This window comes from Caenorhabditis remanei, chromosome I (genome assembly GCF_010183535.1).
Source record: "Caenorhabditis remanei strain PX506 chromosome I, whole genome shotgun sequence".
Classification (NCBI taxonomy): domain Eukaryota; kingdom Metazoa; phylum Nematoda; class Chromadorea; order Rhabditida; family Rhabditidae; genus Caenorhabditis; species Caenorhabditis remanei.
Window position 1 is genome coordinate 14624533 of NC_071328.1, and position 52981 is coordinate 14677513.

Consider the following 52981-nt stretch of genomic DNA (forward strand, 5'->3'; position numbering starts at 1 on the left):
TATCGAATTTAGCAGATGGCGAGGGAAGGGTACTGAATAAGACATCCCAGTCAAGGGAAGCAAGATCAGAATTCAAGAGAGTATAATTACATTTTCTGTAGTCAAGTTGAGAGGAAAATGAAGCAGAGGCTGGATCAGGAAGAGTGGAAGCCAATGAACGGGGGAAGACCGAGAAATTGACGCTGAAGTGGTCAGAATTCAAAAGTGGAGGGTGACAGACAGGAGGCGAGAGAACTAAATCATCAGAAGATATAACCAAATCTAAAATGTTGGAAGAAATATTGGTGGAGCGAGTAGGAAAATCAACAAGTTGAGAGAGACCTTTAGAAAGTAAAAAATCAGAAAAGGGATGCCGGGAAGAATTATCAAGCCAATCAATGGATGGGAGGTTAAAATCTCCAATAACTAGAGCAGAGGATAGTGGAATGAGGGAGTTCAAATCTTTACTAATAATATTCAACAGAGTATGTCTGTCGATTTATTTGTTGCAAGCCATAACTCCGTCCGTAGTGGACCGATTTCTATGAAACCTAGATAGGTTGGTTGGAAATTTCCCTTAGATGATGCCCGAATTTTTCTTTTTTCAAAAACATCAAATTTGACGTCTTCTGGAGACGATACCGATTTCAACAGTAAAAAACGTTTAGAAAAGGTGTGTCCCGACAGGGTGGTTGAAAGCTCAAAACTACTGACTCGGTGTTTCTTGACTGCATTCTCGAGAGCGCCGCGGCCGCGCGTATTTGGTGTAGCGGTCTACGCAGATGACTCTCACCCATGGGGTAGTGAGTTCGTTCCCGCCAGGTCCGAAAAGTTTTTTGGTTTTTTTGTTTTGATAAGAGCATAGACAGTCAGTATATGAAAGTTGTAATTATGGTCGAGATTTTAGAACAAAATGGTGGAGTAGCTATCTTTCTGTTGACTCTGTACACACCGCTACAATTTTGTCAGAAGGGATGATTGAGGTCCAACTTTGACGGTGTTTAAAAATTCACAATCTTACAAACACCGTGTCAGAAACTGATAGTAGTTAACAATAAACCTTTCGTCCGAATCTTCATGGGGAAGTCATGCGGCATTGTCGCCAATCGTTTAAAAACTCAAAATGTTTTTCTTTGTTTCTTTTAGTTAGTTAGTTTTTATTCGAAATGATGGACCAAAAGCCACTAACGCAATCACAATAGAGAAAATAAAAGAAAACGACCAGGAACTTAGTAGGTAGACATGTTAAGAGTGAGATATTTCAATGAATCAAGAAGTTTTGTTTTCTTTAAGAACTTTGAGAATTTTTTTAAGCACTCAGGTACGAATGAAAAGGATTGAAATCAAAATAGACTGAATAAGGAGCTTCTTTAACTTTTGAACTTAGAAATATGTGAAATAGTTTTAGTTTCGAAGTATTGAGAGAAGAGAGGCGGCATCGCCGCCGAACAGTCCAAAATTTAGGAAGCATAACTTTGTGGATCAAACCAAACTAAAAAAGAAGATTTCCGTGTATATGAAACAAAATCTTTAAAGAATTTGGGGGAGGGAGGCGGCATCGCCGCTGATAAGTCAAAATCTTCAAAAGAATACTTTAAACGCATCTTTTGAAGATGAGAAAAGGAAATTCTCTTTTGGTAAAAGGTTTCTCAGTCAGGCAAAGAACACATTCCCTGTATTTAGTACAGTTAATTCTGAGACCCGTGATTTCTGAATGAGGAACTTTGTCGTAGCTCTGTTACCTTCAAAAAAGAAGCAAATTCTAGAATAAGAATTTGTTTAAATATGGCCTTAGTTTGCCATATTTGTCATATTCAGAGGAGGGTGGCGGCATCGCCGCCGATCAATCAAAAGTTGAAACTTTATATTTAGAGGATCACCTGCCTTTTGATGAGGGGAAAATAGAGTTACCAAGTTCCTGTTCTTCTACAGTAATTTGTCGAAATCTTATCAGAAAAGTAGGAGTGTTTAAATTGTTCTCTCTGGAACGGGTTGCTCAGCTAATAAAAACTACCAACAATCGAAGAAAAGTTATAGGATCAGAAGAGAAAGAGAATTCTGATACCCCGATTGTTTGAACCATGTGAGAAGCGCCGCAGGCGCTGTATCACCTAGAAGGGTGGTGTTGAGAAGGAGGTTCAGTCGCCGTTAGGCGACGTGAACCGACTGGTGTGTAATAAGGGAGGAGAGTTCGGAAGATTTGCAATCAGGAGGACGATAAACAAGTATTAAGGTAAATGAAGAGAATTTTTGCTGGTTCCAACTAGAGGATGAGGGGGAGACAAGACAAATCACGGGCATAGAACTCGTCGAGATCTACATTTTGGTGCAGTGGCGTATATACAGCCGATTTGGAATTCCATGTGAACAGGCTTTACCAAATTGAACGTTTGAGAGTTTATAACTCGGCTCGCAGACACATTTAGCAGGTGTTGACTGCAAAAATGGACTCCCCGTACTCGAAAATACCTATAGGTCGTTTGAAAGTGGCGTCTCCAAAGACTTTCCTTGTGACACATTGTTGTATATTTGAAATGAAATTTCACTGTAATATGTCAGTGCTAAATAGTATGATGTTCACACATCTCTAGTACAATTTTGTAGAAGCATCTGAAGTTTGAACACCGCCTCCTATAATGTAACAAAAATGACGGGTTTTTGTACAATTCAAGTACATGGGCAAATGTACAAGCCGTTTGAAAAGATTCTGGTGCGACTAAAAGTGTGTCTGATTTTGCAAGACAAGAAAAATTTGAAGAACGCAAACTTAATTTGACGTGAGAACTGCAATTGTATCATTGTTTAGTCATTAAAGGTTTTTAAAGTTTCTAGAACGAGCCCAGTTTTTTGAAATGAACTCTTGTGCACGTCGAAAACACACTTTATTCAATTCAAAATTCATGTCATGATAAGACCAATAGCAAGAGACAAAAAAGCCATTGGCATGGATGCAGATGAAACAGCTTTCTCGCCTTCCTTTGACTCCGCATCACCGGTACACAACTGACCGATGGTTCCACTTCCACTAGAGCATTGAGTTCCAGGTTCTCCCTGCTTGAAATTCGATTTTTTAGCTTCGGAGTTTCTGAAAACGTTTGTCGCTTGACGGCTAGTAACGATGGAGCACAGTTGACTGCTCGAAAAAAGGTTTTTAAAAACTCACTTAGGTCCCATGAGACAAATGAATATTCGGCCGCATTTTGGCATAAGATATCCGCATGCATACTTGGTTTGAAGTGGATCGAAGATAGCCGATTGTATGATATTCGGTCTCACTCTATAAGTTGCCTCGTCGCAAGACACAACGACATAGTCGGCGCCGGGAGTCGTCCATTTGTCGCAAGTCAGCTTCTCAATTTTACTCTCCAGAGTGTGGTCCCAAGTCACATCATGCATGTTTGCTATTTTCTTCTCTAACGCTAATTTTAGTCTTCTTTCGTTAACTTTGCTGATGCGCCAAGAGTTGATCTGCTCATCAGTTACAAATTGTGCTGAAAGTTTCATTCATTCTACCAGTTTACAATTATTTTGTAGCTCCTCCCACTTTTAAGATATTTGCCTTTAAAGTTAGAAGACGGGACTCACCAGAAGCGAAGAGGAGAAGGAGTGCGATTCCGATCGAATAGTTCATCAATTGCTCGTTAGACTTCTTTTTCGATTGAGTGAATGAGTTGAGAACTGACTTCTCTTGTCGAATTCTTCCTCCTATATACGCAAAATTTTGAGATCTTATCAGGCTTATCAGATTAAACTTTCTGGGAAAAAAGAGAAACCAAAAAACTTGGACTAACGTATTTCGGAAATTCCACAGTTACGGAATGACGGAAGTCGGAAGTAAAATTTCTTATCCGGAAGTCGGAAGTCGGAATGATAAAAATGCCCAGAAGTCGGAAGTCGCAATTCCATGCAACTTTGGTTCCCAGCAGAGTTGCATGGATTTCCGACTTCCGACTTCCGACTTCCGGATAAGGAATTTTACTTCCGACTTCCGTCATTCCGTAACTGTGGAATTTCCAAATAGTATATTTTGCAGAAATACTTGAAAAAATGGTCTAAAAGGAGAGAATATTAGCTTTTCTTCATCCAAAACCTAATTTTCCACTGATTTTCGCCAATTCCGACTTCCGACTTCCGGATGTTTTTCACTTCCGACTTCCGGATAAGAAATTTTCACTTCCAGTGCTAAAAGAGCGAATATTTTCGGTAAAATTTTGGGCCCGTTATATTCATTTAACAATATGAACTACAAATTTTAATAGCAATTACAAGCTAAAAAAAACTAGCAAACACACAAAAATCTCTATAAATTATATCAAAACCGAATTTTGACAAAAATAGAACCTGAAACGCTGTTTTTTAAAAAGAATACTACTTCACAATCAAAAATTCACAATAAACCCAATAAAACTATTGAAAAATGGTCTACAATCCCAAAAAAAGGTAAAAATCTCTAACGAGGATAACGGAGTGCCGAAATTCCCTATTTAGAAGCGAAATTAAAACAACGCTGCAACACAGTGGCATGCGGTGGTGAGTCTAGAAACTCAAGACTTGATTCGAGCATCCCGCTCAGCCCCTGATCAATAACTCGCTGAAATTATTCCAGAATGCTTCACCTCGTTCCTTCATGGCATTTCCTTTGAAATACGGATATTTCACTTTTGACATTTGACCCGAACACCAACTATTTCACGTACTATTCCACTTATAAAAGGTATTGTATCAGAAATTGTACAGCTGGAAGTTCGTGCTCCAACCTGCTCGGCAGGAAAAAAAATCGGAAAGCGTAAGACGGAATCCCACTCAATACCTGATCAATAATCCAAAAAAAAACTCTTTATTCAATTCAAAATCTATGTCATGATAAAACCGAAAGCAAGAGACAAAAGAGCCATTGGCGTGGATGCAGAGGATGCAGCTTCTTCGCCATCCTTCGATCCTTTTGACTCCACATCACCGTCTCCTGACTTCTTGTCTGATTGATTCTCAACAGCACCACCACTACCACCGCCCATACACAATCCACTGGATCCATCACCACCAGAGCATCCAGTTCCAGGGGATCCACGCTTGATATCCGACTCTTTAACTGGGGAGTTTCTGAAAATGTTTGTGGAGTACAGTTGACTGCTCCAATAAACTCACTTGGGTCCCATGAGACACATGCCTGTTTTGCCATCGCACATTGTAGCGAGGTTTGCGCAAGCAACCTTGGTTTGAAGCGGGTGGAACAGTGGAGATTTCATGAGATCTCCTCCCCCAGTTTTCGATTCCAATGCTATTACAGCTCTTAATATCTCGAGCAAACCGAAAACGACATAGTCCGTGCCGGGAGACGTCAACTCGTCGCAAGTCATTTTTTTAACTTTACTCTCCAAAGTTCGGTCGAAAGTCACTTCTTGCATGTTTGCTATTTCATTTCGTTTCGCCACTTTAAGTCTGGCCTTGTTGAGCTCGTTGATCTGCTCACGGATGTCCAGCACATTGTGGCTGTTCCGTTTAACGCCAGAGACGGATTGCGCTGAAAATTTGAATCATTTTACCAGTTGACAACTTTTTGGTAGCGCCGTCCACTTTTGAGTTATGTGCCGTTAAAATTGAAAGACAGGACTCACCAGAAGCGAATAGGAGCAGAAGTGCGATTCCGATCGAATTGTTCATCGGCCGTTCGTTTGATGCCGTTTTCGGCTGAGGGAATTGAATTCCAAACTGACTTCTCTTCTTGAATTCCTCATCTTATATACGGAAAATTTTGAGATCTTATCATTCTTATCAGATTGAACTCTGAGAAAAAAATAAAGAGGTGAAAAAAATTCATCCCACGTAAAACTTCGTTATTTTGATTTTTTTCCTCTTTATTTTTTCTCAGAAAGTTCAATCTGATAAGAGTGATAAGATCTTGAAATGTTTCGTATATAAGAGGAGGAATTCGAGAAGAGAAGTCAGTTTGGAATTCCAATCACTCAGTCGAAGACCAACATCGATGAACAATTCGATCGGAATCGCTCTTCTGCTCCTCTTCGCTTCTGGTGAGTTCCGTCTTTTAACTTTAAAGGTGCATAACTCAAAAGCGGACAAAGCTACCAAAATGTTGCAAACTGGTAAAATAGATAACATTTTCAGCGCAATCCGTCGCTGGCGTCAAACGGAACAGCCCCGATGTGCTGAGCAACCGCGACCTCGTCAACAGTCTCAACAAGCAAAGACTTATAGTGGCGAGACAAGATCAAATAGCAAACATGCATGATGTGACTTACGACGACACTCTGGAGAATAAATTGAAAAAGATGACTTGCGACGACTTGGCGTCTCCCGGCTCCGACTACGTCGTTTTCAATTATTTGGATTTAATTTTTCAAGATTCAGATCCCATGAAAACGCCACAGTACCATCCGCTTCAAACCAAGATTGGATGCGGACCCCCCGCCGCAGTGTGCGGTGACCAGCATATCATGTGTCTCATGGGACCAAAGTGAGTTTATTGGAGTAATCCACTGTGCTCCATCGAGTTGTGACTAGCAGTCAATCGGCTAAAATTTTCAGAAACTCCCCAGTCAAAGAGTCGGATATCAAGCATGGATCCCCCGGAACTGGATGCTCTGGTGGTGATGGATCCAGTGGATTGTGTATGGGTGGTGGTGGTGGTGCTGTGAAGAATCAATCAGACAAGAAGTCAGGAGACAGTGATGTGGAGTCGAAAGGATCGAAGGATGGCGAAGAAGCTGCATCCTCTGCAGCCATGCCAATGGCTCTCTTGTCGCTTGCTCTTGGTATTATCATGGCATAGATTTTGAATTGAATAAAAGGTTTATTTTTGGATTATTTATTGAAATTGTGATTTCAGATGATTCCTTCGCAAATCTCCTCTCAGGAATAATATACTTTTTAGAATTCAACAATTATTCTCTGGAAGTCAAATTAAACAATTACGCCTCTTTCATTTATTTCCCGTGCCTGCAGTTCCATCTTCTATCAGTACTCCTCAGAACAGAGCGTCTGCTAATCCAGTTTTGGAAGAGCTCAATCAGAAAGATCGCGATATTCGCGGTGTAAACTAGATTTGAAAGTTTTTGAGTTGAATCATGAGATTTTAAAAGTATTTCTCATACTTGCAAACCGGGTCGAAACGGACCGCCGCGTATCTCGCTCGAAACGCAATATTATGAGCTGAAAACTATACCAAAATGTGTATCTCGACGAGTTGTCCTTGACTTGCTAAAGCTCGGATGACCATTCGTTAATGTGCCGTGGGCCGGGAAAAAGTGCCAAAAAACGCGAAAATTACCATAAATCCATTCTAGGCTGGCCCGCGACACAGTAACCCAAACTACAGTGGCCAAGTTACAGTGACCATACTTGTAAAACGGGCCGACACGGGCCGACACGGGCCGGCTCGTAACTCGCGTCAAACTCAATATTGTGCAAAAAAAACGCGAAAATTACCAAAAAACCTATCTAGACGGCCCGCGGCACATAAACAATTAGCCATCCGGTCCGTATTATATCAGGAAGGTAGATCTCGCAGAGATCTACATTTTGGTATATTTTTCAGCTCATAATATTGAGTTTGACGCGAGTTACGAGCCGGCCCGTGTCGGCCCGGTTTACAAGTATGACAGTGACCAAGTTACACTGAAAAACAAAGTTGACTGGAGTGCGCCCCCGGCCTCTGCCGTTTTTCTGCCCCGTGCCGGGCTGGTATAGATTTTTTGTTAATTTTCGCGTCTTTTGGAACATTTTCCCGGGCCCGCGGCACACGAATGACGTTTTAAGATCTTATCAGGCTTATCAGATTGAAAAAAATAAGGAGGCAGAAAAATTGGACCCACGTGAAATGTTGTTATTCTGATTGAATGGTTAAGTCTGAAAAAATTAAAAAATTATATATTTGGGAGAAAAAATGAGGGGTAAAGAAATCAAAATAACGAGATTTTACGTGAGTCCAATTTTGTTGTCAGAAAGGTCAATCTGATAAGATCTCAAAATTTTCCGTATAAAAGAGGGGGAATTCGAGAAGAGAAGTCAGTTTGAAATTCCAATCACTCACTCGAAGAAGATGTCGAACAAACCACCGATGAAATCTTCGATCGGAATCGCACTCCTTGTCCTCTTCGCTTCTGGTAAGTCCCGTCTTCTCACTTTAAAGGCTCATAACTCAAAAGTGGACGGAGCTACCGAAATGTTGCAAACTGGTAAAATAGACAACATTTTCAGCACAATCCGTCGCTGGTGTTAAACGAAACAGCCACAATGTGCTGTGGACATCCGCGAGAAGGTTAACAAGCTCAACAAGGAGAGACTCGAAGTGGCTAAAACAGAACAAATAGCTAACATGCATGAGGTGACATGGGACCAAACTCTGGAGAGTAAGCTTAAAAAGATGACATGCGACGAGAGAGCGTCTTCCGGCTCCGACTATGTCGTTTTTGGTTTCTCCGAGTTAATGGAACTTGAGATAAAAAACAAAGATGACATAAAAAAGCCAATGTACCATCCGCTTCAAACCAAGATTGCATGCGGAAAGATAATGTGCAATGACGAATATGTATGTCTTCTGGGACCTAAGTGAGTTTTTTGAAGCAGTCAACTGTGCTCCATCGAGTTGTTACTAGCCACCAATCAACATATATTTCCAGAAACTCCCCAGTCAAAGAGTTGGATATCAAGCGTGGATCCCCTGGAACTGGATGCTCTGGTGGAGATGGATCCAGTGGATTGTGTATGGGAGGTGGTGGTGGTAGTGGTGGTGATGGAAAAGCTGTCTCATCTGCACCCATGCCAATGGCTCTCTTGTCTCTTGCTCTCGCTCTTATCATGGCATAGATTTTAAATTGAATAAATGATTTATTTTTTGATTATTAGTTTTGGTCATCAATTGATTATCTATCTACAGCCAAACACTGCATTATTCTTGTAGTTTTGTTGGAGTGAAGTAGGCTTTTTGGCGGATCTTATGTGTCGACGTATTTGTACATAAACTGCAAGACGGTAAACTGCAAGTGTATGTTAATTAATTTACAGTGCTTAAAACTCTTTCAACTACCAACAAATACCGCATTATTTTCGGCAATTCTGACATACAGTACCGCTCAATAGGATATGAATTTGAGCCGTTTTCAGTTGAAATTGGCCAGCTTTGAGAGTGGGTCATAATGATTCTGATTGTCACACCTGGTAGATTTTTAATGGATCATACAGATCAAATATAGAGCTTCATTTTTGTAGTTGACAACTTTTTTGTACGGATACTCCATAGAGAGTTATGGCCATTTTAAGACGAAAGCTTAAAAATCGCACTATTTTGCACTGAAATTGGTCGATTTAAGGGAGAAATTACTTTGTCGATATGTAACTTGCTAGGGAGTGCTCGTACAGGAAAAGTGTCAACTACAAAAATGGAGCTCTACATTTGATCTGTAGGATCCAAAAAACACCAACTAGGTGTGACAATCAGAATTTCTATGACACACTCTCAAAGTTGGACAATTTCAACTGAAAACGGCCAAAGTTCATATCCTATTGAGCGGTACTGTATCTTATATGAATTAGGATACTTCTTTTGGCTGCGAAAAATGAAATGCACCAGTTTCTTATCATTTACAGGGTAGAGCAGAATTACCCGCACAAGCTATAAGTGCTATATCTAAAAAAGTAAAAGTCAGAAAACGTCAAAGCGTCTTGTCAAACGTTTTTGCGGTGTATTCTGCGCCACCCTGTATATCAAAACACGGGTTGTCTCACTATCAGCGTGTAAATGCACCTGCACGTTTGAGTCTAGCAATCATCTCGACATTTTCTTCTCTAACTCAAATATCATCAACAAAATTGTGGTAGGAGAGAAATTCAGCGACCACTGACTTATCAAAGTTTCTCTGAAAATCTCTCCTATTTAGGTTTCTTTTTTTTTTGAAAATGTGACTTTGGCCCTCGGTCTCAAAGCAGTGATAAAAATTATTGTAAGCCCTTCACATTGTAAGCGGAACTATCGTAAAAGAATATATCATCATATGAATCACGAGCTGAGTATGATTAACCGGCATCAAATGTTCAAAGATCTCTACCCGAATGATGGTTTCAATCAATTATCAGTGTGGTGTAACACGTGGCAACTGAAAGTCGCCCTGCAAAAGTGTGAAGTCATCAAGTTTGAACTTTGTATCGTTAAGAAGACATCCTTATTACATCAAACCTAAGTTGCCTAATACAACTAAACATGGTGCTCAATACTTAGTGAACTAGAATTTAGGTCGAAGGAAACCTTGATAAATATCCCACCATCAGAATTACTCAGACTTGTCACGGGCCGGGCCGGGCCGAAATCAGGAAAATCTCGGCCCGGCCCGGCTCTTTTGAAACATTTTGAAATTTTGATTTTTTTTGGAAATTTTTTGAAATTTTAGGAAAAATGTGAATATGTATGATAATTTAAGCATTTTTACTCTATTTTTTCGAAAAATTTCAAATAAAATTTGGTAAAAACGGGTTCGCATTTTTTGAAATCAGGAAAAATTTTGGCCCGGGCTGACCGGGCCGAACTCAAGAAAAATCTCGGCCCGGCCCGATTTTTGACAAGTCTGGAATTACTGAGCCACCTTTTATTCACCTGTTTTTGTATTGGGTCAGTGATAATCAGTCCTTCAATCAACTAATTCAATTCCCTTTAGGGCTGATTTTTCCCCAGCGAAAATAAAACTTTTTCGGACACGTCCGCAAAAAACCGTCAAAAATAAAAATAACAATGACCTTTATACCTTTTTGAAACAAAAAGTCGTGAAACCAAATTCTGATGGAAAAACGGCATTTTACGTGAGTCCAATTTTGTTGGCAGAAAGGTCAATCTGATAAGATCTCAAAATTTTCCGTATATAAGAGGAGGAAAACGAGAAGAAAAATCAATTCGGAAATCCAATCACTCAGTCGAAGAAGAAGTCGAACGAACAATCGATGAACTCTTCTATCGGAATCGCACTCCTTCTCCTCTTCGCTTCTGGTGAGTCCCGTCTTCTAACTTTAAAGGCTCATAACTCAAAAGTGGATAACATTTTCAGCGCACTCCGACTCCGGCGTCAAACAAAGCAACTACAATGAGCTTGAGATCCGCGAGCAGATCAACGAGCTCAACAAGGCCAGACTTGAGGTGGCGAAAAAAGAAAATGTAGCAAACATGCATGAGGTGACATTCGACCCAACTTTGGAGAGTAAGATTAAAAAGATGACTTGCGACGATATGACGGCTAATGGCCCTGACTATGTCGTTTTTGGTTTTCTCGAGATAGTTGGAGCTGCAATAGCATTGAAATCGAAAACCAAGGAAGTAGATCTCAAATTGCCACCGTTCCATCCGCTCCAAACCAAAATTGCATGCGGAACCCGTGCGACAAAGTGCGATGACGTATTATCAGAGATATGTCTCATGGGACCCAAGTGAGTTTTTTGGAGCAGTCAACTGTGCTTCGTCCGGTTTTGCTAGCCACCCATCGACAAACATTTTCAGAAACTCCCCAGTTAAACCGTCGGAAATCAAGAAAGGATCCCCTGGAACAGGATGCTCTGGTGGAGATGGATCCAGTGGATTGTGTATGGGAGGTGGTGTATCATCTGCATCCACGCCAATGACTCTCTTGTCTCTCGTAATTGCTCTTATCATGGCATAGATTTTGAATTGAATAAAAGTTTTTTTTGACTATTTATCAGTAATCTATTTACCGCGCTTGAAACTCTTTCGACTATCAACAAACACTGCATTATTTTCGGCGATTTTAGCGTGTTCCATATCAATTCGGAATCTTTTTCGACTATTCCTAGACAGTATTGTAAGGTCTCTAGTCTCTTGTCACTTTTATCCAAACACTGGTTGTAAATGTGCCTAAAAGTTCACATGCTTTGCAATATCCGACTATTCCTAGACAGTATTACTCTGCCTAATACTAACCTCATAAGAGACCTTGAAGTGATGTTTTCAGCCAACTTATCTTTTTCAGTTCTTATAACTGTCGCAGATATCCTCTCAGAAACAATATTCGGCTCTATTACAGTTTAGGCGTCCTTTGAAAACTTAGACGTCCCTTAAAACACTTAGACGTCCCTTAAAACACTTAGACGTCCCTTAAAACACTTAGACGTCCCTTGAAACATTTAGACGTCCCTCAAAAAACTTGGACGTCCTTTGGGGACCCAAAAGTCGTCCGAAATGTTTAGACGTCCCAAAAATTATTTAGACGTCCCAAAAATAGTTTAGACGTCCTTTGATATCCCACATTATGATAAATAATATTTAGACGTCCCAAAAAACATTTAGACGTCCCAAAAAATATTTAGACGTCCTTTGATATCCCAAAATTTGGTTTTAAATATTTAGACGTCCCAAAAAACATTTAGACGTCCCAAAAAATATTTAGACGTCCCTTGAACACTTTCAGTGACTTTTAGTGTTGAAGGGACGTCTAAACATTTTTTGGGACGTCTAAATGTTTTTTGGGACGTCTAATTATTTAAAACCAAATTTTCAGACTTCAAGGGACGTCTAAATTTTTTATGGGACGTCTAAATATTTTTTGGTACGTCTAAACATTTTTTGGGACGTCTAAATATTATTTATCATAATGTGGGATATCAAAGGACGTCTAAACATTTTTTGGGACGTCTAAACATTTTTTGGGACGTCTAAATAATTTTTGGGACGTCTTAATTTTTCCGACAATTTTTCGGATTTCAAAGGACGTTTAAATGTTTTTTGGGACGTCTAAATGTTTTTTGGGACGTTTAAACATTCCAAAGGACGTTTCAATTTACAGGAAAAAAATTTGGGCCTCAAAGGACGTCTAAATGTTTCAAGGGACGTCTAAATGTTTCAAGGGACGTCTAAGTGTTTTAAGGGACGTCTAAGTGTTTTAAGGGACGTTCAAGTTTTCAAAGGACGTCTAAACTGTAATAGAGCCCAATATTCTTTTGATGATCAACAATCTCAACAAGATGAGACTTGAAGTGGCGAAAAAATATCAAATATCAAACATGCACGAGGTGATTTTCGACGAAACTCTGGAAAGTAAACTCAAAAAGATGACTTGCGAGGAGTCGGAGTCTTCCGGCCCCGACTACGTCGTTTTCAATTACGCCGAGGTTATTTTGGCACTAGCATTTTCGACAAACAAGGAAAAAGATATCCCGAAATCACCACCGTTCCATCCGCTCCAAACCAAAATTGCATGCGGAACCCGTGTGACAAAGTGTGAAGACGAATTATCAGATATATGTCTCATGGGACCCAAGTGAGTTAGTTGGAGTAATCCACTGTGTTCCATCGAGTTGTTACTAGCAGTCAATAAACTAAAATTTTCAGAAACTCTCCACTTAAACAATCAGAAATCAAGAATGGATCCCCTGGAACTGGATGCTCTGGTGGTGATGGATCCAGTGGATTGTGTATGGGCGGTGGTGGTGGTGCTGTGAAAAATCAATCAGACAAGAAGTCAGGAGACGGTGATGTCGAGGAAAAAGGATCAAAGGATAGCGAAGGAGCTGTTTCATCTGCATCCACGCCAATGACTCTCTTGTCTCTTGTAATTGCCCTTATTATGGCATAGATTTTGAATTGAATAAAGGGTACTTTTTTGGATTTTTTTGGCTATTTATCAGTAATCTATTTACCGCGCTTGAAACTCTTTCAACTATCAACGAACACTGCATTATTCTCGGCGATTTTAGCGTGTTCCAGATCAATTCGGAATCTTTTTCGACTATTCCTAGACAGTATTACTCTCCCTAATACTAACCTCATAAGATACCTTGAAGTGATGTTTTCAGCCAACTTATCTTTTTCAGCTTTTATAACTGTCGCAGATATCCTATCAGAAACAATATTCTTTTGATAACGCTTCTCTCGAAGTCATTATCAAAGGCAATATTAAAAATATACGTCCAATTACAAAACAAAAATTTGGGATATGCCTAATCAAGTTGTCAAACTTGCGACCCCTTGAGGTTCCCTTGTTAGGGGGAAAATAGAAAGTCTCAAAATCGCCCATAATTTTCCCCAGGGAACATAACACTTTTCGAGAAGACACGCCCGCAAAACCCCGCAAAAAAATAACAAAGACCTTCATATTTTTTTTTTCAAACTCAATGTCATGAAACCAATTTTGATGTTTTGATGATTTTGAATTTTGATGAAAAAAAAAACGAGATTTTACGTGAATCCAATTTTGTTGTCAGAAAGGTCAATCTGATAAGATCTCAAAATTTTCCGTATATAAGAGGAGGAAAACGAAAAAAGAAGTCAGTTTGGAATTCAACTCCCTCAGTCGAAGAAGAAGTCAAACGAACAATCGATGAACTCTTCCATCGGAATCGCTCTTCTGCTCCTCTTTGCTTCTGGTGAGTCCCGTCTTCTAACTTTAAAGGCGCATAACTCAAAAGTGGACGGCGCTACAGAAAATATGTGAACCGGTAAAATGATTCAAATTTCCAGCTCAATCCGTCGCTGGCGTTAAACGAAACAACCCCAATGTGCTGGAAATCCGTGAGCAGATCAACAATCTCAACAAGATGAGACTTGAAGTGGCTAAAAAACATGAAATAGCAAACATGCACGAAGTGACTTGGGACCAAACTCTGGAGAGTAAGATTAAAAAGATGACTTGCGACGAGTTGGGCTCTACTGGCCCAGACTACCTTGTTTTCGATTCCTACGAAGTTGACGCTGCATTAGAAACCAAGGTAGATTACATGAAATCGGCACCGCTCCATCCGCTTCAAACCAAAATTGCATGTGGAACTCTTCCGACAGAGTGCGATGGCAAATCAGATACATGTCTCATGGGACCCAAGTGAGTTTATTGGAGCAGTCAACTGTGTTCCATCGAGTTGTTACTATCCGCCAATCCACATATATTTCCAGAAACTCCCCACTTAAAAAGTCGGAAATCGAGAAAGGATCCCCTGGAACTGGATGCTCTGGTGGAAATGGTGCCAGTGGATTGTGTATGGGAGGTGGTGTTTCATCTGCATCCACGCCAATGGCTATCGTTTCTCTTGCTTTTACCCTTATCATGGCATAGATTTTGAATTGAATAAATAAATTATTTTTTGGAAATGGAAATGGCGTGCTGTTTTGTTTTTCCACTTGCAACGGGTCATTTATAAATAAGAGTTCATTACTTACACGCTTGATATCCGACTCTTTAACTGGGGAGTTTCTGGAAATGTTTGTGGAGCACAGTTGACTGATCCAAAAAACTCACTTGGGTCCCATGAGACACATGGCTGTTCTGCCATCGCACTTTGTCGCGAGGTTAGTGCATGCAATCTTGGTTTGAAGCGGGTAGAACAGTGGTGATTTCATGAGATCTACTCCCTCTGTTTTCGATTTCAATGCTATTGCAGCGCTAACTATCTCAAGAAAACCGACAACGACATAGTCCGGGCCGGGAGACGTCAACTCGTCGCAAGTCATTTTTTTAACTTTAATCTCCAAAGTTGGGTCGAAAGTCACCTCTTGCATGTTGGCTATTTCATTTCGTTTCGCCACTTCAAGTCTGGCCTTGTTGAGCTCGTTGATCTGCTCACGGATGTCCAGCACATTGGGGTTGTTTCGTTTAACACCAGCGACGGGTTGCGCTGAAAATGTTATCTATTTTATTAGTTTACAACTTTTTGAAGGCGGGACTCACCAGAAGCGAAGAGGAGAAGGAGTGCAATTCCAATCGAAGAGTTCATCGATTGTTCGTTCGACTTCTTCTCTGATTGAGTGAATGGAATATTCAGAACTGACTTCTCTTCTCGAATTCCTCCTCTTATATACGGAAATTTTTGAGATCTTATCATTCTTATCAGATTGAACTTTCTAAAAGAAAAATAAAGAGGTGAAAAAATTCATCCCACGTAAAATTTCGTTATTTTGATTTTTTTCCTCTTTATTATTTTCCTATATAAGAAGAGTAATAAGAGAGGAAAAGTCAGTTTTGAATATTTCATTCACTCAGTCGAAGAATAAGTCGAGCAAACTAACAATGAAGTCTTCGATTGGAATCGCACTTCTGCTCCTCTTTGCTTCTAGTGAGTCGTCAACTTCTGGCAATTTATTAACTTGTAGATCAAAACCAGGGCTACATTTTTGTAGTTGATCATTTTTCGGTAGCTCCGCCCAATTTTAAGATATGCGCCTTTAAGGGAGCATAACTCGAAACTGGACAGATATTCCAAAAATTTGTAAACTGGAAAAAGGATAAAGTTTTCAGCGCAATCCGTGTCTAACGCTCAAGAATACTACCCCAATGAGCAAGAAAATTGCGATCACCTCAACGATATCAACGATGCAAGACTCCAATCCGCGAAAAAAACGGCAGTAGCAAACATGCATGCTTTGAGTTGGAATCGCACTCTAGAGAGTAAAGTTATAAAGATGAATTGCGACGAGTTGAAGATTCCCGGCCCCGACTATGCCGCTGTGGGCTTTGCCGCTATCGATGAGAATAATCCATCTAACTCGCTAACGTTCCATCCGCTTCAAACCCAGATGGGATGCGGAAACACAAAGTGCAATGACAAAATGGTATGTCTTCTGGGACCCAGGTGAGTTGTTTGGAGCAGTCTACTGAGTTCCGTTGGGTTTTCAGAATCACCGCATCTAAGGAATCAGATTACAAGCGTGGAGAACCTGGAACTCAATGCTCTAGTGGAAGTGGAGCCAGTGGATTGTGTGGAGATGGTGGTGTTTGTAATGGAAAAATTGTTTCATCTGTATTCATGTCATTGGCTTTCTTGTCTCTTGCTCTTACGATTATCATGGTTTAGATTTTGAATTGAATAAACGGTTTATGTTATTTAGTTTTCGACTTGCTAGGGTTTATCTCTAACTAGAACTGGCTCGTTTTAGAAATTTAACACACCGGAGATGGTTCTCATCAGCCACATTTTTCGTAGCTGCAGAATCTTTTCAAACGACTTGTACATTTGTCCCTATACTTGAACTCTTGGAAAGGCGGCCATTTTTGTAACATTTTGGGGGTTGAGAGTGAACTTCAGATAAAATTTTTTAACTGTTTTGATTGTTTCACATGATCTCAAACTTTTCAGAGCTATTTTCAATCAATTTCTGTCTCAACTGTGAGTGATCGTCGATTGGGTACACCTCTCACCCCGAATACTGAAGAATCGAAGACTTTTACGCGTCCTACCCAAAAAAAGGACAGTTTTGAGCAAAAAAGCTATTCAAAACCACAGATAATTCAACTGAACTGACTTATCTGACAACCCATTGACGCTTTGTTTCGCTGAAATATGAACTCTACATTTTGGTATGCAGAAGAGTTTGAGATCTTATCAGACTTATTCCACTCAATCAAAATCAAGAAATTTTACGTGAGTTCAATTTTTTTTATTAGAAAGGTCAATCTGATAAGATCTCCAAATATTTCGTATATAAGAAGAAGAATACAAGAAGAGAAGTCAGTTTTGAATATTCCATTCATTCAGTCGAAGACGATATCAAACATACCATCAATGAACGCTTCGATCGGAATTGCATTTCTTCTTCTCGTCGCTACTGGTGAGTCCCGTATTTTATCTTTAAAGTCGCGTAACTCACAAGTGGGCGGAGCTTTCGAAAAATTGTAAACTGGTAAAAGCGGAAAAAATTTCAGCGGAGTCCCTCTCTGACGCCGATCGATACAACATCGAAGGGCTGACAAAGCAAGAGCATGTCAACGTGGTCAACAAGGCCAGACTTGAAGCGGCGAAAGAACATAATATTGCAAACATGCACGAGGTCACTTGGGACACTGCTCTGGAGAGTAAAATTGATAAAATTGATACTTGCGATTATTCTCCCGGCCCTGACTATGCCGTTTTTGTATACCCTTACCACTCGTTAATGAGTATGCTCAAAGGTCAAACAAATGGAGGAGATCCTATGAGAGAGCCACACTTCCATCCGCTCCAAACCAAAATTGCATGCAGAACGGTAACGTGCACGAAGGCTGGGAGCCAAATGAATGGCATATGTCTTGTGGGACCCGAGTGAGTTTATTGGAGCATCGAGTTGTTACTAGCCAGAAAAATACAACATTTTCAGAAACTCCCCAGCTAAAGAGTCGGATATCAAGCATGGAGCACCTGGAAGTGAATGCACAGGTGGAAACGTAAAAAATTGGTTGTGTGTCAGTGGTGCTGGTATCAAGTCAACAGAATTAAAGGATGGCGAGGAAGCTGCTTCATCTGCATCCATGCCAATGACTCTCTTTTCTCTTGCTCTTGGCCTTATCATGGCATAGATTTTGAATTGAATAAAGGGTTCATTTGTGGATTATAGTTTACTTTGAGCATTTAGGCTTACAAAGGAAGTATTTGGAAACGCGGCTTTCAAACGATCTATAAATTTGGCTATAGTTACTTTAGACTACGTGGAGTTCATTTCTGCAGTCAAAACCGGCTAAATGTCTCAACGAGCCGAGTTGTGAGCTTTCAAACGTTTCATATTTTTCGAGAGCCACTTTTCATATGTGGCTCTCCCTCCTCGCCAAGTTTGAATAATTGTAACTTTGCGAAATGGCGTTTTCCCGTGAAATGAGTAAAATTTTTAGATTTCTCATGTCTTAATCTATCTATATACTAAAAATAAGATTATTAAGACGAAACACGGTCCTGTCAGCAGACACATCCGCAAAAAACGGCAAAAACTAAAAAATTCCCAAAAATCTTCAAGTTTTGAGCTTCTCCACTCGGTAATCGGAAATCGTACGGTTGCAAAACGTCCCAGTTGCATCATAGACAGTTTTGAGGCGTCGGAGTTGCGAAATGTCTTGTGACCTTTACACTACAGTAACTAAATTTACGTGTTCGAAAAAATTTCCTATTCCCAAAAATCGATATTTCAAATTCTTACGTGTCCCCTGACCTTCCCGCCGCCAACAAGACAAAATGACCTCCCCCTCTCTTATCAGTTTATCAGAACTAATCGATATTTTTGATATCAGATAAAAATTTCTTCCTAATCAGAATCATTTTACAACTGGTTCTTTCGGATTCGAAGTGAAGAAGTGATGTTGCCGAAAAACTATCCGAAACGTGAGTCCTAACGGGGGAAATCTGAAGGAAATCAATAAATTTTGAAATTTTCAGAAGTTACAAAACAAAATCAGCAACCAAATGGACAGGTAAGAACAATTTCTGTCAAAAATATGGCCATATTTGAAAGCGCGTACCGGTCTTTTAGGAAGTCCAATCAACACATTTTTTATATGAACGTGTAAATCAAAAATAGGGCTACATTTTTGCAGTTGACAACTTTTTGATAGCTCCGCCCACTTTTGAGATACACGCGCTCAAAGAAAGGCACCCTCTGAGGGGCGAGAGAGCGTGCGAAACGAGGAGGGCGTCTCGCTTCTCTGCGTCTCTCGCCGCCTAGTGTCGCTTGGGTTGTCATCTTTAAAGACGCGTATCTCAAAGGGGAAGAGAGGTAGAAAAAAGTTGTCAACTGCAAAAATGTAGCCCGATTTTTGATCTACACAGTCGTATTAAAATTGTTTTAGCTGGACGGTATACAAGATCGGTACGCACGGTCAAAGTAAGGCAATTTTTTGAAGGATTTTTGGCTTTTCTTTGATTTTTTGAGTCAGAAATGTCTGTTTTAACCGATTTTAGCCGATTTTTTTGGATTAAAAACGGAAAAAATCATTTTTTTGGTTTTTTCTTCGATTTAAGCCAATTTCAGTCACTTTTTTTTCTTTTTCCAGCCCATGGACACCCCGCCTCTTCCCGCTGTCACACCTCCCCACACGTCTACCAAACCTCGTAACAAACGCCGTAAGAACAACACGACAAGCGTGATGGGAACCATCGAAGAGTTCCCCAGTGAACAAGCACCACGGACTCAAATGCTACCGGTCACCCCGACCGCCACACCTCCACAATCTCCACCCCACAACTATTATAACCAGAAATGCAGTGCGGAGCTCCCCGCGAAGACAATGATGCTCCCGCCGACTGGGGCTCCGCCCACTCCAGTCGCTACTCAGCGAACTCAAATGCTTCCAGTCCAACTGTCACCTAAACCGTCTCGTGAATATTTTCCGTACAATCCGCCTGCTGGACCACCGCCATCGAACATTAATCAACCACCGCCCACAACTCCACCGCCACGTGGCCAATACCATCCACCCGCCAAAAATTTGAATCAGAATATGAATACATCGGTTGGCGCCGCTTTTCCGGTTGCACAACTTCCGGCGGTCACTGCTCCAACTCATGTCGGCGGCTATAAACAATCTGCAGAGTGCCCCGTTAAAAAATCGAAGGACAACGATAATCCTACTGTAGATGGTGCAGAGGTCTCGGATAGAAAGTTAGTTTTTAATTTAAGAAAAAAAACGGAACAGGTTGGGGTTTCTACGCAACCGACGCGGATCCAAAATTTTTGATCTAGGTACAGTAACCCGGATCCTAAACTTTGAATCTAGGTACAGTACCCCCGATCCTGAATTTTGGATCTTGGTACAGTACCCTTGATCCAGGATCCAAAATTTTCCGTTTTTTACAGTAACCCGATCCTGAATTTTAGATCGTGGTACAGTACCCGCGATCCTAGACCAAAAATGGAGAAAAACGAGTTTTAGAATTAAAATAGGGATTTTTGGACACCCGGACACACAGACAGACACCTCATCTGTGATTTGAGTGAAAAATTGTGATTTTGACTCAATTTTGGTGGTTTTCCAGTGAAAAATCGGGTTTTTTGAACTGAAATTTTCATTTTCAGCGATTTTTGCTCAATTTTCCACAAAAAACTCTGAAAATTGCGATTTTTAGACTTAAATGCGGATTTTGGACATCCGAGCATGCGAATAATCAGACAGACATCTTTTTTTTCATTTTTTCGGCTCAAAACTCCCATTTTTCATAATGATTGTGCTCTGAAAATTGGTCTGAAAATTTCATATTTTGGACATCCGGACATGCCGACCCACAGATAGACGTACTAACGGTTTTTCTGAATAGTTATAGCAATTACAAAGAAAAAACAAAAATGAAAAAACCGGGGGTGGACACGAACCCCGACCCCTCGGCGCACAGGTCGCCGCCCTAGACCACTCGGCCACGGGGGCGGGCCTCGTGGCGAGAACCGAGGGTGGTGATAAGTGTGGCGCGCGCCGGGAATTTTTCACTAAATGAAAAAGTCGCACTACCAGTATTTCAGCCGGAGAAAAGAGGTGATCAATGGATGGATTCGACAGGTGCTGACAGCTGGAATCGAGGGATTGAGGAAAGAATATAAGGAGATACCTAATGGAGTAAGCTGCGCCCCCTTAAAAATTTTCAGCTTCTTGCTTCTGATTTCCAGGGAACCATCGAACAGGCACAAGTGTTTCATAACAATCCCACCAGAAATCGATATGTTAACATACCGTGTTGTGATGCGACACGTGTCAAGTTGGATGGCGATCCCAACTTTTATATTCATGCGAATGTTGTTAGGTAAGTAGAAAAAGTGAAAAATGGAAAAAGTGCTCTTTTTTTTGAGAGCCCGTCATTTTGTTTAGTTTTGACCAAGCTTTACAATTTTTATATGACTGTGTAGAGCAAGTTTAGAGCTACATTTTTGTAGTTGACCACTTTTTGATAGACCCGCGGAGTTTTGAGATATAAGCCTTGAAAAATGGAAATCCCAAAACAAAATTTTAAAATTTGCTCGCGTTTGAGAACCCGTCATTTTGTCATTTTTTGGCCAAACGCCATAATTTTTATATGATTGTGTAGAACAAGTCTAAGGCTACATTTTTGTAGTTAACTACTTTTTGATAGCTCCACCCACTTTTGAGATATAAGCCTTGAAAAATGAAAATCCCAAAACAAAATTTTAAAATTTGGTCGACTTTGAGTGAATGCCACGTTACCAGTTTTTGTCGTAATTTAAAAATTTTAATATGGCTGTGTAGAACAAGTCTAGAACTACATTTTTGAAGTTGACAACTTTTTGATAGCTCTGCCCACTTTTGAGATATGCGCTTTTAAAGATAGTATTCTAGTTGACACAGGTAGCGAGGGAAAGGGGAGACGCAGAGAAGCGAGACGCCCTCCACGGTTTGCACGCTCTCTCGCCCTTCTAATCCGCGATTTTTGAGCGCTTGTATCTCAAAAGTGGGCGGAGCTATCAAAAAGTGATCAACTACAAAAATATAGTCCTGGTTGTGATCTACACAGTCACATTAAAATTCTAACAATCTGACAATTTCTAACAAAGTTACAAGCTGTCAAAGATGACCTAAACTTTCATTTTTAGCTCCGCCCAAAATCGTCGCTTCATCTGTGCACAAGCGCCACTCAACGGAACAGTCGAAGAATTCTGGAAGATGATTATATTCTCTGGTCTCGAGTACATCGTCATGCTTTGCGAATTCGTGGAGACCGGAAAACCGAAGAGTGCCGTCTATTTCCCGGCAAAAGTTGGAGCGTCGATGAAGGTCGGAAAGTTGTGTACAGTGACAAAGGTGGCCAGTGAGAGTGTGAGTTATATCAAGTGTTTAGAAGGTTCTAGAAATTTTGGGCGATTCTGCAAAAAAATGGTAAAAATTGGTGGTCTTCCACCTTTAAAGACGCATATCTCAAAAATGGGCGGAGCTATCGAAAAATGGTCGACTACAAAAATGGAGCCCTGGTTTTGATCTACAAGATGAAATAATCAAAAACAAAAAAAAACAAAAATTCACAAAAATTGACCCCAGGCGGGATCGAACCCTGGTACCCATTCTCATAGTTGTCCACCTTGACCAACAACTACTCAACCAAACTTGGTATTTGCTAAAAATGGGGTTTCCGACATGGAAAATTAGGTTTTGAATAGTTTCTAACATCAGAAATAGAATTTTCCGGTTATTTTGATGTAAAAATCACATTTTCGCGTTAAAAATAACTTTTTTGCGAATTTCCAACTTTCAAGGCGCATATCTCAAAAGTGGGCGGAGCTAGAGTAAAACCGTCAACTACAAAAATGTAGTCCCGTTTTTGATCTACATGAATACACATTTTTCAGCTCGACAAAACGCTCACCCTCTCCACACTGCGTATCACCAAAAAAGATAAGCAAGACGCGACGCTGACAGTGAAACACATCCATTGGCACAACTGGCCGGATCACGGAGTGCCGGATAACTTTATCTCACCGTTGCGTCTTTTGAATATTTGCAAGAATTGCACGTAAGTTAGCTATGAATCCTTCCTTAAACAAAAAATTTGAAACATTTTTTTAAAGTCAAAATCGGTCAACTTTGAGGGCGTTTTTCTACGCTGAAAACAAAAAATTTGGCTAAAATTTTTATATGACCATATAGAGCAAGTCTAGGGCTATAATTTAGTAGTTCAAAGTTTTTTGATAGGCCCGCCCATTTTTGAGATACGCGCCTTCAAAGTTGGTAGGTGAGGGAGAGGAGGGGGAGAGACGCAGAGAAGCGAGACGCCCTCCTCGTTTCGCACGCTCTCTCACCTCCTCACAGTGCCGCTAGGGTGTCTAACTTTGACTGCTTATATCTCAAAAGTGGGCGGAGCTAGAGAAAAACTGTTAACTAGAAAAATGTAGCCCTAGACTTGCTCTATCTGGTCATATAAAAAATTCTAACAAATTCTATGTTTTTAATATAGAAAATTGCTCTCAAAATTGACCGATTTTGACCAAAAAACAATGTTTCCAGAAAACCGATAGTCGTGCACTGCTCGGCGGGAGTCGGTCGTACCGGAACACTCGTGCTCATCTTCATCATCCTCGAATCGCTACGCCTCCCCGAGTTCTCCGGTGTGCCACGTCTTCTCGAGAAGCTTCGCGACGAGCGATTCAAGTCGATTCAGACGGAAATGCAATATATCTATGTTCATCGGTGTATTCTCGAGTATTTGGTGTACAAGAAGTATCAACACTCGAAAGATGACTATGCGAAGTTTGTGAAGGAGTACAGGGCGGCCGAGAAAAGTGCGACTTGAAAATAATTGTTTTTTTGGTGTTTATTGAGGTTTTGAAAATAAAAATTGAGGAATTTAGAAATTTTCTTTATATGAACAGTTTATATGAACAGATAGAGCAAGTCTAGAGCTACATTTTTGTAGTTGACCACTTTTCGATAGCTCCGCCCACTTTTGAGATATGCGCTTTTAAAGATTGGAGGGCGAGTGAGCGCGCGAAAAAAGAGGGCGTCTCGTTTCTCTGCGTCTCTCCCAATCCTCTCCCCCTCCCAGCGACTTGGAGTTACTATCTTTAAAGGCGCATATCTCAAAAGTGGGCGGACCTATCAATAAGTTGTCAACTACAAAAATGTAGCCCTAGACTTGTTCTATCTGCCTGTATAAAATATTTTTCAAAAATTTGCATGTGTAACTTTGAAAGGTCGCTTGAAAATCCAGAAAGTGATTTTTACTGAAAACCCATGTTTCTTCTAATTTTTTTTTGCAATGTGTAAAATTTCTGTTTAAAATGTCTGTTCCCTTTATTATAATACATACTTATACTTTATCATTCAAAAAATTGGAGACCAAATTAAAATCCGCATCCAACACCTGCAGGGTGTCATTCGATAGTGAGCATATCGAGTGGCATGGCAACGTCTCGTCGATTACTGTAGATTTGGTATTGATAGACCAGATGACTAGACGTGTGTGATTGGAGAAGATGAAGTAGGGACCGCATCTGGAAACAATTTTGAATATTTGAGCAAGGGAAAAGAGGAAAACGAGCGCGGCAGATTTTTTTTACACAGGTTATAACAAAATAAAGTCAAAATCGAACCTAAAAGTATTTATATGACCAAGTAGATCAAAACCTGGGCTACATTCTTGAAGTTGACAACTTTTTGCTAGCTCCGCCCACTTTTGAGATATGCGTCTTTAAAGTTGAAAAAGTCATTTTTAACGCCAAAATGTGAGTTTTACATCAAAATAAACGGAAAATTTTATTTCTGACGTTGAAAACTATTTAAAACCCAATTTTCCTTTCCGGAAATCACATTCTTAGCAAAAAACCAAATTTGGCTGAGTGGTTGTTGGTCAAGGTGCACCACTGGGTGTTTCGATCTTGCGGTAATTTTTTTAATGTTTGGTTTTTTATTGTTTTTTATTTATTTTATCTTGTAGATCAAAACCAGCGCTACATCTTTGTAGTTGACAGTTTTTTTCTAGCTCCGCCCACTTTTGAGATACGCGTCTTTAAAGACACCCCGTTCTGAAGTTGCTATCTTTAAAGGCGCATATCTCAAAAGTGGGCGGAGCTACTAAAAAGTTTTCAATTACAAAAATGTGTAAAATTTTTCGTAGATAATTTTCATAGTTGACAACTTTTTTCTAGCTCCTCCCACGTTTGAGGTACACCCCGCAGCACCTACCTAACAGCCAACGCTGCAACAAACGGAATTTCATCGACCAGGCCTTCCGTATTGAAAACCGCCGCATTACTTGTATGATATACGACTGCAATAAACGGAGTCTCAAATAATATTTTATTGATTGAAGTAGCCGTTTGACTGAGTGGTTTCGAGTCCAAAGTAGGCAGAGTGAGTAGGTAGAGACCACCGGTTTCAGTGGCCACACACACTTCGTCACCGCTTCTGAAGAAGGAAGAATTGGCTGCGTAGCGACTTTGATACAGAGTGTGCACAACAACTCACATCTGCATACTAACAACTGCTACCGGTTTATTGGAAGTACTCGATTTTCGGATCTTTCTCGACAGGTCTGAAACTGTCAACCGTACTCCTGAGATCTTTTCCAGCCCCGCATTTTCAATTTTCCATAAAATTATGTTTCCGTCGTCAGATCCTGATAGCAAACCATGTCGGGAGAGCTCGAGGGACGTCACTGCGCCATCGGTGACCTAAAAAACGATCAACTTTGAGAGCTCGTCCTGGCGCAAGGAAAAAGTCAAACATAGAGTTTTTAATATCACCCTGTAGATCAAATCTAGGGCAACATTTTTGTAGTTGACAACTTTTTGATAGCTCCGCCCACTTTTGAGATACACGCGCTCAAAGATAGGTCCCAGGGAGGGCGAGAGAGCGTGCGAAACGAGGAGGGCGTCTCGCTTCTCTGCGTCTCTCCACTCTCTCGCTGCCCAGTGTCGCTTGGGTTGTCATCTTTAAAAGCGCGTATCTCGAAGGGGAAGAGAGGTAGAAGAAAGTTGTTAACTGCAAAAATGTAGCCCTATTTTTGATCTACAAAATGAATGTAATTTTGAAATGCTGGGTCATAATCTGACGCAGTTCTAAGTTTTCAAAGTTGAGCACTTTTTTTTGATTTTTCTTTGATGTTATGAGTCAGAAATGTCTGCTTTAGCCGATTTCAACCGATTTTTTTGGATTAGTAACGGAAAAAAATCAATTTTTCAGCATTTTTTGGTTTTTCTTTGAGCCTATTTCAGTCATTTCTTTCTCATTTTTTCAGCCCATGGACGCCCCGCCTCCCGCCGTCCAAGGAGGGCGAGAGAGGGAGACGAGCGTGAGAGACGCAGAGAAGCGAGACGCACTCCTCGTTCCTCACGCTCTCTCTCCCTCCTAGGTACCTATCTTTGAGCGCGTGTTTCTCAAAAGTGGGCGGAGCTATCAAAAAGTTGTCAACTACAAAAATGGACATGTAGACTTGCTTAATTCAACCATATAAAAATTTTTAGTGTTTTCGTAATAAGTTGCTAAGATACAAAACGTTAAAGTTAGTCAAGTTTTTCTACAATTTGTTTAATGCTAAAATTTTTGTGTGCTCACTCACCTTTGCCTGAAAAAGCACTTTATCCATTGTGCACATTGAGATATTGCCAGAAATGTCACCAAGAAGAAATTGGGTCGATGAGTAAAACACTGCAGAAATCGCGCAGACGGGAAGGGGTAAGGAGGTGGACTGGAACATTTCAATTTTAATCAAAATCAAATTTTTTCGAAACAAATTGAGTAGTAATCGCGCTCTAATTACACTTTTTCTTCAGTAGAGAGACGGAGACTACGAGACGCTCTCGCTGTCTGCGTCTCTCGTCTCTCGTCTCAATTACCGTTTGGGTCACTGTAACTTTTAATTTGGCGTAACTCGCTTCAACTCGGTCATAGACAAAATCTAACAACTGATTCAGAATCCTTACGTTTTCAGCTTTTCAACCATGTTACAAAAAACAAAATTTGTGAAATCTATACACTAGAAAGTTGGCTTGACAATTTTGGTCACTGTAACTTTTTATCTGGAAATTCCTAAAATTTGAGGTTTTGTAACTCTCTTCAGATTGGTCCTGGTCAACATTTAAAAACAGATTCGAAATCCTCACGTCGTAAGCTTTTTAACGATACCAGAAAATCACAAATTTTCAAAAACGTTATCTTAGAAACGTGGCTTGACAATTTTGGTCACTGTAACGTTTTGTCTGGAAATTTCTATAATTTGAGGCCTTGTAACTTACTTCAACTCGGTCGTATCCAAAATTTGAAAAAATATTCAGAAATCTCACGCCTTCAGCTTTACAACTGTACAAAAATCTTTTTAATACGTCAAAATTATCCTGTTGAAACATGGCTCAAAAAAAGTATTTTTTACAATGACAATTTTGGTAAATTTTGGTCATTGTAACATACTATACTATAATCTTGGTCATTATAACTTGAATTTGGTCACTATGACCAAAAATAGATTACTGCAATTAAATCCAGGTAATTATAAGCTAATTAACTCACCACAGCCGACGAGCAGAGCAGAGCCCGTGCCTGATGTGAGCAAAACGTTTCATGTGACAAGCCGCCAAACAGGATGAGCGTTTTTCGTGCGGAATTCGATATCATCAATATGATATTCTCGTTTCGAGTCTGAAAAATGTACTCCGTATCATTTTGAGTCGCTACGCAGCGGTTTATGTACCTCGACATGATATTTCTGTACAGTTTCCAACGAGACTTTGTCAAATTTGTGGAATTCTAACAAGCGGTCATAATTGACCTTTGAATCGTCTCGAATGAAGTCATAGATATGATTTAGGACCTGAAGTAAAAATATTTTTAGAACGCGTCGCGTGTCGCGTCGCGGTCGCCACTCACCTCCTTACTTATCCTCACATCCTTCCGCCCTTCTCCTTGTCCCATGTCCTCCATCGAATCCGTTTGAATCTCTTTGTTCACTTGAAAATCGGCTGTACACTCGACGTCTTTTTTATTCGTCTCCGTTGTCTGCGTCTCCGTGGTTTTGTATGATATTTGCCGAGTTTCGTCATCAATTGGTTTACGCCATTTCACGTGAAATAGCGTTACGTCTTCCATGGCTGGAAATCTTATTGGCTGTGTAGATCAAAATCAGGACTACATTTTTGTAGTTCGCACCTTTTTGATAGCTACGCCCACTTTTCAGATATGCGCCTTTAAAGAGAGGTACCTCGTTTCACTGCACCCTCTTTAAAGACGTTTTTGTTAAATGAGGGCGGAGCTATCAAAAAATACCGAATTTTTGCTAAGAATGTGATTTCCGACATGGAAAATTAGGTTTTTTAGTAGTTTTTAACGTCAGAAATACAATTTTCCGGTTATTTTGATGTAAAAATCACATTTTGGCGTTAAAAATGACTTATTAATCTTTAAAGGCGCATATCTCAAAAGTGGGCGGAGCTATCAAAAAGATCTCAACTATGAAAGTGTAGCACTACTTTTGATCTACAAGACCAAATAAATTAAAAACAGAAAAAATAAAAAATTCACAAAAATTGGCCCCAAGCGGGATCGAACCCTGGTATCTATTCTCATAGTGGCGCACCTTGACCAACAACCACTCGGCCAAATTTGGTTTGTGCTAAAAATGTGGTTTCCGACATGAAAAATTAGATTTTGAATTGTTTCAAACGTCAGAAATGGAATTTTCCGGTTATTCTGATGTAAATTCACATTTTGGCATTAAAAATGACGAATTTTGAGAATTTCCAACTTTAATGGCGCATATCTCAAAAATGGGCGGAGCTATTAAAAATTAGTCAACTACAAAAATGTAGCCCTAGTATTGATATGCATTTTTATAGTTGACAACTTTCCTCTGGCTCCGCCCACTTTTGAGATATGCGCCTTCAAAGATAGCTGCTTCTAATAGATCCTCTCCTCACTCTCCACCATTTTTGCGCCGAAGGCGCCCCAGACGATTCTAGCGCCGCAGGCACCCAAAACAGTCATAGAAAAGTATTCTAGCGCCGCAGGCATACCAGGACACTTTTGCGCTGGAGGGGAGCTGAAAACGGCCGGAGGCGCAGAGAAGTCAGACACTCTAGCTTCTCTGCGTCTCCGCGTTCTATGAGGCTAATACTTTTAAAGGCGCATATCTCAAAAATGGGCGGAGCTATCAAAAAGATCTCAACTATGAAAGTGTAGCACTACTTTTGATCTACAAGACCAAATAAACTAAAAACAGAAAAAATGGAAAATTCACAAAAATAGACCCCAAACAGGTTCGAACCCTGGTACCATTCTCGTTGTCGTCCACCTTGACCAACAACTACTCGGCCAAATTCGGTTTCTACTAAAATGTGTCAGAAATGGATTTTTCGGTAAAAAAATGATAAAATGAGATAAAAAATTAAAATTGTTCAATTTCTTTTTTTTTGAATTTCTATAAAATCTTTCAAAACCCACTAGAAAACCTTGTTTTTTGAAAAGAAAATACTCTGAAAAACGTCAAAAACTCTTTAAAAAATCTCAACAAATTTAAATAAAAATAAAGTGTGTATGAAATTGAAATTTTCTGCAAAATATATACAAATTATATACGACTTTTAAAATAATAATCCAAACAAGAATATTCCGAATAGAGAGTATTGCAGAAGGAGAAGCATCTCCGCTGGTTACCCTGGTAACCAGTGTGCGCACACTTGAAGAGCCATGAGGGAGAGAGAAAAAGGGGGAGAGACGCAGAGAAAGAGAGAGAGGAAAATTAGGGAAATAAGCAGCGGGATGTTTGAAAAGGAGTTCTATGTGTGATAGGCTAGATTGGTAGGTTTTGTCTCAAAAAAGTGATTTTAAAAACAGAGTCTGGTGTGTCGTTGACGCGGTTTGAACCAGGATACTCATCAGAGTTGAGCGGAAGGCGGAAGGCGGAAAGCGGAATGAACATTTTTTGGGCGGAAGGCGGAAGGCGGAAGGCGGAATTTAAAAAAATGCCAAAGGGCGGAAGGCGGAACACAATGTCGCTTTCAAAAATACGATTTTGGCCTTATTTTGTAGTAAAAAACACTAAAATGGTTAAATTTGTGTTAAATTTTGTTTTTTTTGATAAACACTGATAGCTTTGCTGCAAAAATCCACAAAAATAGCAGTAAATTGGAATAGAAAGCGGAAATAGAAAAATTTCTGAAAGCGGAAAGCGGAAGGCGGAATAAAACATTTTTCGGCGGAGAGCGGAAAGCGGAAAGCGGAAGGCGGAAGGCGGAATTCCGCTCAACTCTGATACTCATAAATTGATATGTAAGTACGAGAGCTGTTCCTTCTTCCGGCTTCTGTCTTAAATTTGATTGTTTTTCTGTTTTTAATTTATTTTATCACGTAGAACAAATCCAGGGCTACATTTTTGTAGTTGACAACTTTTTGATAGCTCCGCCCACTTTTGAGTTATGCGCCTTTAAAGGTGATCCACGACCGTCCTCTTTCTGCTTGTGATGCCGCGCCGCAGGCGCCCCAGCTACTTTGTTATTGTTATTTTTCCTAATTATATAATTCGATTAGACGACGCTACTTGATCGAAAACTTCATTGTTCGCTGTTTGAGACAGGTTTCTGAAATTTTTCCTTTTTTTTCTGAAATTTTTTTTTTCAGAAAAAAAAACTTATATTCATAGAATAGGGGTTATTATTGTTCAACATTTTCTATTTTTCCCCCTTTTTCACTTCAGCTGTCCCCCCACCGGGGGGTGCTGACTCATTGCCATCATTATATTGCTTTGTTATGTTGTTTGTTGGGGGGGGATGAAATGGAATTCACATATTCATGCATCCACAATGACTTTTTTCTTCATTTTTCCACTGTTGTGTGCTGATACATACATAAATACATGAATAGCACTATCTGAGATTGAAAAAAAATAGTTAAATATATGTATGAAACAATTGGAAAACATTTTTTTTGATTTTTGCTTTTTTTTTTCTTGTTTTCGCAAAGCTCTTTCTGCACATAACTTTTTAAATTTATATGTTTCTTGTAGATCAAAACCAGGGCTACATTTTTGTAGTTGACAACTTTTTGATAGCTCCGCCCACTTTTTAGATATGCGCCTTTAAAGTTGAAAATTCCTTAAATTATGTTTAAGAGGGTGAGTTGTAGAATCACCTGGGATGTCTGCGGCGCTAAAATCGGCTGGGGTGCCTGCGGCGCTAGAATCGGCAGGGGCGCCTTCGGCGCAAAAATGGTTCAGGGAGGGAGGAGAGGATCTTGAAACAACTATCTTTAAAAGCGCATATCTCAAAAGTGGGCGGAGCTATCAAAAAGTTGTCAACTACAAAAATTTAGATGAAAAACAGGGCTACATTTTTGTAATTGACAACTTTTTGATAGCTCCGCCCACTTTTGAGATATGCGCCTTTAAAGTTGAAAATTCCCAAAATTAGTCATTTTTAACGCTGAAATGTGATTTTTATATCAAAATAACCGGAAAATTCCATTTTTGACGTCAAAAATCATTTAAACCTGATTTTCCTTGTCGGATACCACATTTTTTATAAAAAAATTTGGCCGAGTAGTTGTTGGTCAAGGTGCACCACTATGAGAATGGGTTTCAGGGTTCGATCAAGCTCAATGGGGTCAATTTTTTATTTTTCAATTATTTTTTTATTTTTCTTGTACATCAAAATCAGGGCTACATTTTTGTAGTTGACCATTTTTTGATAGCTCCGCCCACTTTTTAGATATGCGCCTTGAAACACCGCCGGAGTTCAAGGTACGGCTCAAAATTTCGGCCACAAAATTCGAAATTTTTCAAATGAAAATAATTAATTTTAGTCAGTTTTAGCATATATGGATGTTTACAAAATGAGTAATTCTCTAACCAGAAATAAAAATAAACAAGCTTGTCTCCTAGTCTAGACCACAATTTTTCTTTTTCTTTTCACTGCTTCGAAATGAAAATGAAATTGAGACCTTCCACACAAGAAACAGCAAACAAACAAAAAAAGGAAAAAACAGAATAGACATATACATGAAAATGGGCGGAGCGGAGATTCTGAAATCATAAGGCTGATCTGCATCTTTTTTGAACCGATGCACCATATTGCCCATATGGTGCATCGGCCGAATAATGTTTTTCTTTAATTTTTTTGTCTACCCTAATCCCCACGGAAAACCAATTTCAGAAAAATTTTCGGATTAGTTTGCAAAAAAGTTTTTTTTAAGAGACGGAGAGAAGTGAGACACTCTAGCTTCTCTGCATCTCTCCGTATCTCCAGTAGCGGAGCCGAACACCTTCTTCTAAGCAAGATGCTCCTAAACTAAAAGACAGACATCCTTTCCATCATTATTATTTTTTCTCCTCCTAACAATTGCCCTCTTTTCTTTTTGTTGTTTTTTCTTTTCTTATCCCTTTTTCTTCTCCCCCCTTCGAGAGCTCGTTATTACACAACTATAGTGTTCACAATTTCAGACAGATGTGTGTGTGTGTGTTGTGACACACACACACACACTTTTGAAAGTCATTCTCTCTCTCTCTTTTTTTAGTTTTTTTTAGTTTTTTTTAGTTTTTTGGCGTGAGAGCATTTGGGAAAATTTATTTAAACTGAAGTGTCATATTTTGTTTATTTCAGATTCCGATACTTTGGAAAATTTAAAGAAACTTTTATAATTAACTCATGTTCTAAAAATCGCTCACGATTCTCGTTCTCTTGGAGCTTTGGTGGAAGAGTTTTTCCGCGCAACCCCCGTGTAGCAGAGTTGCATGGAATTCCGACTTCCGACTTCCGACTTCCGTCATTCCATAACTGTGGAATTTCCGAAAAGTATATTTTGCAGAAATACTTGAAAAAATGGTCTAAAAGGACAGAAAATAGGCTTTTCTTCATCCAAAACCTAATTTTCCACTGATTTTCGCAAATTTTATGATCTTTTCTCTTGGAGTTTTTGAATATTTTCGAAAAAAATCTAATTCCAACTTCCGACTTCCAACTTCCAACTTCCGACTTCCGGGCGTTTTTTCACTTCCAACTTCCGGTTAAGGAAACTCACTTCCGACTTCCGATTTCCGACTTCCGCTTAAGGAAATTCACTTCCGACTTCCGACTTCCGGATAAGAAATTTTCACTTCCATGCAACTCTGCCGTGTAGTCCTCTCGGACAAGTTTCTTCACTTTTTCAATAATTATCAACAAAAAAAATTGAATAAACTATTAGGTTGGCAAGAAAGTTTTTGACCATAACTCAAGTCATTCCTTCTCAGACAGAAAATATGCCCGATAGCATACGTAGTGACTATATTGGTACACAACAGTCTGCTGTTTATTGGGTACGTTCCGGATATCCTCCTGCCAAAACTCCGGTTGTTTCAAGCTAAAATAAACTTGGACCCATTTCTCGACTTGACTTCAAGTTTCGAATTCCTGTCCAGCTGTAGCACGCTGTATTACCCCGAATATATGATATTTTGTTAGAGGAAGGTTACAGCTGTAATTTGTGTGAGCAAGAAGTATTTTGCAAAAGTAGGTGAGAATGTACGTCGTCGATTATGTAACATGCGGATGAGCAACATCATGAAGGCGGTGGATTTTTTGACCGCGTGAAACTGAGGACTTGCATAGAGCTTTAATTTTTTGCACAGTGAAAATGCAGTAGTGTAAGATTATGGTTTTGCACTTGTCTAGAAGATTCCAGTTATATACGTTGTGTAGGGAGGGCATGACTTTCATTTGGAATTGTTCTCGTTCGACGATGTCTGCTGGCGTTCAATCAACGCCAAGTCACTTGACTTTTCTGTGATAATTACTGTACAAGACCATTGCCCTGTTAAAACTGAGAAACGGTTCAATCAATTGAAATTAGGAGGAGAAGAGAGGAATTGAAGTCGTAGGACTACCCTTCGCTAAAAATTAAAATCGACTAAAAGATGTCGAACACATGTCTCAATTTTTATTCTTGCCAACTCGTTTCAAGAAGTTTTTAACTGTGGTAGTAAACAGTGTGGACTGTCATTGATAATTCACAAAAATACTTGGATGGATACTCTTCCTCTATAACTTACAGCATGTACAAATCCTGTTCATATGGTCTTTTAGTACGTGATACTTTGATTATTAAAAATGACATTTCACAACGTTGTGAACTAAATTAATTTTAGTGTGTCGATAGAAGATTTCACCCTTGCTAAGTTCTCCTATCGGCTGAGCAATTATAGTAATTTTAGTATAACATGTAAAGGGAAATCGAAAATATTGCTGTAAGAATTGTTGGTCAAGAAAGAAAATAGGCAGGGCTCTCCCAGAAGGGAAGCGTCGGAGGGAAATGCTGTATACTATCAGAATTCCAGAGAGTTTATCTAACATAGACCATGCATAGTTGGTTTTGATTCTCGTCATTTGTCTGACAGCATTCAAAACAAATCATGGTCAAAAACTTTCTTGCCAACCTAATATTAAAATGTGTTGGAAAAAGAAGCCTGGTCAGTGTATTATTTTTGTTAGAACTCGGCCGTGTAGTCCTCTCGGACAAGATTTTTTGTTCAATTTCTCAATTTCCCCACTTTTTCCAACACGTTTTCGTGTTTTTGCAATTTATATCGCAAAAAAGAAAAAACTACTGTCTCTGTCTATCAAAATGCCATTTTTCTGTTTTTTTCCCCTTTAGATGTATATCTTATTTGAATAAATTGCTCCTACTTCATCTTCTTCACCTCCTTCGACTGCTTCGACTTCTTTTTTAGACTCCGTGTTTTTTTTCTCGAAAAAACACCTATTTTTTTGAATTTTTGTCGGTTTTGAATCCAAAAATTGAGAAAACAACGTGAAAATACATTTTAGAAGTAAAATGTAGAGTTTTCAAGGATTTTTAGCTAACTTTTCGCAAAAATTGAATTATTGACGCCGAAATGTGATTTTTACATCAAAATAGCTGGAAAATTCTATTTTTGACGTTAAAAACTATTCAAAACCTAGTTTTTCATGTCGGAAACCACATTTTTAGCAAAAATTTGGCCTGGTCAAGGTGGACCACTATGAGAATTGGTACCAGGGTTCGATCCCGCTTGGGGTCAATTTTTTAAATTTTTTGTTTTTTCTTGTTTTTGGTTTATTTTATCTTGTAGATCAAAGGGAGGGCTACATTTTTGTAGTTGACCATTTTTTGATAGCTCCGCCCACTTTTGAGATATGCGCCTTTAAAGTTTCCAAATTGCCTAAATTAGTCATTTTTAACGCTAAAATGTGATTTTTACATCAAAATAGCCGGATTATTGGATTTTTTGGCGTTTAAAACTATTCAAAAATTAAATTTTCATGTCGAAAATCACATTTTTAGCAAAAACTTATTGGCCGAGTAGTTGTTGGTCAAGGTGCACCACTATGAGAATGGGTACCAGGGTTCTATCCCGCTTGAGGTCAATTTTTGGAACATTTTTATTTTTTCCGTTTTAGTTTATTTTATCTTGTAGATCAAAAACAGGGCTACATTTTTGTAGTTGACAACTTTTTAATAGCTCCGCCCACTTTTGAGATATGCGCCTTTAAAGTTGGCTCCTTTGTGCGCTTTCTCTACCAGGTACCTATTTTTAAAGGCGCATATCTCAAAAGTGGGCGGAGCTATCGAAATATTGTCAACTGCAAAAATATAGCCCGAGATTTGGTCTACAAGCAAATATAAATTTTAAAAAATAAATAAACGAAAAAAAAGTCCTACGGGGGTGTCAAAATTCGGGAATTTTCAAAAAAAATTATTTTTTGTTTTTCGAGAAAAAATTTGAGAAAAATTAAAGCCATCTCAACTCTTGTTTTCCCACTATTACCATCAACTTCCATTCCGTCTGACTGAAAAAAAAGGTCAATTCTCTTCCAAAAAAATTGGGCGTCTCTCGAAACGAGGGGGATGATCCTGAGAGACTCTCCGCCGTCACCCATACATAAATTATGTCCGTGTCGGGAAGTGTCTACACGACGACTTGTTCCCCCCGTCAATTCCATTTTTCGCTTCACTAATTCCCTGCTTTGCATTTCAATGTTTTTAGAGAGGGCTCACGACCCCCAATCTATTCTATTTTTCCCGCCTTCTCTCTGTGTTGATTCTAGTTTTTTTCTAGCAAATTTATTGTTTTTTCTTTGTTGAAAAATTGGTTCTTTTGCCACCGGCTTCTTTCTTATTCTATCTTATTGAAATTATATTTATTTTGTAGATCAAAACTAGGTCTCCATTTTTGTAATTGACAACTTTTTGATAGCTCCGCCCACTTTTGAGATATGAGCTTTTGAAAATAGGAAACTATAAACGCGTCAAAGTCGCGCCAGCTGAGGTAGAAGGTGATTTTAAGACGATTTTTGGTGGTTATGGTTTGAAAATTAATATTTTTTATTTTATAAACCTATTTTACGCTCAAATAACCATAAAACTCAACAGTTTTCAAAAATCCCGTAAATCTACACTGAAAAATCTATTTTTGCTATTTTTTTACACAGAATAGATTAAAAAACAGCTGAAAAACTTAATTTTGATGTCAAAACCAAAAAAATTCTGTCGCAAAATATGATTTTTTGAAAAAATGGGATGAAAAATATGAAAAATAGTGGTCGAATTTTGAGGAGTGAAAATAGTTCCAGACATGTCAAAATCCAAATTTTCTTAATTGGTTGTGTAGATCAAGAATAGGGCTACATTTTTGCTGTTGGAAATTTTTCGATAGCTCCGCCCACTTTTGAGATATAACGCGTCAAAGATGGTAGCTTTACGGCGCCAGAGAGCGAGGAGGAGGAGAGACGCAGAGAAGCGAGACGCCCTCCTCGTTTCGCACGCTCTCTCGCCCTCCCTGGTATCTATCTTCGAGCGCGTGTATCTCGAAAGGGGGCGGAGCTATCAAAAAGTTGTCAACTACAAAAATGTAGCCCTATTTTTGATCTACACACTGATTTAATTTATTCTGTTGGGTGACATTTCTCCATTGAGTTACAGCTGGCTTAACTTTACCTATTTTTGAAAACTTTTCGAAAAATTTTAATTTTTTTCAGTTTTTAGCGTTTTAAAAAAGCCGTGCGTATGAGTATATCCTCCACACCATCTTCTCCATCTATCTGCGGGTCTTCTATATCCTCCAGTGCCACCAATATATCCTTCTGCTATACATGGACCACTAAGGTAACCAAAACCAAAAAAATAATAAAATAAAGTGTTTTTTCAGCTAAAAACCCGAAAAACCGCTGATGGTGAGACGACGATCCTTTCCATCTCCCCAAAATTTGCTACAGTACACCAACTGATTTCTTTTCAATGGAATATTCGGATTCATGCGACGTCGGAGATGGTTAGTACCGTAAAACTTTCCGTGGCCTAGAAATTCAAAATGAAAAAGTTCGGCCACCAGAAAGATAGTTTTTCCTATTTGTGAAAATACACTGACAAAATTTTTGTTTTTATACACTGACAAAGTTACACTGACAAAACTACACTGACCAAACTACACTGGCAATTTTGAATATTTGAGCTACTGAAAATTGTGTTTGGATTTCTGTCAAGACGCGAATATTTATATTTTTTTCGACAAGTACCACTTACTCCCATTTATTTGAGTCAAAAATCGAGAGAAAATGTCGAAAATGAACAAAGTTATCGATTTTCGAAACTTTTCGAAACAAAATTTAGAATATCGCTTAGTTAGACTACTGTAACTCGGTCAGATTTGGTCTAAAACTGAAAATTTTTTAATTTCTGGAATCAGCAAGGCAAGACGCTTCGAATGAGTATAATCATGGATGTAGTTTGGAAATTTTTCAAAATCATATTTTTCCGTCCCACGGCACCTGGACGGATAGCCATACGCCCCGTTGTAGGTCAGGAACGTAGAACTCGCGGAGATCTACATTTTGATATATTTTTCAAATCATAATAATGCGTTGTAAACGAGTTACACGGCCAATCCGGTTCGGAAACTGCCGAAATCGAAAAAAAAAACTAAAAAACTGCGAAAATTCAATTTTAGGCCATTTTAACAATTTTTAGCATTATTGAAAGTGAAAAATCGATAGAAATTGCATTAAATCACGAAAATCACTAAAAACTTGAAAAATACAACTTCGCAACAAAAAATCTTATCCTTACAATTAGGGAACCTTAAACACTATTTTTAAAGAAAATTCCGATTTTTGTCAGTTTTTGGTCAATTCAGTCTCAATAATCTCTAATTTTTGCTAATTTTCGTCTAAACTTCAATTCTACACGACGAATATATTCTTTTAGTGGCCGCGGACTGGGCTAGAATGACTTTTTGACTATTTTCGGGTTTTTGTCACTTTAAATCGGCCCGCGGCACCTTAAAGAATAGTCATCTGGCCCGTTTTATATCAAAAATGTAGAACTTGCCGAGGTCTACATTTTGGTATATTTTTCATCTCATAATATTAAGTTTGAAGCGAGAAAAATAGTGATGATTGAACCCAAAATACACTGACAAAAATACAGTGACCAAGTTACAATGACAAAGTTACACTGACAAACAGGGTAGATTTTTTACTATCTAAAGTGCTGAAAATCGCTAAAATGATCTCAAAAAGAATTATTGCAGTTTTTCGAGTAAAAGTGGATTATTGGTTTATTTTTGTGGTTTTCGAGCGATTTTGATCGAATTTTAACACTAAAGTTGCAAAAAAACACACTAACAAATAGTTATCCGGTTCGTAGTAAGTCACGGACATAGAACTCGCCGCCGAGATCTACATTTTCGTATAATTTTCATCTCATAATATTGAGTTTTAAGCGAGTTACGCGCCGGCCCAGTTTGCAAATATAAAAAATATGGTGAACTAGGTTTTCAAGGCGTGGGAAAATAAGGTCATTTAAAAAAAGAAGAAAACCGGGGAAAATAGTTGATACTGAAGTGAAAATGTGATTTATGAGGCTTCTAACTCAAAAAAAACTCAAAAACCCCTAAAACCGAGTTTTCACCTTGAATATCGCGATTTTAAGTAAAAATTGACTTCAGATAAAGCGTGTCAGGGTTAGAGACCGCTAGAAGGAGGAACATGATTTCTACCATCCTGAGGGTCTTCTGACTAAAAGCATCGTACGATTCTTCTCCTCAAAACCCCCCCAAATTTTGCAGAACGACGACGACGAAGAAGTGGACTACGTCGCCGTCGACCTTTACTTTGTCGATGGTCCAGTAAACGAGGTGAATGTGATGGCAGAGGTCGGAGCGCTGGAGAAGACCTCCACGGCGACACTCGGAAGTATTCCAGCGGGTGTGAAGGAGACAAAACTGACAAAAATGCAAAAAGGAGTTGGTTGTGAGATCACAGATTCCGATCGGGAATGTGTGTCTCGATATCTGAAAGAGAACGTGGAGAATGTGATTAAAATCTCGATAATCATCAATATGGAGACTCGTCTGTTCGAGCCATCCACCTATCTGGACGCCGTGTCTCCCACTCCTCGAGCATCGTTCCTCACCGCTAATTACAATGCACGAGTGAATAGTAAAGTGTGGAAACGGAGGTCCAAAAAGCGGATGGGACGAGTGGAGAGACGAGTGTTGAGTGATAAGGAGAAGACGAGTTATGAGAGGAAAGTGCAGATGATATTGGATGAGGAACGAGAGAAGTTGATGGAGAGACGCGAGTTGTTGAAGGTGGAGAAGGAGGATGGTGTGTGGGCGGAGTCGAGGAGAGCTTCGTTGATTTCGCAGTTCAGGGAGAATCAGCATGAATCTGCGTTGGATGATCATATGTTTAAGAGGGTGAGTTGTCCTGGAATGTCCTGGAATAGAATCCAAAATTGTCTTGGAATGTCTGCGGCGCTAGAATCGGCTGGGGTGCCTGCGGCGCTAAAATCGCTGGGGTGCCTGCGGCGCAAGAATCGGCTGGGGAGCCTGTGGCGCTAGAATCGGCTGGGGTGCCTGCGGCGCTAAAATCGCTGGGGTGCCTGCGGCGCAAGAATCGGCTGGGGAGCCTGTGGCGCTAGAATCGGCTGGGGTGCCTGCGGCGCTAGAATCGACTGGGGTGCCTGCGGCGCTATAATCGGCTGGGGTGCCTGCGGCGCTAAAATCGACTGGGGGCCTGCGGCGCTAGAATCGGCTGGGGTGCCTGCGGCGCTAAATCGGCTGGGGTGCCTTCGGCGCAAAAATGGTTGATGGGGAGGGGGTCTAGTTATAACATCTATCTTTAAAGGCGATAACTCCGCCCACTTTCGAGATATGCGCCTTTAAATATGCCTGCGGCGCTAGAATTCTTAAGGTCTGGCGCGCTTTCGGCGCACACATAGAGAGATGATATATCCAAGTTTTAAAGCGTTATATCTCCAAAATAAATGGAACTTGTAAAAAGTGTTTAGCATGACTGTGTAGATCAAAATCAGGGCTATATTTTTGTAGTTGACAACTTTTTGATAGCTCCGCCCACTTTTGAGATACACGCGCTCAAAGATAGGTACCTGGGAGGGCGAGAGAGCGTGCGAAACGAGGAGGGCGTCTCGCTTCTCTGCGTCTCCCCTTTCTCTTCCTCCATTGCACCTCTGCGGCACCCATTTTTGACGCGTTATATCTCAAAAGTGGGCGGAGGTATCAAAAAGTTGTCAACTGCAAAAATGTAACCCTATTTTTGATCTACACGATGAATGTAATTTCAATAAGATTGAATAAGGAAGAAAGCTGTGGTAAAAGGTTGAAGTTGACTAATTTTTGGAAGAAAATTGATTTTTTCAAAAATTTTCCAATTTTAGGGCTCAAAACGAATATTTTTTCAGATTCTGGTGAGCTGCTGCGAGTCGTGTGAACAACGTCGTCTCTCCTTCATGTACGACAGTCGGACGGAAGATGATTCAGAAGCGGACGAAGAGGATGACGGTGGTGGGTCCGATGGAGAGGAGGAAGACGAGGAGGAGCCACACTTCGAGTGCGATAAAAGTGACAAGGAGCATGTTCATGATGTAAGCGGACATCGGGATATCCGGACAGAAATTTTTCCTTTTTTTTAATTTCAGATGCTAGCCAACCTGTACTTCAACAAAGTGGTCCTCCCAGAAATGGAATATGTCGAGGATTTTGTGGATTTTTTGATTGACGCAGAATTAAACGATTTGCCAGTCTTGAAGAGAGCATGTGAGAGATATTTGTGCAGTGAACTCAATACGGTATGGGGTTTTTCGAAAAATTTTAAAAAATTAGTCATTTTTAACGTCAAAATGTGATGTTTACATCAAAATGATCGGAAAAATCTATTTCTGACGTTAAAAACTATTTAAAACCCAATTTTTTTGTGCCGGAAATCACATTTTTGGCAAATCTGGGTTTGGCCGAGAAGGTCTTGGTCAAGGTGCACCACTATGAGAATAGGTACCAGGTTTCGATCCCGCTTAAGGTCAATTTTTTGAATTTTGGATTTTTTCTGTTTTTAGTTTATTTTATCTTGTAAATCAAAACAAGGGCTACATTTTTGTAGTCGACAACTTTTTGCTAGCTCCGCTCACTTTTGAGATATGCGTCTTTAAAAATAGCAACCGCAAACCTGAAGAGAAGGAAGCTGCAATCTTTAAAGGCGCATATCTCAAAAGTGGGCGGAGCTAGAAAAAAAGTTTAACTACAAAAAAGTAGCTCTGAATTTGATCTATCGATTGATATAAATACCAAAACATTTCGCTGAGTTTTTGGTAACAGGGCATCATTTGAAAATTACGAATTTATCGAAAAACAAATTTTTTCGGAAAAAAGTTTTTTTTTTGAAAATTCCCCTACTTTGCCACCTCCATTTGACTTTTTTTTTTGTTTTTTACTTTTTTAAATTTATATCATCTTGTAGATCAAAACAAGAGCTCCATTTTTGTAGTTGACAACTTTTTGATAGCTCCGCCCACTTTTGAGATATGCGTATTTAAAGATCAAATAACATCCTTGCCAACCGCTGTCTTTAAAGGCGCATATCTCAAAAGTGGGCGGAGCTATCAAAAAGTTGTCAACTACAAAAATGTAGCCCTGGTTTTGATCTACACACGCAAATATAATTTTTCAAATTAAAACTATTTCTGGCACTTCTATGATTGCTCAAACTTGACAAATTCATTTTTTCGAAGATCAATTTTCACCAGTTTTTTAATATGAATTTTTCCATTTTTTCCAGAAAAAAGACATCGGCACCTGCCTACTTCTGGATCTACTATTCAACTCTATTGTATTCAATCTACCCGTCATGAAATCAATGACCCTCACAGAGTTGGCAAATCGAACACACGAATTTGTGGAGCCTGATTCCCTGCTGGATCAGGAAGAGTATAAGTGAGAGTAGCTTATTTTTGCAAGACAATTTTTCTATGAAATTGGATTTAAAAGATGAAGAATAAATTTAAAACATTTTCCAGAAATCTCGACAAACGAATGCGTAACCTGGCAGACCGCAACCTCGTAGAAATAATCGAACAATGTGTCACTTTTCGAGATCAAAAAGCTCGAGTTCGAGTCCTTCCGACAGCCGATTCGTTCGATAATAATAACCCATTTGATTTGGCGATCGCCAATTCTAATTCTAATCAATAATCGATTTTTTAATTTGGTCTGCAGGTGCGCTCCACTGATAATTGCGAATTTTTTTCATAAAATGCACCTTTTTTTGAAAAATTGTCATTGGAGCTCACTTACAGCATCCCTTCAATCCTCCCGTGAAACTTTTTTTGTTGTCTTTTTTTTCTATTTTTCCAATAAAGTTTCTTACTACAAGGCTGGGGTACGTTTTCCTGACTTTTTGAATTCTCGTAAATCGACATGATGCCCCCCGTAAATCTACAATTAACCTAAAAAAACGTTAGTATCGCTTTTTTTTGCGGTTTTCTGAACAATTAACATGTAAAAACAGTTAAAAACTGATTTCTAATGTCAAAACCAAAAAATCCCGTCGAAAAATATGAGTTTTTGAGAAAATTTTGCTAAAAATGAATGCTCTCGTAAATCCACACGAAAAAAAAAGTCAAAGAAACGCGTCGCACGCACGCCAGTCCTATACTCCCATAACCGGTGTTACTCCCAGAACATGCATTGTCATGATGGCATTACACTACTTACATTCGTGAAAAACGCGCCGCAGGCGCGCCAGTATCACGGATTCAGCAGCTCATAAACGTTGAAATTGTTTAAAAACGCGCCAAAGTCGCGCCAGACTTCTCCACTTTTGAGATATTACTTTACTACTAGCCTTGCTTTATGAATCTTTTTGAAAAGTACACACACACATATTTTCAATTTTCTCTTATTTTTCCATTTCATCACCATGAAACATCTCTCTTCATCATCTTAAAATGATGGGTGTGTGCATCTAATTACGTGAGAGGGGGTACCCCCTCTTCCAATCCCAAGTAATGAGCAAATGGTTGGGGGGTAAAAGAGCACACGGAGAGCACAACATTGTTTCTCATTTTCATTGCGTCTTTTTGATTCCCTTCGTCCTTCTTGTTTCAATTACCTAATGATTGAAAATGGAACATTTTCATTAATTTTAATCCGAAATTCTCGGCGCTTTGTCTGGAAAGAAAGAAAGGACCGAAAAAATGATTCAAGTTTAGTGAAAATTGGTTACAAAAAGTTGGTGTGGCCTAGAAACTCAAAAATTGTTTATTTTTCCAATTTTCACAGTCTAGAATAGTCACTTGGATTTCGAGGCCATCAAGAATGTGAAAAAAGTTGGTGGCCTAGAAATCCCAAACTCAAATTTTTGCAGTTTTTGGTGGCCTAGAAAGTCATTTTACATGATTTTTGGGTTTTCTAGGCCACCACCACGTTTTCCCTTAAATTCCCCCTTTATGAGCCTCTTTTTTTCACAATTTTTGCGGAAAATTGGTGGCCGAGTTTTTGCAAATTCTAGGCCATGGCTTTTACTGAAGAATTGTTTGAAAGATTGGTGGCCTAGAAACCCAAATTCCCGTTTTTTTTTGGTTTCTAGGCCACCACCAGTTTTTACAAGATTTCTTCAATATTCAGACATTCTAATTATAAATAAACACTGGCCTAGAAATTTGTAAAAACTCGGCCACCGAATTTTTCGCAAATATTGAAAAAATAGGAAACCTTGTGGGAAAAAGTTGATGGCCTAGAAACCCAAAAACAATTTATTTTTCCAATTTTTTTGAACAGTCTGGCGCGCCTTGGACGCGTTCTGACTTCGAACAAATCTGGTGCGCCTAGGATTTTGTATTTTATTGTTTGTCACTGTTTTTGTTTTTGACCTACAACTTCTGACCCGCCATTTTTTTTTCAATTTTTGGTTTTTAGCGAATCTGGCGTGCCTGAGGCGCGTTTAACCTTAGTTTTTTCACGTCTCACATCGCGTTTTCTTCTTTTTTTTGTGATTTTTTTTCATATTTGGCGCGCCTTTGACGCATTTTCTTCTCTATTGCTATTTTTGACAAATCTGGCGTGCCTTTGACGCGTTTAACCTCACATTCTTAAAGTTTTTTACCAGATCTGGCGCGCCTTAATTGGAATTTACGAGATTCTCAAAAATTCCGTTTTTTTTTTTTGGTTTTTTGATGGGAATATAAGTTTTTCAAATAAAAAAACCACGCTTTTTGGATAAAATTTAGCATAAAACAGTCAGAAACAAGTCTGGCGCGCCTATGACCCGTTTTCTTTTTTTGTTGCTTTTTTTGACAAATCTGGCGCTCCTTTGACGCGTTTAACCTCAATTTTTTGTCGTCAACGAATTGGTGCGCCCGAGATTTTTTTAAAATTCATTTCTAAGACGGCCGCCATTTTTTTTTGTCATTTTTTGGTTTTCAGCGAATCTGGCGTGCCTGAGGCGCGTTTAACCTCAATTTATTCAGTTTTTTTCCGGATTTGGAGTTTGACGCATTTTCTTCTCTTTTGCGATGTTTGACAAGTCTGGCGTACTTTTGACGCGTTTAACCTCAACTCATCAACTTTTCCAATTTTTCTTGGATCTGGCGCACCTTTGACGTGTTTCTCCTCACAAATTTCGGTACTTTTAAATAAATTTGAAAATCAAAACCTTACGTGGGACGCATTTTTCCCTTTATACCGTTTTCAGAACAAATCTGGCGCGCCTTTGACGCGTTTTTTTCTTTTTTGTTATTTTTTGTCAAATCTGGCGTACCTTTGACGCGTTTTTTTTTCAACTGTCCGTTCTCATTCCCTCTCTCATCAATCACCTATTCTTAGTACTCTTTTTTTCCTCTTTTTCAGTGATAACTCCTCTTCTAAAATACTACTAAAGACCCCCCCCCCCCCTCTAAGCATGTTGAAATACTTTTCGGCACGAAGAAATCAAAAAAGCAAACGGACGGGCGGTCCGGTCCCCCAAGAGGATTCCTCTCTCTCTTTTTTTTTCTCCAAAAATCTTTTTTTTTGGCGCCCGAAAAGAATAATACTTTTACTCGAATATTCTAAAGGTGTTTTTTTGCTTTGTTACGAGGCCCCGCCCCCGTTTTTTCGGAGAGAAAGTTAGTTATCCCATTTCGCTATTCAAAGCATACATATACTACTGTCACTTCCTGTAAATTTTTTGTTGTTGAATAAGAAACTTATTGAATTACGAATGACTCGCATTTCTATTCACTCCGTGTAGTCGTTGACTTTTTCACTCTTTTTTTTCCCCCGAAAAGTATGTTTTAAAGGTCGAAAAATGCGATTTTCATATTACAAATGAGTTTTTCTGCTGTTTTTACATATAGTTTGTTAAAAAAATCGCGAAAAATAATCGATGTTAACGATTTTTAGGTTAATTGTAGATTTACGGAGGCGTCTCGTGTCGATTTACGAGAATCTCAAAAAAATTACTTTGTGGGGGGGGAGGGGGGGGGGGGTTCCTGGGTTAAAAAACTCGAGTTTTTAGTGTTTTTATACCTAAAATGGCAAGAAAATGACGAAAACTAGCCTAATTTGAGAAATTTTAATTTTCAGGGTAGATTTACGAGGGCGGATTTACGAGATTTCTAAAATTACGTTTTTATGGTTTTTTGATGAGAATACAGATAGAGACCGCAACATTTTTTTCAAACTCATTTTTTCATAAAAATTTCCATCTTGACCTGTTCTTCAGGTAAATGGAAGTACATTCCCAAATTTTTTTCCGAAAATATTGACACTCTCCGAAGTTACAGGACCTTTTAGTCAGCCATGGTTTCTACTGAATTCTCTTGGAGAATTCTTTCGTTTTCCTGACCACGCAAAAAAATATTTTCTGTTTTCACGTCAATCCATCAAATTTTTGCAAATATTGGGAAAGTTCGAACCAGAAACTGTTTGATTCAAAACCCAGCGTGTTATCCACTGAACTAAACAAACACAAAGGTGACGCTGAAGATAGGAAAATATATTATTGACGTGATTTTTTAAAATTCAAGAGAATTTTTTGAAGGATATTCAGCATATTTCGAGATAAAACATCAAATATCTAAAATTCGACAGCACGAAATTTTTTGTTCCCAAGTGCATCCAGATCGAAATTTTGCGTAGAGTCTGAATCCGTCAAGAAATGATGCGTGTTTGACCTCCTTTAACCTAAACTATCGGGAAAACTGATTTTCTTTCTGAGTCTGTTGTCTTCCGACACAGAGGAAACTACATTTTACGAATCAATGAGCTTCCAAATTTTGGCCCCAGGTACCTGAAGAGATGTCCGAAAAGAATATGCCAGAAAATAGGTATGTTATCACAGAAAGTTTTTTGATGTGATGCCTCGCAGTTCAGATGGCTCCCAAAAAAATTCGACAGCACGAAAATCGAATTTTCTTTCAAAACCTATTAGAGTATGTCCAGAACTATTAGTATCTGTCAAAAAATGATGCGTGTTCGACCTAGATCTAATTAAACGTGGCATTTTTCTAAAAAAAAGCAAAACGTTTTTTTCAGTTTTTGAGAAAACTAAAAATTTGGGTGAAACGAAAGTCTGTTCATTGAATTCTACGTACTCGATTACATAGGGGTCGAAAGTTTTCATTCTGTTTTAGCGTTCTGGGCTCTCAGGGCAGACCGTCAAACATTCTGATAATCTCCCCATGACGTCCCAAGAGAAGAAAATGAATAACTCCGCCCACGTTCATTGCGGTCCCTAAATATAGATCTTTAAAAGTGAAAATTACAAGTTTTTGCATAAAATCTTGCATAAAATGGTCAGAAACACGTCTTGGAGTGTGGTTTGCAACTTTTTCTCGGTTTCACTCAATTTTCTCAAAAACTCTTTTTTTTTCGGCGGATTTTTTTGGTTTTTACATTTGAAAAAATGAGTTTTTCAGCTGTTTTTACATATAACTTGGGGGGTAATGGGGATGATTTACGGGATTCTCGAAAATTGTTGAATCTTATGGTTATTTGAGCAATTAAGTATAAATTGGAAAATTTTTAATTTTCAGACCCTAACCATCAAAAATGGGCTTAAAATCACTTTTATACCTCATCTGGGGCGACTTCGACGCGTTGTCTCGTTTTTAAAGGCGCATATCTCAAAAGTGGGCGGAGCTAGACAAAAATTGTCGATTGGAAAAATGTAGCCCTACCTTTATTCTACAAGATAAAATAAACTAAAAACAACAAAAACAATCCAAAAAATTGACCGCAAGCGGGATCGAACCCTGGTACCTATTCTCATACATAGTGGCGCACCTTGACCAACAACTACTCGGCCAAACTTAATTTTTGCAAAAAATGTGGTTCCTGGCATGGAAAATGATGTTTTGAATAGATTTTGACGTCAGAAATGGAATTTTCCAATCATTTTGAAGTAAAATCACATTTTGGCATTAAAAATGACGAATTTTGAGAATTTCCAACTTTAATGGCGCATATCTCAAAAATGGGCGGAGCTATCAAAAATTTGTCAACTACAAAAATGTAGCCCTAGTATTGATATACATTTTTATAGTTGACAGCTTTCCTCTGGCTCCGCCCACTTTTGAGATATGCTTCTTCAAAGATAGCTGCTTCTAATAGATCCTCTCCTCCCTCTCCACCATTTTTGCGCCGAAGGCGCCCCAGACGATTGCGCCGTAGCGCCGCAGGCATACCAGGACACTGTTGTGCCGGAGGCGCCCCGATTTCAGCGTGATTTATCAAAAACCTAACGTTTTTTTCCAGGTTTTGTCAACATTTTAATTAACAAGTCTCTCCAGTTTGAACAGCTCAATCCTTACCCCCCCCCTTTTAACTTACCTCAAATCACAAATAATTTTAATTCTCGAATTAATTGAAAGTGTTTAGCAGCACCGTGTAGCCTTGACTCTTCTCCCTCCCTTCTCGCCCTCCTTTTGTCTTCTACTATCCGCTCACTGTAATTAGAGGATAAAGAAATGGAGGACCGACCCGGAGGGAGGGATAATGAGGTGGTAGGGTAGTCTATTCATAACTGTTTGTGTAGGGCCTATTGTTAGTTTTGTGATTTCTTTGGAGAGACGGTATTTATATTTATAAACGTAGATAACTTTTGTGTAACCTCGCTTACTGACAAGCTGGCGTGCCTTTGGCGCGTTTTTTGCCTCCTTTGAAATCGTTTTATGTCGATTTCAATGATTCTAGGCTAGCGCGCTCCTTTGTATGTTCCTCGAGTCTGGCGCGCCTTCAGCGCGTTTTACACGAGTGTAATTAGCTGCTGGCTCATATCTCAAAAGTGGGCGGAGCTATCAAAAAGTTGTCAACTACAAAAATGTAGCCCTATTTTTGATCTACACAACCAATTAAGAAAATTTGGATTTCGGCACGTCTACACTTCATTACACCCCTTCAAATTCAACTACCATTTTTCATCATTTTTAACCAATTTTCTCGAAAAATCATATTTTTCGACATAATTTTTTGGTTTCAACATTAAAATTGAATTTTCCAGCTGTTTTCACATCTATTCTGTAAAAAAATCACGAAAAAATAAATTTTGATGGGTTTTGAGTTTTCCGTGTAGATTTACGGAGGTAGTGGGGTGGATTTACGGGATTTTTGAAACTTGTTGAATTTTATGGTTATTTGGGCTTAAAAACAGTTCACAAAATGCGTTTCTCAGTCAATAATCGGTCTCTGTAATAACATTATCTGATTTCCATATGCTATCTATAATTTTTCGATCTCTAACCAAAACCTAACCTCTAATTATCATAAGTGGTTTAACCACACCAATTTACTAGCCTTTTCTGTTATTCAAATTTATTAGAAATTTCAAAACTTGAGATATACATAATGAATGGGTTACACTGAACTTTATATGCATATCAGAGACATTTGGAGAAATTTCTCTTTTCACAGCATCTGGGAAGGTTTTAGATCGGCATAAGTTTTGGTATTTCTAGTTGAAAAGGTCCGACTTTGAGAGTGTGTCATGGTTATATTTATTGTCCCATGAAGTGAATTTTTAATGAATTATTCAGATCAAAAGTAGAGCTCCATTTTTGTAATTGACAACTTTTTCGTACGGACACTATCTAGCGAGTTATGGTCATTTTATGAGAACAGCTCAAAAATCGCACTATTTTGCACTGAAACGGGTCGATTTGAGGGAGAAATCACTTTGTTGGCACGTAACTTGCTAGGGAGTGTCCGTACAAAAAAGTTGTCAACTACAAAAATGGAGTTCTACTCTTGTTCTGTGTGATCCCATAAAAAGTTGATTTGTGGGAAAGTTAGTTTCACTATGACACACTCTCAAAATAGGCATTTTCAACTGAAAAAGGCAAACTTAATATACGTTTGTAGTTCTTGCCAGTGTTGTTGGGAATTCCGACTTCCGACTTCCCACTTCCGACTTCCGGGTTTTTTTCACTTCCAACTTCCGACTTCCGGATAAGAAATTTCACTTCCGACTTCCGACTTCCGGATAAGGAATTTTAATTCCGACTTCTGTCATTACATAACGGTGAAATTTCGGAAAAGTAAATTTCGCAGAAATACATGGAAAAATGGTCTAAAATGACAGAAAATAGGTTTTTCTTCAGCCAAAAACTAATTTTCCACTGATTTTCGCGAATTTTGTGAACTTTTTCTAGCAGTTTTTGAATCTTTGCGAAAAAATCTAATACCGACTTCCGACTTCCGGGTGGTTTTTTTACTTCCGACTTCCGACTTCCGGGTGGTTTTTTTACTTCCGACTTCCGACTTCCGGATTTGAAAAAATCACTTCCAACTTCCGACTTCCGACTTCCGGATAAGAACATTTTCACTTCCCAACATCTCTGGTTCTTGCAACTGCGCTTCACCGAAATGTCCCTTGAAAAATTGTACAACATTTTCTGTCGGTTTCGGTAGAGCGCGGTTGTAAAAAGCGTGCCGAGAAAACTACGGTACCTGTTCTAGATTCTAAGCGTGTCTTGATCTTTTGGTCACATTCATTTATTTCCTCTCCTGTAGGTATGTCTATTCTAGACGAGACATGTTATCAGGTGTCGTTTACAACCGTCTGGCAATTGACCGTCCATTTAGGTTTGTAACAATTCCCATAATTATTATCATTTTTGATTCTGTTGGTCTTCACAATCTTTAAATCGGAGTAATCAGACTCAAACAGGTATTTCTGTTGAGTTTTCAGGATATATACTGGATAATTTTTTTTAATTAGTGAGTTTAAATAGAAAATATGTGAAAATCACAAAAATTGACCGTAGAAACCACTGGAACAACGTTTTTGGGTGGAAAAATACGGTTTTCAAAAAACGTTCGTCACTGGCAAGCAGTGTGTGGTTTCGAGACCGCTTCGATAAATTTCCCGAGAAATGTCTCGAGAAATTTTATCGATACTTTCCCGATACTTTCTCGAGAAATTTATCGAGACATTTCTCAAGAAAGTATCGGAATTTTTTTTGAACACAAAAGTATCGAGACGTCTCGATACTTTTCTCGAAAATTTATGGTATCGAGACCCGGAGTTTCGATAATTTCCCGATAAATGAAACAGTTCTTAGTGTGTTTCGCAACCAGACGTTCATAAACCGGTCATTTCGCAACCAGACGTTTCAAAACCGGTCATTTCGCAACCGGACGTTTAGAAATTGGACATTTCGCAACCAGTCATTTCGAAACCGGACATTTTGAAACGGTTGCGAAATGTACGGTATCCATACTTGCAACGGGCCGGGCCGGGCCGGGCCGATTTGAGAATTTTCACCGGCCCGGCCCGGGTCACAGTACAAAAATTTGAAAATTTGAATTTTTTCGAAATTTTTTTGATTTTTTTGATTTTCAAAAAGTCGAATTTTCGACTATGTAATTATGGTAGTTTTTTCAAGAATAATGGAATTTTTGATCGATTCTCGTGTCGAAGTTGCAAAAAACACACACATTAACGGAATAGGTCACGGATATAGAACTCGTTGAGATCTACATTTTGGTATATTTTTCAGATCATAATATTGAGTTTTTAGCGAATTACTCCATTTTTGTCATTTTCGTTGGGAAATTGCTAAAAATTGACGAAACCTTACCAAAAAACTTGTTCTCAGCATCAAAATTACATCAAAATCACAAAAATAAACTCTAGACAGCCCTGAAACTATGTTTTTTCACTGAAAACTTTCAAAAGTCGAATACGCGGCGAAGGCGCCCCAGGATTTCCGGGTTTCTGGCGTTTCCGATTTTAAAAACACGTCACAGGTGCCCCAGCCTCCCTTCTCAAAAATAGTAAAAAAAATCGCCGAAAAACAGGAAAAACAACGGAATTTGACCGGGGGGACTAACTTTTTCAAAATTTGGATTTCTAGGCCACCAACTTATTTTTCGATATTATACTCATTTTGAAGCTCTGAATTTAAATTTTTCAGTCTCCTGGCGTAATTTTGGGATTTAAGAGCAGTTTTTGGAAAAAAGACAAGAAAACAAGCCCTATCACTACTTCCCATTCCTTTAAAACTATCCATCGGCATTTTCCCCCCAAAAAATGCCTTCATTTTACCGCCTCCAACCCCAGATTTCCCCCCAAGCTACCCGCTTTTTTCGGGCTCCTGATATTCGTAAAGTACTCCATCTCCATCTCAACTAAACTACTCCGGGGTGAGTTTCCTCATTCCTTTTCAAATCAACCAAATCACATTTGCTCTCTCTCCTCCCTCTCACTTTTGATGCCGTTGCACTTCTATTTCAAAGTACTACTAGTTTTTGGTTTTTCTAGTGGTCCCCCTCCCCACATCAAAAAAGTTTCAATTTCCTCGATGACGTTCGCCTTCTCCTCATCATCATCTCATTGTCTTTGTCTTCTCTTTTTCTCTGGGGACACCAGGGGCGGCTCGCAGAGCTCACAGAATGCTCCAAATGAGATGAGTGGAGCAGTATTGCGTGAGCACCCAACAAAGATGAGACCAGAAGATATGAAAAGGGGGGAGGAGGAGACGCATAATTTTGTATGTTGCTCCTCCCGCCTTCATTTCATTTCATCAAACATTTACGACTTTTTGAGGGGGTATCCGTTCCCTCTTCCAACATTTGACTCAAAAAGTGTCAAATTTTGGCTATTTTTGTTCCAAAGCTTTGATTCTAGCATTTTTTTGTTTTGCTTTCATATCTCCACAATCCTCAAAGATCAGAAAATCTGTCTTTCCGGATGTCCGTTTGCCAACTGAAAAAGACGTCAGAGGCGCGCCAGACTGCCAATTTCTCATTCTTAGGACTTTTCCGTCCGTCTGTGTGTCCGTATGTCCGGATTTTCGCGATTCTAGCGATTTCTTGATCATTTTCACTGTATTTCCAGTCATTTTTCCTGAAAAAAACTGTAAAATTGCTGATAATCGCTCACTCACCAACTTGAATCTCATTGCTCGTCACTACTCTTTGGAGTTCAACATCAAATTTTTGCAAATTCAAAATTGAAATAGTGTTCTCCACCTAAAAACTGATATTTTGAAAGGTTGTTTTTCACATTTTTGAAAAAATTGGGTTTCTGAGGCTTTAAATTTTCTTTACTGGCAAAAAA

The 52981-nt window shown here is 39.1% G+C and overlaps 11 protein-coding genes across 11 annotated transcripts; 8 read left to right on the top strand and 3 right to left on the bottom strand.

Annotated features, from left to right (window-relative positions):
- Positions 1-4832: 4832 nt before the first annotated feature.
- GCK72_003200 (uncharacterized protein) lies at positions 4833-5640 on the bottom strand (the record flags this gene model as incomplete). Its single annotated transcript, XM_003092833.2, has 3 exons — positions 4833-5079; positions 5125-5500; positions 5595-5640. 3 exons carry the CDS (start codon positions 5638-5640, stop codon positions 4833-4835), a joined length of 669 nt encoding a protein of 222 aa, XP_003092881.2.
- A 322-nt stretch (positions 5641-5962) lies between these two features.
- GCK72_003201 (uncharacterized protein) lies at positions 5963-6766 on the top strand (the record flags this gene model as incomplete). The annotated part of the gene is made up of 3 exons (XM_003092838.2): positions 5963-6008; positions 6103-6451; positions 6523-6766. 3 exons carry the CDS (start codon positions 5963-5965, stop codon positions 6764-6766), a joined length of 639 nt encoding a protein of 212 aa, XP_003092886.2.
- A 1545-nt stretch (positions 6767-8311) lies between these two features.
- On the top strand, positions 8312-8802 carry GCK72_003202 (uncharacterized protein; the record flags this gene model as incomplete). Its single annotated transcript, XM_003092842.2, has 2 exons — positions 8312-8544; positions 8616-8802. The coding sequence occupies 2 exons, from the start codon at positions 8312-8314 to the stop codon at positions 8800-8802; spliced, it is 420 nt and encodes a 139-aa protein (XP_003092890.2).
- A 2121-nt stretch (positions 8803-10923) lies between these two features.
- GCK72_003203 (uncharacterized protein) lies at positions 10924-11633 on the top strand (the record flags this gene model as incomplete). Its single annotated transcript, XM_003092840.2, has 3 exons — positions 10924-10969; positions 11028-11403; positions 11474-11633. The coding sequence occupies 3 exons, from the start codon at positions 10924-10926 to the stop codon at positions 11631-11633; spliced, it is 582 nt and encodes a 193-aa protein (XP_003092888.2).
- A 1357-nt stretch (positions 11634-12990) lies between these two features.
- On the top strand, positions 12991-13562 carry GCK72_003204 (uncharacterized protein; the record flags this gene model as incomplete). Its single annotated transcript, XM_053723879.1, has 2 exons — positions 12991-13247; positions 13319-13562. The coding sequence occupies 2 exons, from the start codon at positions 12991-12993 to the stop codon at positions 13560-13562; spliced, it is 501 nt and encodes a 166-aa protein (XP_053592524.1).
- A 744-nt stretch (positions 13563-14306) lies between these two features.
- On the top strand, positions 14307-15035 carry GCK72_003205 (uncharacterized protein; the record flags this gene model as incomplete). The annotated part of the gene is made up of 3 exons (XM_053723880.1): positions 14307-14352; positions 14447-14804; positions 14876-15035. 3 exons carry the CDS (start codon positions 14307-14309, stop codon positions 15033-15035), a joined length of 564 nt encoding a protein of 187 aa, XP_053592525.1.
- Positions 14792-15801, bottom strand: GCK72_003206 (uncharacterized protein; the record flags this gene model as incomplete). The annotated part of the gene is made up of 3 exons (XM_053723881.1): positions 14792-15173; positions 15219-15594; positions 15648-15801. 3 exons carry the CDS (start codon positions 15799-15801, stop codon positions 14792-14794), a joined length of 912 nt encoding a protein of 303 aa, XP_053592526.1.
- Positions 15802-15986: 185 nt separating this feature from the next.
- On the top strand, positions 15987-18248 carry GCK72_003207 (uncharacterized protein; the record flags this gene model as incomplete). The annotated part of the gene is made up of 6 exons (XM_053723882.1): positions 15987-16032; positions 16215-16548; positions 16593-16764; positions 17452-17524; positions 17619-17994; positions 18050-18248. 6 exons carry the CDS (start codon positions 15987-15989, stop codon positions 18246-18248), a joined length of 1200 nt encoding a protein of 399 aa, XP_053592527.1.
- A 1464-nt stretch (positions 18249-19712) lies between these two features.
- Positions 19713-23943, top strand: GCK72_003208 (uncharacterized protein; the record flags this gene model as incomplete). Its single annotated transcript, XM_053723883.1, has 6 exons — positions 19713-20317; positions 21170-21263; positions 21314-21447; positions 22253-22475; positions 23003-23166; positions 23658-23943. The coding sequence occupies 6 exons, from the start codon at positions 19713-19715 to the stop codon at positions 23941-23943; spliced, it is 1506 nt and encodes a 501-aa protein (XP_053592528.1).
- A 516-nt stretch (positions 23944-24459) lies between these two features.
- Positions 24460-28232, bottom strand: GCK72_003209 (uncharacterized protein; the record flags this gene model as incomplete). The annotated part of the gene is made up of 7 exons (XM_003092830.2): positions 24460-24643; positions 25335-25556; positions 25617-25822; positions 26710-26838; positions 27657-27785; positions 27838-27957; positions 28014-28232. The coding sequence occupies 7 exons, from the start codon at positions 28230-28232 to the stop codon at positions 24460-24462; spliced, it is 1209 nt and encodes a 402-aa protein (XP_003092878.2).
- Positions 28233-37154: 8922 nt separating this feature from the next.
- Positions 37155-42633, top strand: GCK72_003210 (uncharacterized protein; the record flags this gene model as incomplete). The annotated part of the gene is made up of 7 exons (XM_053723884.1): positions 37155-37253; positions 37297-37419; positions 39214-39846; positions 40851-41033; positions 41088-41237; positions 42221-42375; positions 42459-42633. The coding sequence occupies 7 exons, from the start codon at positions 37155-37157 to the stop codon at positions 42631-42633; spliced, it is 1518 nt and encodes a 505-aa protein (XP_053592529.1).
- Between the last annotated feature and the right edge of the window lie 10348 nt (positions 42634-52981).